This window comes from Homalodisca vitripennis, unplaced genomic scaffold (assembly GCF_021130785.1).
Source record: "Homalodisca vitripennis isolate AUS2020 unplaced genomic scaffold, UT_GWSS_2.1 ScUCBcl_3503;HRSCAF=9071, whole genome shotgun sequence".
Classification (NCBI taxonomy): Eukaryota; Metazoa; Arthropoda; class Insecta; order Hemiptera; family Cicadellidae; genus Homalodisca; species Homalodisca vitripennis.
In genome coordinates, this window is record NW_025779628.1 from 1 (window position 1) to 59,134 (window position 59,134).

The 59,134-nt window shown below is 35.0% G+C and overlaps 1 protein-coding gene and 1 long non-coding RNA gene across 2 annotated transcripts; both read left to right on the plus strand.

Moving 5' to 3' along the window:
- The first annotated feature begins 22,376 nt into the window (after positions 1-22,376).
- On the plus strand, positions 22,377-43,325 carry LOC124372570 (rab3 GTPase-activating protein non-catalytic subunit-like). Its single transcript, XM_046830972.1, has 13 exons — positions 22,377-22,784; positions 26,779-26,961; positions 28,717-28,798; positions 30,159-30,288; positions 33,643-33,844; positions 35,417-35,560; positions 36,357-36,540; positions 38,311-38,397; positions 38,607-38,735; positions 40,078-40,260; positions 40,764-40,904; positions 42,159-42,391; positions 43,228-43,325. The coding sequence occupies exons 2-13, from the start codon at positions 26,922-26,924 to the stop codon at positions 43,323-43,325; spliced, it is 1,653 nt and encodes a 550-aa protein (XP_046686928.1). The 5' UTR covers positions 22,377-22,784; positions 26,779-26,921.
- Positions 43,326-45,755: 2,430 nt separating this feature from the next.
- On the plus strand, positions 45,756-56,289 carry LOC124372569. Its single transcript, XR_006923344.1, has 5 exons — positions 45,756-45,901; positions 49,155-49,364; positions 50,916-51,104; positions 54,575-54,706; positions 56,235-56,289. It is a non-coding gene; the product is annotated as an uncharacterized LOC124372569 (long non-coding RNA).
- Positions 56,290-59,134: the final 2,845 nt, after the last annotated feature.

A 59,134-nucleotide genomic window follows, 5' to 3' on the forward strand; every position in this document is an offset into this window, starting at 1 on the left:
TCCGTCCGGGCTTTCTTTTTTCCCTCCCGCAGCTGCGGAGTTCGTTGAAGATGAACGTGGCTCAGAATCGTCTCTTCGACATATCCATCTTTTCAGAAAAATTTATACCCTATAGACAAGTTAAGAGTCAACCTTCTGCAGAAATTCACTGAACTGGGTGCATTTGTTTTGGTTCGACTCACGTATTGCATTATTAGTAGGGGGGGGCGCGTAAACTACAAAATTTCTTGCGTAACAATCTTCTTTAAATGGAAGCGACTATAATAAGAAGGTTAATGGAGAAAATTCAAAATTATTGTGTACAATATTAAATATATTGATATTATATTTAGTTCCCTCCAGTTCCGTTATGCACCAAAGTAACACCAGAACAAAATTATTAAACATACAATATATTAAAAATTTACATATCATGGTGAACTTCTATAGACCTTACCATCCTATGCTAGTGACAACGCCACCCCAGGAATATTGGAACTCCTATTTGCAGAAATAACTGAAACCGGTCTGCATTTGCTTGGGTTCGCTCATGTATTGCCATTATTAATAATGTTACTCAAAAATTTTGCATAACCAAACTGTTCTTGAATGAGTGATTACAACAATAGGTTATGGAAAAAACATATCCTAAAAACTTTTTGTACAATATAAATATATTCTATATTATATTATATTTAGTTACTCCAGTATTCGTATTGCTAAACATAGGATACATAACAATTATACTACGCAATTCTAAACAATTATCAAAAACACCTATTTTATAGACTTAACATTCCTTGTGCAGTTGACAAAGGCTTGGGAGCTGGGACTCCAAGCAGCTTTTGGGCTATGTTTTAAAAACCCTTTTCTGTCCCTTCTTTCTGTTTCATTTTTTTGTATGTATTCACCTTCAACCACTCACGTGAACAAGGTGAGGACTAAGATTCCAATCCTCTCGAAACGTTGTGTGTTATACCTAGAAGTTCCGAAGTGCTAATCCTTTCAAAGTTTCAATCGTCAATAACAAACTTTCAAACAATAATTAATCCATATTCTAATGTACTATGCATAATCTAAAATGAATAAAACCCCCCAATTAAACTGTTTGAAATAGGCCAAATCGCTTTAAAAATGACGAAACTCCGTTGAAGATTCAATTATTGATTGTTTGTTAACAATTCTATAACTATTAGTTAATTATAATATTAAGATAAGTTGTTATAACTCTTTATGTGTTAAAATATCACTGCGCAATGCCCAAAAGTACTAGCAACTAGTCAAAACAGTAAACAAAGTATTCAGCCGAAAATAGGTGAGACAATGTTTAACAGCAAAAACGTCCAAAATATGTACATATATTAATTCATATTGACATCAAATTAACAAGTTTGACATTCTTACCCTAATTGATTTATTTACACCAAGAACTTGTATGTGCGGCGTTGGAGGGTCGGCCCGAACGCATGCTGGTGCTACGAGGCACTCTGTAAAGGGTTTCTGATTTGTGATCTGGACGTTGGGCACAAGCACAGAAAGAGTTTGTATAAGTCCCCCTCACATGCCAGAGGCCTATGAAGATGAAGCAGAGATATTAGGACCTTAAGGAAAAAGACCATACTGTTTACTTTAATAATTACAAGCCTTTACAGAACCTGTACAGGAATGTGACTTTTGAGTCTGATTTCTTTGTTTTGAATGGTTATTTATTGAGATGGAAGGATTGTGAAGGGAAAACAGTTGTGGTAGAGGAATAGAGCCGATTTTTCCGGGGACATTTGCCATCGCTCTGTGAGAAACAAGAAATCAATAAACCTACGTTTTCTCGAGATCTGCAATTTCTGATCTTCTTCTTCAGGCAAAATAAGCTAACCCTAATACATGAATCTGAGTTGTACATAATACAGAACCTTTTGATCTGAGGTTTGGGCCACCAGCAACAAGTATTTTCGAGTATTGTTTCTGTTCCGAGGCACCATACAATAGTTGTTACATAGTCCCTCTCACATGCCAGAGCGGCCTATTGAAGATGAACAGAGAAAGACATAAGAAAAGACATACTTGTACTTTGAAAATGGATAAGCTTTTTGTGGACATTTACGAGACTTTTGACAATTTGTACGAGCAGTTAAAATGGGCAAGCGTCAGCTCCCGCGATAGTCTGTAAGCAAAAATGGCGTTCTGTGAGCTAGATGCTTATTTTGTGCGGTAGTCCTGAGCTTCCTGATGCTTGTGGGTCCCGGAGCAGTTGTACACCCGGCCTTGTCACATTTCCTGTTAGCCGATGTTCCAACACTTGTCATTACCTGACCATGTCAACACATGTCGGCTGCCGCCCTACGGTATAGTCCCCCGCGTTAATTGTTATGAAAAATTATTGGACTTTGTTGGCCCGTCCCCCGTATCGTTCAGGATTCCTCTCTCAAATTGTGCTGGATGGGATTTAGACCGCCCAGTTTTTTTTGTCCCCCTAACCAAGGATGTGGGCTGGCTCTCCATGGGAAAATACTTTGGACCCTCGGCTGCTTTTACACGATTTCATTTTTTAGCTTTATCAATTTCCGAGAGCCGTTTTGTTTTGTTCCGGTGACTCAGCTCTGCTGTCTTGTTAACACCGTTGCCAGCCGGTGTAAATCTCGTCCTCCTTCTTCTTTCACACTGTCTTGTTTGTCCCTGTTTGGATTCCATATAGTTGACTAATCCGACAGTTTATAATGGGTTCCTTTAATTGCTAATTGGTGTTGTCAGGAGTACACACTCGTGTGGTCAGGAGAACGATAAGCTTCGTTTTAAGGTCTGTAATTGTGGTAACTCGAAAGTAATCTCGTTCCTTCTTTTAAAACAAGTCGTAGCTGTCTTAAACGGTAAATTTACTACATTTATGGAATATTTAGGAACTGGCCACGAGCAAAAATACTTTGAAATTAAAAATAAATGTCTAGTTGTGTTTACACTCAAAAGGTTATGTTCTCATTACTAAGGCTATATGTAGAAACATACGTATGCATTGACTTGTTGACGAGATTTCAATAGTTATTAAATAAGGAAGCCAAGTTGATTGGGGTTTTATATTGAGAAATATAGAGGTCGGGAATATCCCGAGAAGAATACTTACAAAGAAGAACTTTGTACACAACGGATGAGAAATTATGTCTCCAACTGGTAAACAATAGGCATTGTCCCACTTGCATTAGGTAGATTTAAAATAGTTAGATAGGTTAGATCAGAGAGCTGACAGACCAATGAAGATAGCAATCGTATAAACAATAATGCTGGTGGAAGTTTTTTTTTAACAAAAAAACTTTAGAAATTATTATTCAATGTCGTGACGTACTCCACATTCAGGTCAAAGGTACTGAAAGAAAAGATGTAGATCAGAGAGCTGACAGACCAATGAAGATAGCAATCGTGTTAAACAATAATGCACTGGTGGACATGTTTTAACAACAAAAATTAGAAATTATTATTCAATGTCGTGACGTACTCCACATACAGGTCAAAGGTACCTGAAAGATGTAGATCAGAGAGCTTGACAGACCAATGACGACGGCGCTCGTATCACCGATTATACTTGCAGAAGTTTTCCTCAAGGAATTAAAGAATCTTTTTCTATGTCGTGACGAAATCCACATTCATATGTGCATACTCAGGTCTAATGTTCCAGGGCAAAGCAATACGGATTTTGTGGGGAGGTTCTTTACGTAGTCTGCTGCCTGATGAGCAAAAATGCCTCCACTCTGTCTGGCATCCCAGTTTGTACGAACACAGCCCTGTTTGGATTCCTAAATTCACAGCTTATCTCCATTCGACTAAGTCAATATAATGGAATACATCAAACGTTCCAGGAAGGATTAAAGAGAAATCAAGGACGAGAATGTTTCTTTTTGTCTATGTAAAACAAGAACTGCGAAGCTAACCAAAACTGGTTTAATATTTTTTACAGTACCCACTATATTTCGCCTTGGACAGTTAAAAAACCGGACAGGATCCCATTAGGAAAGTGTTTAGAGAAAGTGTGGGTTACATGCGATGTACCTAATGCGTTACACGTTTTTTATATATAAGATTCAATATTCTTCATCGAATTTACTTTACAATTAGGTTCAAAGTATTGTAGTGATTTTATATGTTTTATCGTTATGGTGACTGATCCAATCTATGGCAGATTCAGATGAAACTATATTTTCCTCACACTAATTTTATTTGTTATCTTTCAAAATATACAAAAATGTCAAATTTCTTTATTTCCTTGTAAAAATATTAACACAATTATCACAATATCAAAAAAGTAGCCGGAAAAAGATTGAACAGATTGTTGTTCATATTTAGTAAGCCGGTAATGTGGAATGTAATACATAGTGATTCTTCCATTAGGAAGGTATTTATAAAATTAATAAATTATCGTTTTTCGCCATTGAAATTACAAGTTTTTCTGAAAAAAACATGTCCGAGTAATTTTAACAGTGCGCCTAGTTCCAAGGAAAACATGGCTCTTTCTTTATGAATCAAGCGCAGACCGGGGACAGGTACGACCAGAGACCACGGCTTCTGGCGCATGCCGCTGTTCTAATGTCCTCTTACATTCCTGCGCTAAACGCATTTGTGGAATTAAACTCATCCTGTACGACTTATAAACCAACGAGGTCTCTAGCACATTCACCTCCCTCAACAGCTCCTTGACAGAGACATATAGCTATTACGTGCCTAAAGTTTTTAGTTATAGAAAAAAATCCCACGGTTGTTTTATTTTTTTTATTAAATCGTAGGTGTATCTCCAATAAAGCAAGATAGTCTATCATATTATAATAAAGACGTTGAAGATAAACTAATACCATCGAGACCAAAATATAATGTTTGACTGAATTTCTTTTTTATTTTCCTTTATTATGAGAGATAATTGACATTATTGAAATTGAGTTTTAAAATAATGAAATCCACCAAAATCAATTAAGTACAATACTATTGCTAAAATGGGGTTTTTAATAGGTGATCTGTTAATCAATTATACACACAAATTGTATTCATGATAAGATAATCAATCGTCATAGTACATACTTTTAAATAAGGAAAAAATGTACGTTTTCAATGAGGAAACAAATAAAACGTGTCATAGAGTTGAATCAACTGCTAGCATTAACGGCTTGTGGAGATAAATCGGGGGGTGGGAAGGGGGGGTGGTGTCTGGCAGAACTACCTACTTTACGTTTAGGTAGTTTTCTAATTGCGTGGCATTGAGTTGCTCTGCTTCCAGGATTAATGACTTGTGAGGATGTAATTGGGGGGTGCCTTGCAGAACTACCTACTTGTGTCTACGTACGCGGCCTAACTACGTGGCATAGGGCTTGCTCTCTCGTTAGCTTAAAAGACATTTGAGAATAGATTGGGGGGTTGGTGCCTGGAGAACTACGTAATTTACTAGGTACGTCCATGATTGCGTGGTATAGAGTTGCTTATACTACCAGCATTAATAACTTGTGATGTTTGTATATGGGGGGAACGGTGTCTAGCAGAACTGAATTCAACTTTAAGTCTAGGTTCGTCCCTGATTGTGGCCATTACTAGATACAATAATCAGTATATATTTAGGAATAAAATTGCAAGTAATAACCTTTAGAATGAAATGAAAACATTACAACATTTTGTTAAGAGATATGTGATCGAACTAAATACGTTTTGTTAGCAAAAAGTCCCGCACGTGTGGGTTGGTCTGTAAGGAATTCGGAGAAAAACGATTTACATAAGCATTGTTTAAGATGTATATACCTATCGTCTTTAAAGTGCAATGTCATAATGTACATAAAGTAAAGTTCAACGAAAAAATAAGTACTTTTTGTTTTAATAACTAAACATCCAGGTGTTTTCCATTTATCAATTCGTCTCTGCTAAACAACCCTCTTATAATGATGTTACATCTTGAGCTATGCTTACATTAATTTTTTGCCGAATCCTTGTAGACCTTCCTATACTGGAGCAGATGAGAAGAGTCATTAACTACCTTAACAACTATTTCTTAAGTCCAATATTCATTTACTAGATTAACTTTCACAACTTTACCAAGGCTATCTAAAACAAGACCTGCACTTTAAATATTTCAAACTTTAAACCCGCATAACTTTTAAAAACATTAATCTTTTAAGGTCGGATTTGAGGCATTGTATTCTACTAATAAGAACCTTTAATTTGATGTTCTACTCGACCTATGCTTCATATAAGATTTCTTTCTGACTCCTTGGGGGCCATCCTCCTGACAGGACAAAAGAATATTAGTTACTTAAACAAAAGTATATTTATAGTATAGTAATAATGTGCCAAGTTTGATTTTTTACTTTGTAATCGTTCGGGAATTTTCCAAGCCCCTGCAGGACTTTTTTTTTAATACCGTGTATGTTTATTGTATATAAATGGTTAAATTTAACTAGCTTATGATGAGATGAGAAACAGATTCTGCGTTTAGCAATACCACTGGAATGGCCTTAGACTTATATGGTCTTCCTTTTATACTTTGATTACAAATGCCTAAGAAGTTAGGAAGTAGTGCTGAAACACCGGTTATGAGTAAGCAGAGGAAAAAATAAGTTTTCAACGAAGCGAAATGTAGTTTACAGAGTAAAATTAACTGTCAGGTAACTTGCAAAATTTCAAGTGAAATGCTGTTAACTCTGGAAACGTATGGTCTTTCGTGAGGTTATTCAAAGGAATGTTAAAGCCGAAAATCCCTCAGGGTTCTGTTCTCACAGAGGAAAAAAATTTTATTGCCAGGATGTCCGTCGTAAAAAAGCAAAAACAAAAGGTACGTACCGCCATTCCCACAAAGTAGCATTTCGGACCGGATAACAAGTTATTAAATAGGTGGGTTTCGACCCGGCACTCAACTAGGCTCAAAGTAAAACTCCAATTTGTCCCCAAAAGGCTGGAGGCACAGTTTTGGGCTAAAAACGGACAGGAAGCACCGAGGCCTATAATCGGACCACATAAACCAGCTATCACCGGCCTGCCTTTATATAGGTTGTCATTTGCTGCCCGAACGGCAATTCCAAAAGTGAATTTAAATTAAAAAATTACATTCGAAAAAGTGCCATTGGTCGTTGTTGTTTAAAGAAGGGGTTGTTTTTGTGGAGAAAAGGAGTGCACCTCGATAATAGGCCCATTATCTTGACAACACTTTGTTATTAAGCGATGGCCAAAATAACAATGGTGTTTCACAGGCTCTTGAAACCATCATCGAGTTGATAATAATCCGAAATAGATTTCAAAAGTTATAATAAGTATACTGGAAAGTCACCGAGGGAAAAACGCCGATTTAATTGTTGTTATTTCTCCAAGCCCTGTGCTTTAGTTGCATGAAGCCTGAATTTGGAACGTGATGTACCAAAATGTTTGTGTTTTATTCTTGTAACATTTTAAAATGACAAATGTTCGAAATCTTGTTACCGTTTCTAATTCTACGATCGTCATTAAATACATTTCATAAACATAGAACTTTACTTCTTTGATGTTATATGGTGGTTTTTTATTATTTCTCCAAGCCATATTTATTAAGGTTTATTGACTCTCCAATTACACAATGTAAAAACCAGGAGAAGAAAGTCACCGAAGAAAAAACGTGATTAACTTGAGTTATTTCTCCAAGTCCCGTAGTTAAGTTGCATGAAGCCTGAATTTGGAACAGTGGGGTGTACTCCAAAAAACAACGCAGTTGTTTTATTCTTGTAAAATTTAACAATGAAAAATGTCCGAAATCTTGTTACTATTTCTAATTCTACGATCATAAATGCATTTCAAGCAGAGAACTTTAGGTCTCTGATGCTATCTGGTGGGTTTTATTATTTCTCCAAGCCCTATTTTTAATGTTTATTGACTCTCCAATTACATAAATTTAAAGATTTTGAATTCATCAAGAACATTTTGCAACCTCTTGTCATCGTGTATCTATGTAGAAGGTACCTTAGTTGAACTAAAATCAACAATTGAGAAAATGAGGGTTGAACAAGCTTGTTTAAAGGACAATGCAATGTTGTTTGTACAGCCAACTATAGATCAATATTTGACAAATGTTGTGCTAGATACAGCTCTTGATAGAAACCTCATTGTTGTAATAAATTATTCGATTGAACTTCTTATTCGTTACGTTTGATCATCGCAGTAAAAAAAAATGATCGTAATGTTACTTTGATGGAGTCAAGTTTCTTTGCTTCATAAACAAGATAATGTAAAAATCTTATCATTGTGAAGTTTTTGTTCTGGCCCGAGCAAGAGTCACAGAATATGTGAAGGTGTCTAATTTTTTCATCCAGATGTTCATAGACAAAATTGTGTAGGAAAGAAGAAACATCATCCACTCCCTTTCTTTCCTTCAGTCTCAGGATATAGGTTAAAAAATACTTTTCGCACTAGACAACTCATGTATGTTAAAAGCATACATTGATAACTGCCGCTTGTAGTAGATGTCATTAGTGGTAATATTCGGCAATTGTAAATTCTTACCAAAGTCCATACTTATGGCCTCATGTTCCACTGATTGCTTACATAATTGTTTTGCACGTGTTTTCCTTTTGTAGAACACATCTGCTTTGATTTTGTGGAGTTTTGCTTCATTTTCAAGAGAAGTTATTTCCTTATTAATGTTAGCAACATCATCGGATTCTCTGTTATTTTTTAATTGTTTCTGTAGCCCTGTAATTTTGGCCGTTAGTTCATCGCACTTACTGCAAGTGTGTCAGTTCTGGGGTAGCCAAAACTGATGTTAAAGTCACTGCAAAAACATATGTCTATATGTTTCATATGATACCTTTGCATTTGGATATTTTGTCTGAAACATTTGATGCATTTTCGAAACATTCAATTCTTCAGGTAGGTAGGTTTTGTTACTTTTGTGGAGGCTATAGTGCGATGATCTTCCTTTAAATGATTTTATGTGATCACGTATAAGATCTACAGTTTCATTAGATACTCTATGTGGCCTATTTAAATGTTTACCACGTTTGTCCTTTGGTGATGTGCCAGCAGGGTTTAAGACTCTTAACCAAGAACTCAACTTTGGCTTTGGAAATTCCGTGAATAGAAATGAATGCCTTACGACAAATGCTTTCTTCTACTAACATGTTATCTTTCAATACTCGTTACTTTATAGGCATAAGATGCTTGATTTTCTCTAGCATTTTCTACTCTAGGCCTTCTACGCTGAACAGGTATGACAGTTATTAACCCACATAAATAGCTATTTTGTTCATCATGTGACCTCATAAGATTTAAAAAGTCGGAGAGAATCTTATTCCGAGATGTCTCATTTACTCGTCTGAAACAGCCACGCAAACACTGACAGTCACTGCCCATTTCATGGCTTTGAATTTTTAGCATTTTTACTCACAGCCGACATCCTGCCATATTTTTTCCGTTTTTTTGAAAGCTGCTCGTTGGTTTGCTTTGTTGCAGCAAGGCATTGCACTTGAGGAATATCGTCCTCTCACTATCCATGCCAATAACTTAAATATTACAAGGCCTAAGCAATATATCTACAGTTATCTTGCTACTCACACAACTAATGTTTGGAGGTTATGTTGAATTTGCCACTTGTTCTGACACATTCACTAAAAAATTAGCCTACATCACATTTCCCTCTTTAGCTCAACTACAAAACATAAAAACATAAGCTTTACTATCTTCACTTGCAGAGGAACTTTTACAATCATAACAGATTTTGAGTGGAACATGTTAACAGGATTAACTTTTAAAACAAACACCACCAATCCAATCCAAGAAAGACAAAAAATAAACAGATCAGCTGATCCCACTCCCCCACAGTTCTCAGCTGGACTGAGCCTTTTTTTTCCCCACAAAAGGTAGGACTAAGCTCGTTTCTTCCCAGGACGTGGATTTTTTCTTATTCTTATTACTAGGGACTGAGCTTGTTTTTGCCCAAAATTGATGTATAGATATGTTTAACAATGTTCAATTTTATTATAAATAGAAAAAAAAAAGTATTTTGAAAAAAATGGACTGAGCCTGTTTTTCCCCTGACGTCTTCAAATGTATTTGAAACTAAATTTACTAAAAGCAATGGAACAGACTGTTGAAAGATATCTCTTTTAAAATCGTATATAAAATAAAAATAACTTTTTAATGCACACTGTCTGTATAAAAAATACAATATATACATATATATAATTATTGTATCTTGTGTATTTCCAAATGAATGTGCACGTTTGAATCGTCCCTGTTATTTTTATTTAGTAATCAGTTTAATTGAAATTTGGTACAGTTTCTAACTAATGCTGGTGGAACCTTAATGCTGTTTAGATCATTGGTTCTGAATATCATGTAACATAATTTCAAGAACTCATTGTACAATATGGAATGCTATAGGCCTACCCTTTTTTCAGTTAGACTTATATTAAGTCAATGAAATACGTTTGTTGTTGGATGTGACGCACTCTTACTACTGGTGGGCCTGATGGTGACTTGAAAGAATTAATTTATATCAGTATGCTTTTGTCTGCCGTGACGATTACCATCAGTTCGTAGGTGTTTAGTAGACGAATGCAGACGTATTGTGCAGGGACGTATTATGTAGTTTCAGTTTTAATGATTAGTGTTCTGTATAGTTTTTTATTAAGTGCAAGTTTTTTAGAGTTAGTGAAGTTGACGCACACCATGGTGGTTTTGATCCCTGTGAGGCGTGCCACAACGATTTGGTATGATTTGTTTATTTTAACCTAGTTTGTAATTATGTATTAGGTTAGCTATCAAATTAATTATCAAATTAATTGAGAAAACTGTAATTTAAAATACATTGGCCAAACAAAAAGGAAGATAAAAAAGAGAGTAAAGGAACACAAAGCATATTGTCTGAAGTATCAACAAGAGGAAAGATCGGCCATGGCGAAACATGTACTTCATACTGGACACTGCTTTTCACAAGTTAAAATTATTAAAAGAAATCAAAAACAAACAAATTCCTCGATGCTTACGAAACTATTTTTTAGTAATCATTAGTAAATAATGAGCCTGGACCTCTACAAAATTCACCTTTAATGCCTTTTAATCTAATTAAATATTAATTTTACATATACAGTAGACATACTTCCTGGCCTTTAAAAATCTTATCTCTTTGTATTTTTCAAGACATATGTTTTTAATTAAGTCTAAATTGTTTGTATTATTACTTTACTTTTATTTCAGTTATGTGGGTCTGACGATGTGTTCATTGAGCACGAAAGGCCTCACAAAAAATAAAAATTTGTCATTTATTGGAGTGTTTGATCATATATTAAGCATTAGGTTAGTTATTTACCTGAAGAAGAGATCAGATTGCAGATCTCGAAACGTAGTGTTACTGATTTCTTTTTTCACTGAACGATGGCAAATATCCGGAAAAATCCTGTTTCCTTCACAATGTATATCACCTAACTGATTTAGCAGCTTCCGTTTAGTAAAATAGTACATGTTTGCATATGTGATTATTTCATGGATAAAGTAGTTTTTATATATTTGGAAAAAAATTAATATTATAATATTTTTATATAACTGATAATTCAGTTGAAATAATTAATTATTTAAATTTGTTTAAAGTAATAAAATGGGGTTTGTATAACATTTGGCAAAATAGGCAAACTTCAAGCACAATATTTATGTATAACACAATTCTTAGCAACCTTTACCAGGTAGCGTTCACATTTTAAATAAAATCCACCAGATAACATAAGAGAAGGAAAGTTCTCTGTTTGAGATGTGTTTTTGACGATAGTTGGATTAGAAAGATAACAGTATTTCGGAAATATGCTATCATCAAATATTCCAAGAATAATACACTTTGTTCTTTTTTGTTAATCACGTTCCAATTCAAGCTTTATGGTAAGCCGTGACAGCCACATACTGCCTTCCTTGCATAAAATATGACTATGTTAATTTTTGATCATTCTCCGAAAGTCCATTAACAATCGAGTGTTTGCAACAAAATATCATGTGGAGCACATTCACAAGCCTAGTTTAAATCACTTGTTGCAAAGGCAACCAAATTTTTTTCGTTTTCAAAGGCATGAAAGTTAAATATTTCAATGGCAGTAATGTATTTTCCCTTAAAGAATGTTATTTGTCATAAAAATGGATTATTCGAATAAAAGTTTATGTAAACAAATCGTTTTAAACATTTTGGAAAATTACAGGAAAATTGAAATGGGTTGAGAATTATTTAAAATTTCAATGTCACATTAATTTGTGATAGATTATTTTCAGGTATCTGAATGGCCGGTGTAGATGCGTCCTGGTTTTCTTCGTTGACTTTCCTCTGTCTTCCTCCTTCAAACACAATGCCATTGAGTATATTGCCTCTTTTATAAGGTATAAAAGGATTTGTACCAATTTTCAGGAGAATGTATGTTTTCAGGCAGAGTACTTTTAAAACCGTGCAACTTCAATAGTATTTATGATTTTGTTGGTTGTCTGACAACAGGATAGATCAACTTCAAGTTTTTCGTTGATTCTCTTTCAATAGCATTCTTTCAAAATCGTGTTCCTGAATTTCGAAAACCCAACAATTGACTGTAGCCAGCGTAACGTCTGATGATCCGTAAAAACAAAAGTGGCATTCCTCTAAATAAGAATGAAATTGAATTTTGAGTATTGAATATTGTATTGTAGTATAGTCTTAAAATGAGTGTCTTAACTAAAACTTGTTATTATAAATAAAACGAAACATTTACATCGTTTCGAATTGTGTACCTGATGAGACAATAAGACTACCACTTCACCTATTCATAGGTGTGTATAAATATTGTAAATATTTCGTTTTGAACTTCTTCGTCGTCGCTTTTCTTGGATCTCTTTAGACAAACATGACTCCAGATTCCAGGAGTCAACTCTGAGAGAGTTTCAGATACCAGACGCTGTAATAAAAGGAAGGTGAACTGGAGCTAATCACAAAAATTCCATTGAATCAACCCTTCCTACCATAGCTACGTTATGTGAAGAATGAAATGGTAGGAAATTCTCCGGAGAAATTCCTCAAACCAATGCTAGATATTCTTCTCCGTTGTAACTTTGATTTTATTAGTTACACAAGAGATAAACTCATCTAATCCTATAACTTTAAACACGGTAAAGGAGCTGTGGCCAGGCCTCTGTGGAGTTAGACGCTCAGGTAAATTTTTGAAAGGTAACATTTAAAAAAATACATGGCGCAGCCCTATCACTGAAACCTCACTAATTAAAAACAATTCATTGAACAACAACACACCTCGTACGAGTGAATGATTTTTCCTGTGCAGTTAATACAATCAAAGGTTGTACTATTAACTGTACAGTAAAGGAAATCTTCTTGTATTAATAATGGTCGTTACAATGCAGGGATAGCTTTAACTATCGTCATAATGAAGTAATAACAGATCAAGTTTCTTCCTGCATGGACATTCCAATCAAGTAACATTGTTGAGGATAACATGTTCGTAAGGCATCTATAATCAGTTACACTTTGAAAGCCATCATCGACTAGGAAATGTCTAACAAGTTGATCTTGAACCATTTGACGATGCTTGAACTTGATAACTGTGAACGAAACTAGATATGATAAAAACGTTAGATATATACAGTAAATTAAAATGCATAATTGAAAAGAATATATAGCTTAATATCGCAAAACAAACTAATTGTAAATCGAGGATTTAAAAAGTGAATGCATTAAAATCTCAAAATATTCAATTGCCCCAGATATGACATAATAAACTCCTCCGAATCTTCGTTAAAATACATTCTAATGTTCTTTATCCAAAAAGCCTTTATGACTGAACAAACTTAAATGCTTTTAAGCATTCCAAATAATTCCCAAACTTTGAACGGTTATTATAAGTAATTCCCGCCACTGTAAACCATCCCGTTTTACTCCAAAAACACATGCCTTCAACAGAATATTATTGAGGACTTTTTCCTCAACCCTAATAAAGACATTCATGATCATTAGAGGAATTTGGCACTTCACTTACACACTTATTACTTCTCGCTACACATTAACTGGAAATTCGTTGCCTCAATGAATAAATGTTATTGGAAACTTGTGAATAAGTTCCCAAGAATCCATAAATTCCGTGGTGAATAGTTACGCTCCTGAGAGAAATATTTCTCCTTACACCCCATTCGGCTATTTGCGGCATCCGTAAACCCTAAGGAACATTTTTTTTTTTTAATAAAGGAGAGGCCGATCCCCTTTTGAGCCTTATTCTGTCCGCCCTCATGGGCCACTGGCCTGTGCGAGGATCTTATCAAGCAGAATAAGGTGGAGAGTCGATACAGTACAAGGTCAATGGTATGGATAAAAAGTGCAATGGTCACAGACAGGATTTGAACCTGCGTTATCTCTAACTCAGACCCAAAGTCCAATGACTTAGACCACTCGGCCATCGGCACTCCCAATTCGCGATGAACATAAAATAGTACCTCCTAATCACAGTTCACTGTTCCTAAGAGCCCCCTTTAACATCAAAAACCTTTCATTCCGTCGCACCAGACGTTGAAACGTGTGGTCTCTAACATAGATCCAGGCACATCGAGGAACCTATAGCTTGTGAGATGATGTAACGAAGAGTTTGTTAAATTAGTGATGGCCATTAAAATAATCGTTTTCTCTGTTCTCCTAACTTTTTATCCCCGGAAGGTTGAAGCCTTAAAAGGGAACTTCCATCTGGACAGCATGGGCAAGTTCTAGAATACATGAAGAGCTTTACGGTTTATTGGGGAAAATCACGTACTTTAGGCCCCGTTTCTACTCGATGTATCTCATGTCTCGAATTAAGGTATTATCGATAACTCCTGTTTGTGTAACAGTACGTACCTATTGGATGGTATGTAATATATACTCAATACTACACTGCATGTCTAAATGTCTTGAAAGTCACAGAACCATGAATTTAGTTAATACACTCTGAGATCAATATGTATTGTCTTTTTAAACACCTTATTTTGTAGCTATGCTGATTTCCAAACTCTACAATGATAATTTTTAACACTAATTGTGTGTGTGACTGAATCTCAGGATTTGGGAGTTATGACCTTATCTATTATATCGCTAAGGAGGTGATGACAATTTATTGTAAAACTATTTACAACGCCTATTTATCTTAAAAATGAGGCTGGCAGAGAATGTGGGCAGCAGTTATTTTAAATGATGCAAATGTTTTTTTCTTTGGCTAAGAAGTACAATGTTAAACCAATTTGTTTTTAACGAAACAAATTTGTTTTTATATTGCTCATCTGAAGGTAAACCCACATTTTGTGATATACTTGTCAGCTTTTCATTAAATTTCCGTTTTTTAGTTGTTACAGTTGAATTATACAGATGAATACAGAAATGATACATTTGAAACCTTTTTTCAAACAGATCTTAGACTAATTTATTTTCCAAAGTTTTGAATTTTATATCTTTATTCAATTCAAAGATATAACTTAATTATTCCCCTAAAACACAAATAGACAAACGGACGGTAAGTTAAGCAAGATAGGACTATACTTTATATGTATAGTCGTGTTAATATATGGTAGTATAGTAGGTATTATATGAATGTCGTGTTTGAAAAAAGCACCAAGTTTTGGTTCTTTGAGACATGGCATAGTACAGAAATGACGATTATGAATTATTGATGCTAGCGTACATTTTGATAAACAGATTTTAAGTTGAAATGCACTTCTACATAAGAAAGGTTTTTTCTATATTTTTTTATTTTATGCAACTTTTAAATATTCTGGAAATTACTTTTTACTTCCATTAATTGTAAATTTAATTTAGACAAATTGTACACGTTTTGAAGAATAAAGAGTAATAATATGTCCTTTATCTTAAAATAATATATCTTTACTATGTTAAAGTATGAAATGAAATTTCAATAAAAAATTTGCAAGAAATTTCGTAGAATTGTATTTATAACCTGAATTCATTTTTTCTCACTATAGTATATAATTGAACAAAATACAATTAATTCCATACAATCCGCTTGTAAACAACCAACAGAGCTTACTATTTAGTTTTGTAGATGTAAGTATGTACGTACTTTACTGTTTGTTGTGTGTGTTTACTCAGTCTACTACGGGAAGAATGAGCCTGGTGAACCAAACCACAACTTTTTTGGTGTGTTCTTTACATAATATTGTAAAAACGACAATGAGTAAAAAGTGTGTATTATAACGGCAAACTTTAGGAATCATTAATATTTACTAATTGTTTCTTGAAATTTAGCGCCAACCTCAAAAATATTGTTTAGTTATGTGCGAAGGAATTACGTTTGTTCAGAGTTTTTAGTGTTTAGTTTTCGTTATTAAAGTTTTATAGATTTAAAGTTCGTGTATTTTTGTTGTTTTGTTTTGTTTTCTTGATTTTTATCTAAGGTGGCATTTCTGCACTATCCATTTACGGATGTGACAAAAAGACAAAGTCACAAGGCCGTCAAGTGGGAATTGGATATAAACCGCGTCTTCCTCATGTTGTTGCTGCTCGGTGACATAAAACCAGTTTAACCCCGCACTCATCACGACCTCTGACCTCACACCTGGCATGATCTCATCCTTACGCCGCTCTGGCTGCGACCTCAGAGTGCCATTACGACCACGAGGTTTACCGCGGGAATCTCCGGCGTTCCGAGTTCCCAACTGAAGACAGTATACATTGTAGACCAGATTTGTGTGACACTGTAATGGCTGGTCTGAACAATCCTAAACATGTTTTACTTGAGAGTAGTTTACTATTATGACCAAGAGGGGTTTTCCACAGGTGTTTTCGACATTATGAGTCCCCACAAACTGCAGACTGTCACTGTTATAAAGACATAATCTGTGAAACAATTAAGTTTTTTGAACAATTCTGGAACATTTGATCTCACGCCATCATTGTGACCATGAGCATTATCACGGGAATGCTTGGCTAAAATGAACCACCAAGTACAAACTGAATATATATATAAAAATACAGTTTTCTTCTATGTCTATGTTTTAATGAAATTAACAATCCTTTCAAACAATAGTATTGTTTTTGTGAAAACTTATCCTGGGTTTTGTTTTTCTCTATACACAGATCTATCTTGTACTGTAACATAAAGAAGGGCATTGTTAACTTAAATGTTGGCCACTTATAATTAACTCAACGTCGACACCTCGCTACTTATAATTCGCCCAACACGTGGCTTTACGAGGATTCATTTCTGGTTGTTTTATACCTGCAAATAGAACCTACACAATGTACTGCAAAATCTACTGTATCATTCACATCTGGGCAACCCCGCGAATGCACATGAGCGGGCACATTATTAACAGCAAATGTCGAGATATACTCATATGTGAGTAAAAGGGCTGACCGACAAGTCTAGTTTGGCGCAGAGGGGAAAATGTTGGAGTGAGGAGAGCACCCTTGATGCTAAAGTGCTAAAGGGTGTTGCTAGCCTACGCATGAGAGAGAGAGAGAGAGAGAGAGAGAGAGAGAGGAGAGAGAGAGAGAGAGAGAGAGAGAGAGAGAGAGAGAGAGAGAGAGAGAGAGTACTGTATCCTACCAGCTTTGACTGAGAGAGTCTGTAACATACCTAGCATGGAGTCCAATGTCCCTTTCCATGGGATCTCGACAGGGGGCGTCCCCTACTACCAATCTTGCCCATCCTGAAACTTTTGGCTTTAGAAGCAAGCGCAAAGGTTCTTTTAGGACTAAATGCATTGAGGAGTTTACTCACCTTCTTGTACTAAGTGATATAAAAACTCCTTCACCTGTGCTGCGTAACTCCAGATAGAGCCACTAGCAATAGTAACACTGGTAGCAATCTTGTTCCACCTAGAAAAGTCATATAGCTGTTAAAAAGATGATTCCTCTAAGTAGATGAAAGGTGAGATGTTCTTGAACCATAGTCTTGCCAGAAATGGTTAAACCAATATCATGTCCTATTTATCAAATGACTAACACATTTGCTGTCAATTTACGTTCTACAGCAGCCATTAATTAAATACTCAGCAATGTCTGATTCATTACCATAGGCGTGTTATTGTAAATTTAAAATCCATTTTCTCGTAATACATATTGTTGTAGAGACGCAGTTAATTTGAAAATATATGCAGAGAACATAACCTCGACCCATCCTCTCCATGTTCAGTGGGTTTTTTATTCAATGAATATATCAGCAGTTTTGCACTCGTTGATTTAAATACCACGTAATAAATCATCACTCCACTCGCACTATAGTTTTAGCCTCAGCATATTCTAACTACAGCAACTCGTAATTCCACTTATAGTTCCTATCACAATTTTCACCACTGTAAGAGGTCCCCTCATGGTCGCATCAGTATCATTTTTCTCCACGCGCTCTTTGTCTTACAATTTATTGCACCATATTGAACAGGCTGGTGGCTTGACATCGGAGGACATCGAGATATCGCGAGTGGTGCGTTATTTTCCTATATTACAAGCGGATCACATCTTTAAACATGTACACTCCAGTATCAGTACACCCACTTGGCTCCTCTAGGTGTGTTTTACTGTCGTGAGTAAGGATATGTAATCGTATATTTATCTTGCAGTGGTAATACTATTTGATTGCAAACTAAATAGATGGCCAAGATGTAACAAAAATTAAAAAGACACAAATTTAATAATAATATTAGGTAACAATTTATACGAAGATATTGGGGCGTCAAGACTTAGCGAATAAGGTGTAAATAAAGACATTGATTACAGATTTTCGAGACCAATAATTAGTAGCATTGATGGTATTTGTCAACAGATATTTTCGGACAGAAGATGGGATAACAAAATAAATATCAACCTTCATTTAATAAGTGAATAATAAAAATCATAGTTGTAGGTAACGATATGAAGCAATGAGCCTTCAAACAACTCTGAATAGTTTTAAAAACTTTCATAAAGCTCGTCTGTTGTAATTTGTACCCTTCTATTCTTCTACAATGCCCCAAAGGAGCATTTCTGAATCATCGACAACTGTTTAAACAATTTCCTCATTTCTAGACAAACTGGCATAAAAGATTTTAATTGGCGCTTAAAAGTGTTCATCAGTACTTCAGCCAATGGACACAAAATGGCCTCGCCAACTTGACAATACCATCATTTTTAAGAAGACTAGCAAATTGTTACTCACTTTTGAAGAATTAAATCTTCAGTTAATAGATGATAACTTGCACACAATGCATCTCAAATATTCTCACTTATCCTAAAAAAAAAACTTGGATGTTGTTTTATTTATTAGCTTTTGACTATTGTTCCTGAATATAGCCATGCAATCCTTACCTTACCACTATATGTTACTTGTAAGATTCTTCTTATGAGGGTGAGGTTACACGGTAACAAAACCATCCACCAGCAACATATCCTGGTTTCTTTAAGGGCAGTCTGACATGAAAAAAAATTTTTTTTGGGGAATTTTTGGTTTTTTATTTATTAATATTCTTTAGAATTTTCTCTTTAAAATGGTATATAATATACCTTATTACTATAATATTAACCTTATATAAAAAAATATATATATAAAGGCTTGCAAACTGTTGTTTGGCGTTTGAGCACCACTCCTTATAGTAAACAACAATCTATAAAATAGATATTAATTGGTTTTGTTATGTTGGTACTGTTTTGCTTTTAGTCTGGTTTTAGCTGATATCACACACTGTCAGCAATATGACAGATGTCATCTGTTGTTATTTATTTTATGTTGGAGGTTATTGTGAAGTTTTGAAATACTGTGTTTTGTGATTTGCAAGTTTCCCTGTTGTTTTTATTTGTAAAGGAGTTTATTGTAATTGAATGTAGATTTAAAATGGGTAATAAGAAGAGAGTAGGAACTAAGAAACTATGTTACAAGAAGAAGACTGTTGTGTTCGTAGCAAGAAAACAGTAGTAACTTCAGGTAATGAAGAGGATAGGCTAGAACACCCAAAGTTGTTTCCCACATCCAATGAGAAATTGAGCCCTAACCTAGCCTGCTATGATTAATTCAACTGATACCTTACAGTATGACATAGTAAACATTGTACAGCTAGAATCAGTTTTGAAAGATGTTGCAGTGTGTGTAGGGTTTGTCATGGCAACCTATCATTTAGTCGAAAAACCATTAGCAGGGCTCGCAGTACAAATTTCCGTCTCCTGTAGCTGTGGCATGACAAAAGCTTTTGACAACTGTCCCAAAGCAACAGATATTAGGCCTAGGCCTATTGAGGCACCAAGCAAAAAAGTTCACAATGCTACTATGACTTGAACCTAAGGTTAGTATACGGCTTGCGTGTAATAGGAAAGGGCTATACTGCTGCCAAACTCTTTGCGGCATGATGAATTTACCCGCTCCGGCCCAGCAAGTTCAATCAACATGAACAGTTTTTGTCAGGCCATGTAGAAAGTGTGTGTGAAAACTCTATGAAGAGAGCAGTGACAGAAGCAGTTATTGAAAATGGGAAATTCTAATGACTTATGTTGTTGCGGTTGACGGAAGCTGGCAAAAGCGAGGCCCACACCTCGCTAAATGGCGTTGTCACAATTACTTCAGCAGATACGGGTAAAAGTAATAGATATTTATTCAATGTCAAAATACTGTAACTGCCCTCAGAGAACAAGCAACCAACACTTAGAAATATGCAAGGCAAATTATGTAGGTAGCAGTGGAGGTATGGAAGCTGAAGGTGCGACTGCAATGTTCAAAAAGATCCGAGGACTAAATACGGTGTTCGCTATGTGGAGTACCTTGGAGATGGTGACTCCAATGGCTATTGCAGCAGTTGTGGCAGAAGCACCATATGGCCCAGATGTGTCCATTCAGAGAAGTTGGAATGTGTAGGACACGTCCAGAAGAGGATGGGGACAAGAATAAGGGACTTTATCATGAAAAATAAAGGCTTTGAAGCTTTCTGACGGAAAATCTCTTTCTGGGAAAGGTAGGTAACAGGGAAGGCGATCCAACAAATCCAAATATACTATGGACTAGCCATCCGTAGGAATACACACAGCGTGGAAGCCATGAGGCGAGCAGTTTGGGCGTTGTACTGTCATGTTCAGTCTACTAACGATACGCCTTTACATATTTTATGCCCAGGACACCGAAGACACATGGTTGTAAGTATAACAAAGCCGCCAAAGAAAAAACTAAATATGACCACAGCCAGCATTTTCACCTCTCACCTGTTCTAATGAAAGCAATCAAACCTATTTTTTAAATCTTTGTGCAGCCTAGAACTACTCAGAAAATGTCTCAAAGGAAAATCTCAAAATCCTAATGAGTCTATGAATAATGTCATTTGGGCTCGGCTCCCTAAACGCACCTTTGTTACACTAGGTGCTCTTAGGCTAGGTGTCTATGAGGCAGTCCTATCATTCAATGATGGGTACAGCTCCAAAGTGAAAGTTTTAGAGCACATTGGGCTAGAACCAGGGACGGACTGAATATGCGGTTAGCTTTTAAAACGTCTCGACACCCAGCGGATTCGCAAAGCAGATAAAGCGGCTACCGACATTGAAAAAAAAAATCAGGCAATCAAGGACATTAGCCAAAAGGGAAGCTGGAGGATCTGTATCAAGAAGCAGAGGATCCAGACAACCCTTCCTACAGTGCAGGCCATCATTAAACCAAGGTATGAGTCCAAAATATGCTACCTTCTTGCTTTTTCTTGATTTGCCGAAACTTGTTATTTTTTAACTTTGGGGGCCGCTATAACTCAAAAACTACTAGGCCTACCCCAGTCAAAATTTTTTATACAGTATTTCTACTTACTATTGCCTAGTTCCCCTCATGGGAATTTATAATATCTCTTGTCAATGAGGCACAGTAAACATTTTTACTTATAAAAAAGTTAGTTTAAAAAACAATAAATTATAAAAAAATTATAACTTTTTAATTTTTTTTTCAAATTTAAAAAACCTCATGATAAGACCTAGATTATAAAGCTATTTAATAAGTAAAATAAAAATCAGGACTCTATCTCTATAACCATTACAGAGATATAGGTTCCCAAGTTAACATTATGTTCTTATGGAGGTCGGACTGCCCTTAAAGGTCACACCTTGTTAGAAGTAACTCTATGTTCCCACAAAGATGTCGATTAATCTCATAACAGGCGCTTGAGTGTAAGCCACAGAACAAAAGCGTAAATTTAACCCTTGCTAAATTGATAATTACTAATCAGACATAAAACTAGCGTTTATATAAAGTTCAAAGTCTCAACATGCCCATAATACTTGAGAAAAAGCAATATCACTAACTGTATAATTTGAAGTTTTATTAACACGAAATATGTTAAATGCAACCCTCACTGGAACGTCACTGTCTGAATATAAAAGGTTTACATTCTTTACTCTATGGGTCATGCTATTTATCACTGGCCTCTGCTAATAATTATTTCATCAGTCTTTGAAAATCTCTATATCAATATTTAATCATATGTATCGTAAACAGGTGTGCGATGCGACTGTCCCACTGACAGCTGGACTATTCTTCGGAGTTAATGTTTAGTTTGCATTGTTTATCATTAGTGATGTGGTGATATCTTGAAATTTAGTACGTATTGTGCAAAAAGGCTGGGGCAAGTTTTCAATATGGGGTTTTGAATTACTGTATAACAAGAACTTATTAGATAACAAACAGTTGGTTATGTTTTGATTTATCCATACCGTACATAAAATATTCTATTCATTTTAATCTGTTAAAAAATTAAAGGGTTAAATTGTCCTACCTGTAAAATAAAACTAGACTTACAATGTCTTGCCAAATGAGTGCTTTTGGGATCTATTGTTGATTTAGAAGGTGTAAAGAAATGTTTGTATTTGGGGCATTTAACAAGTGGAAATCTTTCTTTAAAAAGTAAGTATTTTCTTTCAAATAAGTTTTTTGTTGTAGATAAGATAGTATCATCTTATTTGCAATTAATATTGAATTAAATTTATAATTACAGAGTGCACACACCCTATCAGAACTTTGTATTATCAATTGAAAAAAAATTTTATTACTGTTGAATTAGCTTCTTGCTTCCTAACCTTGCCTCATGATGGTCTGCACTTGATATGTGTTGGTATTTGTGGTATCACTCTAGAAAGGAAATGAGAAAGTTAATAATTAGTACATATTTACTTTTGCATTGTAATAGGTTTAGGCCTTATACATTTATATATTAAACTTGTGCATAAATTCTGAGTCTCCCATATGGAGAAAATGTTTACACAATTTGTATGAAGTATTTTAGCCTAGTTTGATAAGTATTTGCTTTAGCTACTTAACATTGTTTGTTGTTTTCTCGAAAGAAAATGCTTATAAAATGAAGGTGCTGACCGCACTGATGGCGATGAACATTGCTTCAGATAGTACCGATAAGTAAAGTATACAAATTCAGATAATGTGTACATTAGCCATGATAGCCATACCGATCTAAAACCATTTCTACCAATTTCTTTAGTATGTTTTCATTTCCAAAAAGATTTTGTAGGCAGTTGTGATTCATAATTGCATAATCAGGGAAAATGTGTTTGCAATTTTAAGTTATGTCCATCCCAAATAGGCTAGTACATCAATTTAGGGGAATCAGGGTTTCTGAGTGGGATGAGTATAACAATATGAGGGGTAGGCATTAACGGAGGGGATAATTTGGATACCAATATTTACGCGAGAAAAGTACAAGGAATGTTAGAAGTCAGTGTAGGGCTACCAACTGCATATGAGAAATATTAAGGGGTTTTTCGGTACTTTTTCGTCAATTTTGAAACAGTTTTCTACCTCTATGGTGAAGTTTGATTGTCGATTTTTCTCTGTGCTCTCAGTCTTGTTTGCCAAAACGCATTGTATTTATACATTTCATTATTAAATAATTTTATTCCGTTTCGTGATTGGTCAGTTTCCTGCGTTGAACATTTAAAATAAAAATTTTTTTCTTTCTTTTTGTCGCTGCCATTACCCATTTTGTATTCAAGTTGTTTTGTGCGTTTATGATAGATATTATCAGAATGACTTTCTTATATTGTGTAGTTTAGAGTTTGACAGGAAATTTTACATTCCTGTTCTTTCGCCAAAAAATGTGGCACCCATTGTTCTAAGGATCAGGATACACTGCTGTTTCCTTGTTTTAGACAGATTTAATATGATTAGTTGAGTTTGTAATATTTAGTGAGCAGTGATTCATCAGCCTTTTAGAATTTTACTGATCAGTACTATCTTAAAGTATATTTTTTGTTCGTTGCAATCAGCGATCCAGAGCCCATGCTGATGGCCAGAAGCATTACTTTTAAACCGTTTAAAGCGTTATGCACCATTAAATACTTTGACGAGACCATCTCCCTGTTAGCGTTATCCACCATTAAATACTTTGACGAAACAATCTCCCTGTTAGTGCTATGCACCAATAAATACTTTGACGAGACCATCTCCATGATAGCGCTATGCACCATTAAATACTTTTACGAGACAATCTTCCTGTTAACGCTATGCACCATTAAATACTTTGACAAGACAATCTCCATGTTAGTGCTATGCAACCATTAAATACTTTTACGAGACAATCTTCCTGTTAACGCTATGCACCATTAAATACTTTGACAAGACAATCTCCATGTTAGTACTATGCACCATTAAATACTTTTACGAGACAATCTTCCTGTTAACGCTATGCACCATTAAATACTTTGACAAGACAATCTCCATGTTAGTGCTATGCACCATTAAATAATTTGACGAGACCATCTCTATGTTAGCGCTATGCACCAATAAATACTTTGACGAGACAATCTCCATGTTAGTGCTATGCACCAATAAATACTTTGACGAGACAATCTCCATGTTAGTGCTATGCACCAATAAATACTTTGACGAGACAATCTCCATGTTAGTGCTATGCACCATTAAATAATTTGACGAGACCTTCTCCGTGTTAGCACCATACACCATAGTTTACTATTTCTCACAGGTGTATCAGTATTATTCAGTCTTAAATTTGTTTCTTTATTCTGTGGAATAATGGGAAAGGAATAGTTTATTTTGTAGGCTTGTAATACCAGGGAATATTACAGGGAAGTAAACAGATAATATTCTCAGTTACGGCTGACGCAAGTAAACAACAATAAGTGTATAAAATGGTGCGATGTGAAGCTTTACATAATAGTGAAAGATATAATGACGCCTATATTATAAGTGATTCTTAAGTGTTTATGGTGACTTCATGAAGCGGGGGTCCTAGTGATGTCGAGGAAGAGTTTGAGTATGACAGTGATTTAGAATTTAGTATTAATGGTGCATCTGACAATGACAATGCCCAATCTGTCATTGTCCATTTTTATTTTAAAATTAACATTTAAACTAACACAATTAACATTATCAGCCATGTTTAAGAAAATGTTATGTTTGTACTTGTAAACATTATAGGAAAAAATAATAATTTGATGTAAAAAATACATATTTTATTTTTTAATTAACATAAAATAAACATAAATTAGCAAACGTAACATTAACTTACTATTTTTAAATCAACATTTTTGTATATTTTCAATGAGCTGAAAATTAACATAAATTACATTAAAATGCATAGCTCTGACAGATATATTACTGATAGATATATATATAACTCCCAAGTTTCATTAAAATTGAAGAGCACGTAAGTAACAGAATTTCAAGTATTAGTTTTCATTTTTACAGAATTAATTGAATTTACTGTGCAATGTAGAGGCTGTATAAAACTAGTAGGCCAATGCGTTAAGGACAAAGAAAACAAATTCTTTACAAAAGTATCTTGTTTCTAGTTATTGGCTGAGCATTAGCAAAGCCTACCACTCAAGGGTCCTGAAAAATTTAATTTTTTCCCACATGATATATGGAAAGCAAACTGACCTATAGATTAAAAATTTTGCATGAGATTATTTCTGTATCATGAGGAACACTGAGTTCGACAATGGTGCATCTCACTCCATAGAATTTTACTGAGTTTATTGAATATTTTTACATCAATCTTATGAGTAACCATGATGGCAACAAGAAAACAACAAATTAAATAAATATTTGAACAAATTTAGTACACTCATAAGAGATTTTAACATGCGACGTGTTAACACATGTAGCCTAGCTATCCCAACACTATTTAAATACTGGTATGAAATCCAATTTAATGAATGAAAATGTAAGTGATATCTGGCAAGTATCTCAAGATGTTTTCATCTGTACACTTGAAATTTTGAATGTAACTTCATTTCTAGATAGACAAGAATGAGTACTATGATGGTGCATGTCTAACCATCAAATTTACCTGAGCGTCATTGAAGCCAATTTCTCTTTTGTTTGCCGGGAAATGTAAGAAAAGTATTTTTGTTTTTTTATGATTTTCTGTCATTCTATCTGTCAATAATGAAATGAGCTATAGACTGGAAATTTTGGATTGAACTTGGGCGAAGCCAGTTACGCGACACCTGGTGTGGCGTACTCCTGCCTTGTACGTAAATGTACTTTACATTTTCTGCAACAGAGTGAGTCTTCTTAAAGCAGTATCTATTCTTCAAGAATGTATTTATAATACAGTAAGTGATTGTAAATAATAATAGGTGTCTTGTACGTAATTCTAGCTAGAGCAGCATCCTCACGAGATGTTATATGGAATATTTTCCAGTTACTTGATGGTCTTGATTTCTGAATTTATTTAATTTAATTTGCTAACTAGATTATTAAAGTAATTTGGTACCTGCCTCAATTGATTCTAAATACACTGGATTCAAATAAAGTGTTTATTGATATGGTTTTGTTTTTTATTTATTACAGTTTTTTTTGTTTTATATCCTTGACTTTTTAGTTGCGCAAAAACCAACTGAAACTTCTCTGTCTTTTTCAGATTCTCAGTCTCAAGAAAAAAAGACTGTAAACAATGAAGATGCATGGGGCTGGTCGATTGAGGATGCTGAGAAACCCGTGGTAGTGTCGCACCCGAATTGGTTGGATGAGTGTGGGTTTTCTCTGTCCCCTACAGGAGAGCTGATGGCACTCACCTACCGCCAGAACCTCGTTATATTAATGTGTAAGATCTACAGTATTCATTTCAAGCAAAGCTTGAGTGATTCAATTAATTTGTATATTATGATTTCCGTTACATGTGTTTAATACAAAATAATTGAACCGTAAAATAGTGTAATCATAAAAAAAGCTCTGTGGTGTAGTGGTAACATGTTTGCCTGGCAAGTGTGAGATCTGAGTTCTAAATTTTGACCCTTACTGAGGATGGACATGTTAGAATTATTATAGAGTAGGTTCCTTACTAATAAAAATTCTGATTCAGTTCTAATGGTATACAAAGTAATATAATTACAATTACAGTAAGAGAAATCTAATAAAATTTAGGTTTGCTCATTAACCCTTTGAGTGCCAAGTGAAGTGGTGGTCATGCAGCCAGTGCCAATCATTTGTGACAGGTCATTCCCCTCAGTGCCAAGCACTATTTTTATGTTACTGCAGTATTTTACTAAAAAATTAACATAATGGGACACTTTTTGCTTTATTATTTGGGGCAAGATACAGGCTACAAATTGGTATATATATATTTTGACCATAAATTTAAAAAAAATTTATATATGTGTAAACAAAAATAAAAAAAACACATTTTTGTTTGTTTAAGATACAATAAGTATTTATTTATTTTTGTTTTATGAGTTTTATGTGCCAATTCTATGTTCCCCATGTTAGTTGGAATAAATGTACCAAATTTCATAAAAATACATTTATATATAACTGAGTTTTGAATTTATTTATATATCGCTGCAATCGCTTAAGGGCGATCTGTTCCTTTTACTCATTTCGGCAAACTATACCTTATTCAATAATGAAATTGAACTGAAGTAATAAAAGTAGGAAACTTTTAAAACACTAACCAAAAATGTCAACACAGTGACACTAGACAGATAGCAGAAATAGCTGAACGTAAACAAAAGGACTGCAGCGTGACAACAGGCGGTTCGCGCCACAGCCTTCTAGATATCAGCTACATAAAAATATTGTATAATATATATACAAACTATCACTACGTGAATTATGTCGTACATTTCTTGGGCTTTAATTTGATACGTTTTACGATATCATACGTCAATATTTAGCAACATGATGACCAATATTGGAAAGGCCGATCTAGTCGGCTCTTGGCAATTTTCGTCAATACCATCGGGCCGATTACATCGGAAACGTTGCTAGACTGATTACATCGGCCCTTGGCACTCAAAGGGTTAATCAATTTATCATATTTCAAAATTTCCATTATAATGGTTTATAACTATATAATAACCTACATAATTACTGTAAGAACATATTTAATAATAAAAGTTAAATTAATAGAAAACGCCTACAATTAATTTGGAAACATTTTAGGACCCATTTCTTTAAAATCTTAAACTGTATTGTTTATTCTAATTATGTATTTTATTTCAGTTCACTGAACTATGAATTTTATTTTTAATAAATAATACAATAATATATTTATTTTCTTTTACAGAAGAATATTAATGTTTATGATATTAATTATATTGATTATTGTTAATACTGTTTATACGGTTCTAGACTACTGAGGTGAAAAATACTTGTTTTAATATTCATGTTTTGATTGGCTTTGTTTAAACATGAAATATATGTTATGACATTTGCATCTTTACTATACTATATTATTGTAATGAATCAACATAATGTTGAATAAATTTAATTCTCCTTTGTTCTAAGATATCATGGATTATATACTGTACTGTTGTAAAGTTTATTCTAGCATGCTCAAAGTATGTTTCTCTTTTTTCAGCCAAATGGGACAGCAGTGAAGAGTCAAGCTCAAAAACCAAATACCACATGGTGTGGCATGGTGACCCCTGTCAGGAACACAAGTAAACTGATTTAATGTGTACATATTAACATTTTGATCAGTTATGGTTATTTTAAGATCAAGCATTTATTTACAAGGTAATTTGAAACGATCCAAATGCATAAAAAACTCGATGAAACCCAATTACTTTTCATTCATATACTTCCAAATTCTCTAGTGCCGTTCATTTGTTGATTTACATAAAATTGCAGAAAAATGTGTGATATTCACCAACTTGTTCAATCATGAAACTTCCACAGCTGTGAATTTAGCTAAGGCTTTAAATTTTAAATAGTTTGGCTTGTAAACTTTCAAAGATATATATGGTATAACTTTAGACATATGAGAAAGTTTTCAATAAAAAAACCTTCCTTAAAAAAGTCGTGCTTGGACTAACCAGTGATTTGATAGGATCAGTTTTGAAAATGTTAACAGTCGAACCTTGATATTCAATTCTCCGTATGAGAAAATTCTTAATAAGTTGAATTTTTTCAAATCACCTGTCTCCTAATAATGTTAATTTCATCTACACAATTTGAATAGTGTGTTACTAACACATTGATAAGTTGGATTTTTCATTGTCACATAAGGTACATTAACCCTCTATAGATCATAATCAAGGATACAACATTCGTTTTCATTCCTATGTATGTTGGCCATGGCCCACAAGCATTGCTGTCATAGCAACAAAGCATAGCTGTTTGTTGGACTCTACTCTTGCATCGTGCTTGACTGTAAGAGGAAGCCTTAATAAGTTAATATTGTTTTCATATATTTCACCATATTGTATAAACTCTTTTTTCATATAGGCTTTGGACCTCCAATAGCAAGTTTAACAACGAATAATTAATTTTCAAATTTGCAGTTTAGTAGTAAAGCGCAAAAAACCGGTACTTTTTTCATTCTTACAGACATAAATCTTGGTTAATGTTTGTAATAATTTTACTTATATGTCTAGACGCAGAAATAAGCCCGCTAAATTTTAATTTAACTCCCATAAGTTTAGCTCTCTTAGTTAGTTTGTGGTTAATGTCCAAACTCTGGTATCTATACTTTTTGATCCAAGAGTAGGCAGGTGCATATTTTTATCTCGTAGTATCATTGGGAAACAGTAGTTTTTATGCTGTAAACTTATTTTGCAAATGTGATGTACTTTTTGCGGTTAGTTTTGTTTGTAATTTTTATCGAGCTTTTCTAAATATGTCATATTTTCTCAGGTTGTTTTCACGAAAATGTGACAAATGTGACTGTAGCTTAAACTGTGGGTATTTCATACATAAAAATGGAATTGGTGTAAAATACATCCTCTAAAACATTAAGATTAAAATAATTGTGATTGAAATGATTATAAGTAAGTAGAAGTAACATTGTGGTGGTTCCAGTGAGCTGATCACCTGCGTGTGTGCGCTGCCCCTAGCTGCTCCACAGACCCACAGATCCTCACACTCTGTCCCAGATTGGACCTGTATTGCCCTCGGATTCTCCAGTGGCGCCCTTCGGTTCTATACTGAGGTGAGAACCCGGTTCCAGCCCGAACACAACCACTTTACCTATCCATTAGTAATTAAATACATATTTTCTTAACCCTTTGTGCTCAAAAGGGCAGCAGCACTGGCCACACCAAAGTTACAGACAGCTCGTATTGGTTTTGCTGTAGTTTGTCCTCATAACTCGTATAGCCAGTACAGATGGCTGCGCTACTTTCATTTACAGCTCGGCGGCCATATTTGTTGTTTACCTCCCTAGATCGGCATTAATTTTCAATATCCTCCGCGTTATTTGCATGATAATTAAAAATGTTTAAAGAAGAAATGAAAACTAATTTAAAATTCATTTTTAATGAATCTTTCTAATACAAAGATAAACATGTATTTGGGAAATTTAACTCTTTTACATATATTGTTAAAAAGATATGTTAATAAAGTATTATAAAGTAGGAATTTATAGTTATGTTACTTAGACATGAACTATTTTAAGTTTTTCTCAGTGTTTACATTTTTTTTTCAGAATAACAGTTTTAAAAATATATACCTATGTGTAATCAAGAATACCTAGCACATGTCTTCTAGTAAAATTGTCAAGGTTTCTATTTGCACGGTCAATGTTTAGAAAAGAATTATAGGCAAAATTGAAAATTACTGCTTTACCCTAAAAATTACTTTAAAAAACAGCTGATTGATAGGTTTCAGCACTCACCATTCATTATAAAACAAAGAGAATATTAGAAAATAACTTCTATGTTTAGTGGCCAGTGGTGCTGGCCTTACGAGCTATGGATGTATTATATCTTGGCCAGTACAGCTGGACATACTAGCTGAGATAATATTGCGGTAGAAAGTAATCCGTGCTTCTGTCAAAATGACTGCGGTCAGTAGAGCTGGCCACGAGCTCCAAGGACAAATTATAAATACTGCCTTCAAGGGCATAGGGTTAATCTTTTTGGCCTTTTTTTTTGTTTTGGGAAGGTTAGAGAAAGATATTGGGGGATTTGCAACCAGCCTACTTGAAGGTAAATCACTTAACTTATCTTGCAAAATTATTCTAGAGCTCTAATAATCAGACAGTTTTATAAACCTTTCTTTCTTCCACCTTCACTCAGGGTGATTGCTCAGGATCATGTTATCAACTTAAGTGGAGATATTCACTTATCTTCCATTGAACTTGAAATTAACTAGCAACAACACTATGAAAAATTTAGTGATATTCATTGTTCAGTGTAGGTGTTTAAATGGTAGTTTACATGGTGGTCAATCTCTCAAGTATTGGTGTTGAACGCTGTTGAATGTATGCAGCAGAAGTAGTAAAACCATAATATCATTGGTATTAGTTACTATAGAAATCTACTGAGTGGTATTAAAGGTTCCTAAACTAAGTGAACTTTGCATTAAACCATCTCATTAACTTAAATATTAAGACATGGCCAATTCAACATTCTAACCAACGAAACTATAGTCATAGCTTTCCGAGTGGTTATTTGCTGCTGTGCTATAAATGTATTGGCCTCAGGTTTCTCTTGTCTGAATAATATAACTTACCTTGGGCAGGGTCAGTTATAGGTAAAAGTGTGGGAAATCCCCGTATCAGACCACAATGTAATTTTGACAACAAATTTTAATTTAAAGGCCTCGTGGTAATGGATCCCCACAGTCTCGTTTTTTTGTTCTCTCCCTCTTGCTGCTATAGTGTAACTCCGCAAATCCCACCTAAATAATTAATCAGAACTTTCAATGGTTTTGACTCGGGTAAATAAACTACTCACGTGGCGAAAGATTTAGAATCCTTCTTATACAATTAATTGGTTTTTAAATTAGTGGTATACAATAATATACAAAATAATTTGGAAACAAACTGAATTTAGAAGATGATTTTAACAATGTTACGTTAATTAATGGGAGACCGAGATGTTACCTCCGTATAATTTTGAACGTGACTGACGACCACGGGCTCAGCAGGTCAAGCGGCGGTCATCGCTTCAGCGGCCAATCAAAAAGGACTAGGGCCTGTGTTACAGGCTACCTAGGGCTGGAGTTAGCTATTTGTATCAGTAGTGCACAAGGCTAGCTGCACAATTCCAGCTTCATAACTTTGTACTATTTCTATTATAATAATATTCGATTCCAGTTTTTGGGCTCAAAACCATAAATTACTTGGTTGATGACGGGTCAGATTAACAGTTAATATTGAGAAAATTGGTTATTTATAAAATGGAATAATTATGTGACTGATAATGATATATTATATTAATTCTAAAATCGTAGTTTAACATATGTTTTGTCTCGCAGTAACAATGTACAGACGGAGCATTACACTAGCATACAATAAAACAATGTGATAATAAGCAGTATCTTCAAAATAGGAGTTCCCCACAGTCTTGTTTATCTTCTCTCTCCCTAAGCCTGCCACCTAACATACAATAAAACAATGTGATAATAAGCAGTATTTTCAGCATAGGAGTTCCCCACAGTCTGGTTTATCTTCTCTCTCGCTAAGCCTGCCACCTAACATACAATAAAACAATGTGATAATAAGCAGTATCTTCAGCATAGGAGTTCCCCACAGTCTGGTTTATCTTTCTCTCTCGCTAAGCCTGCCACCTAACATACAATAAAACAATGTGATAATAAGCAGTATCTTCAGCATAGGAGTTCCCCACAGTCTTGTTTAACTTCTCTCTCCCTAAGCCTGCCACCTAACATACAATAAAACTATGTGATAATAAGCAGTATCTTCAGCATAGGAGTTCCCCACCGTCTTGTTTAACTTCTCTCTCCCTAAGCCTGCCACCTAACAAACAATAAAACAATGTGATAATAAGCAGTATCTTCAGCATAGGAGTTCCCCACAGTCTTGTTTAACTTCTCTCTCCCTAAGCCTGCCACCTAACATACAATAAAACAATGTGATAATAAGCAGTATCTTCAGCATAGGAGTTCCCCATAGTCTTGTTTTAACTTCTCTCTCCCTAAGCCTGCCACCTAACATACAATAAAACTATGTGATAATAAGCAGTATCTTCAGCATAGGAGTTCCCCACAGTCTTGTTTATCTTCTCTCTCCCTAAGCCTGCCACCTAACATACAATAAAACAATGTGATAATAAGCAGTATCTTCAGCATAGGACTTCCCCACAGTCTTGTTTATCTTCTCTCTCCCTAAGCCTGCCACCTAACATACAATAAAACTATGACGTGGTTAAGAGTATCCTCCTCAGTACAGGAGTACTAGTTATTTGTTGGTGACACGCTCAAATAGTAAAAATTTATAAATAGCCTACTGAATCAGCCTACTGATCTAATGCTAAACTGAAATTGTCCAAGAATTAGAATGCCTTTTCGACAACTTGGTAAGCTCTGTGGTTTGTGGCAGAAAGGGGACCTGCTCTTCTCAGAAGTGTTGGAGGAGGGACCGGTAGTGAGTATCAAGTGTCAGACCGTCAGTCCTTCACGTTACAGTGGTCATCCAGAGCTAACGGAGGAGTTGCATGTCACTTACCGCACTGTCGTCTGCTCAGTCTACGGGTTCGTGCTCGGCAACACACTGCGGGCCTGCAGGAACCAGCTGGCTCGAGGTCAGACTTACACATTTCATCTTTTTAGTTAGATCTATAAATACTTGCCCCTCCTCTTCCTTTTCTAGAATTGTTCTCACCACGTATATGGATATTTTTATGGACTCTTTGTGGAGATGTTTTTCAATACAAACATGATATAATATAGTTATGCTAAACCAAGAAACACAAACAAATGGTATTAAGTATTTTTTCGCATTTACATACATTGATCTTTAAAAACTTGTAATTTTTAATTCTACTTAGGATTTATTTGACTTATAGGGAAACATTTTTTTTCTATTGAAAACTATCCAAAGATCCTATCTAAATGGAGCCGCAGTGTCCCTCTGCTTTTTCCCACCTCCACATCGCCCCTGGTTACTCAATGAATGTGTTTACAGTGCAAGCCAACTGTAGTGACACCATAGTAGCTCCACCTCTGTCACTCCACAAATGGAGTCTCCCTGACCAGAACAACATGTTGGACTGTGCTGTGGGGCTGCTTCAGTGTCCCTCCGCTTTCTCCCACCTCCACATCGCCTCTGGTTTCTCAATGAATGTGTGTTTTACAGTGCAAGCCAACTGTAGTGACACCATAGTAGCTCCACCTCTGTCACTCCACAAGTGGAGTCTCTCTGACCAGGACAACATGTTGGACTGTGCAGTGGGGCTGCCTCAGTGTCCCTCTGCTTTCTCCCACCTCCACATCGCCTCTGGTTACTCAATGAATGTGTGTTTACAGTGCAAGCCAACTGTAGTGACACCATAGTAGCTCCACCTCTGTCACTCCACAAGTGGAGTCTCTCTGACCAGGACAACATGTTGGACTGTGCAGTGGGGCTGCCTCAGTGTCCCTCTGCTTTCTCCCACCTCCACATCGCCTCTGGTTACTCAATGAATGTGTGTTTACAGTGCAAGCCAACTGTAGTGACACCATAGTAGCTCCACCTCTGTCACTCCACAGGTGGAGTCTCCCTGACCAGGACAACATGTTGGACTGTGCAGTGGGGCTGCATCAGTGTCCCTCCACTTTTTCCCACCTCCACATTGCCTCTGGTTACTCAATGAATGTGTGTTTACAGTGCAAGCCAACTGTAGTGACACCATAGTAGCTCCACCTCTGTCACTCCACAAGTGGAGTCTCCCTGACCAGGACAACATGTTGGACTGTGCAGTGGGGCTGCCTCAGTGTCCCTCTGCTTTCTCACACCTCCACATTGCCTCTGGTTACTCAATGAAAGTGTGTTACAGTGCATGCCAACTGTAGTGACACCATAGTAGCTCCACCTCTGTCACTCCACAAGTGGAGTCTCCCTGACCAGGACAACATGTTAGACTGTGCAGTTGGGCTGCCTCAGTGTCCCTCTGCTTTCTCACACCTCCACATCGCCTCTGGTTACTCAATGAATGTGTGTTTACAGTACAAGCCAACTGTAGTGACACCATAGTAGCTCCACCTCTGTCACTGCACAAGTGGAGTCTCCCTGACCAGGACAACATGTTGGACTGTGCTGTGGGGCTGCCTCAGTGTCCCTCTGCTTTCTCACACCTCCACATCGCCTCTGGTTACTCAATGAATGTGTGTTACAGTGCAAGCCAACTGTAGTGACACCATAGTAGCTCCACCTCTGTCACTGCACAAGTGGAATCTCCCTGACCAGGACAACATGTTGGACTGTGCAGTTGGGCTGCCTCAGTGTCCCTCTGCTTTCTCACACCTCCACATCGCCTCTGGTTTGTTGTTCTTCATTCTTGTCATATCTAAAATTCACAGTGGTAATAGATTAATATCCAAAACAGAATTGTTTTGCGATATTTCATAGCACCAAAGTTGTAAGAGAAAGGTCTCAGAAAGTGGTTTAATTTTGGATTGTAATGGTGCTCAAAGCCGAAACCTATGCTGTGTCTTTTACTATACTTAGCTTGTTTTAAATTTTTTAAAGTTTATTCCATACAAAGTTAATTTTTATTTTTATAGGGAATACATATAATATCAATAAAACCTTATTAATAATTCGTAGAAATTTACATGATCTTTATTTCTTAAAATTACTTCTTTCCCATTATCACAAAACGATTGTTATGATTTTTTCATCATAATTATTTTTTACTTATTATGGATTTTTTTTAACATATCTTGCTTTCTAGCAAGAGTTTTAGTTCTATTTTCCTTTCGAACTCATAAAAAATGTTCATCCCTTTAACAAAAATAGCACTGAGCAAATATTGTTTAGTGAGTTAAGATTCAAAATGTGCCTTGCAAAATGTTGAAAACAGAATGACCACTTTGATATGGTGTTGAATCAGGGATTAAACTAAGTACAGACCATCAAACTGCAGTGATATTTTTATCATACAACTGTATGTTACGAGAAATGCAGCATCGTTCGCTTTGCTTGTTAAGTAGAATAAAGAATTAATTAATTTGATAATTTTATATATTAAATTTTTCAAAATACGATTTTGTTACACAAACATAAAATGTTTGTTTTTATAGATTTTTACAAACTCTAATAAACGTTCTGTACAGTGTGTGGAGGGTTTGGGACCTGGTACCGCCCCTCTCCACCCCAGAGCTCTCTGGTGGTGGCAGCCGGAAACAAACCCTTTGTCGGCTTCCATTACATTGTAGAGGGTAGTAATGCTCCCGTCCTCACAGATGTTGTCAAGGCCGTCGGCACAAAGCTCAAGTCTGCGCTGAACCAAGCTGTTCCGTAAGTAATTTCTGTAGTTGTAATAACACTGTATTCATAGAAGTCTGTCTACTGCAATTAATTAGTAACTTACAGTATACCACAGTTCACTTTTGTAATGCACATTGGACATGTATGAACGCTACGAAGCAGTACTCTCCTTCCTTGGCACGCTAAAGATAAAAACACACACTGGCTCTATTGTAGAAAACTCGGTTGCTCCACCGTGCTTAGAGATCGTGTCTATCACATCGTAGTGCACTCAGTTGTGTACCTGATGAGACAATGAGACTACCACTCCGCATATTTATAGGTGTCTCTGATGTCGAAGCAATGTAAATCTTTTGTTTTGAGCTTCTTTGTTGATTACTTTCTTTGGATTTCTTTAGACAAACATGACTCCAAATTCTAGGAGTTAAGTCTGAGACAGCCTCAGAGACCAGATGCTACAATAAAAGGAAGGTGAACAGGAATTATACTCAAAATTCAATTGAATCAATCCTTCTTACCTTAGCTAGGTTATGTCTATTATATTAAAAATATTATTTAAATATAAAAACCACACAACTATAGTTAAGTTGCATCTAAATACATAGATTATACATTATTGTCCTAGTCTTCTCAGTATACCTACAGACCCTATGAGAAAACTTGAACTTTTGTAGACGCATGGCTTTAATACAGTAAAACATTTGTTTCTTCATTTTTATGTTGTTACGTACAGTAATTAATTACCTTATGGTAGATGACGTGCTAATTTGTCAAAAACAGCTAACCTAAATTAAAATTACTACACCTTGTTCAAATTAAATATAAATTGTCTATATAAGACATATATAATAAAATTTAAACATAAAACAATGAACACTAAACATTAATATAAACCAATAATATAACTTATATAGATAACGTATAGTAATAAAATTTAAACATAAAACACTAAACATACTAAACATTAAGTATAAAAATAGACAACAAACAGTAAAAATCCCATCACAACATGAACAAAGTACACAACTGAAATAATTATTATAAACTTATTTCTTTTTAGTTAAGAATTCAGTTCTTTGTTTTATTAAGTTTTTGGTTTTATTATTTTTTATCTCTGTTATTAAATGACGTTTTTGTACTCTCGCTTGTACTGGTTCTAACAGAGTAATAATATAGCCATTCATAATTCCCTACACTAGTGTGTACACCAAAGTGTAAAAAAATTCTTCTGAACTTGTCACACAGCCATACAACTTGTTCAAGTGTGCAGTGGTTCGAACAGAGTAAAAATATAGCCATTCATAATTCCCTACACTAGTGTGTACACCAAAGTGTAAAAATGCTTCTGAACTTGTCTCACAGCCATACAACTTGTTTAAGTGTGCAGTGGTTCTAACAGAGTAAAAATATAGCCATCCATAATTCCCTGCACTAGTGTTTACACCACAGTGTAAAAAAAATGCTTCTGAATTTGTCACACAGCCATACGACTTGTTCAAGAGTGTACTAGTTCTAACAGAGAAAAAATATGGCCATTCATAATTCCCTCTAGTTTGTACACCACAGTGTAAAAAAGATGCTTCTGAACTTGTCACACAGCCATACGACTTGTTCAAGTGTGTACTAGACCTAACAGAGAAAAAATATGGCCATTCATAATTCCTTGCAATTGTGTGTGAGAATGGAACTAGCTGGACAGAGCCACACTCCCCAATTGTATGGACATGTTTTAGTGAAATTTTGTTTGAAAAGTTTTAATATTAATAATTTTAGATGTTGATGATATGAATCTTGTTACAGAAGTTGGTTCCTTGGAGGACGTAAACCAAATCCACCACCTGAAAAAGAAAAAGTTATCATCGAACCAGCGGAACCCATGTCTTGCAGGTAGGCCTGTTGGGAACTGGAAAGTTTCTTTTAATTAAATGAACACTAATGCTACTTAATAGTAATCAAATACTTGTAGCGAGTGATTCTTATTTTGTGGGTTGCAGAAACTGTGGAAACAATGTAGAGACAAAAAGATATAATTAATAATTTATGTTAGTTTTAATTGGGTAATATTCAAATTGAAACGTTACTCATGTGATGTGAAGGTTCGGACTGTGTGACCTGTGGCGTCAGGGGACCTCGGTAACCATGTCACCTCACCGCAACCTCTGTGTGGTCTCGGACTCGCTTGGCAGGGTTACGCTCATCGACAACTCCACAGGGCTGGCTCTCAGGTGAAAACTCACACTTTGTGGATTTACTGTTTAGTCTCTTGGTTAACACAAGAATTGTATAACTATCATCAGTCAACTATGGCCTTCACTTGATTAAAAATTAACAAATAACAAAATCTAGTTACATATTTGCTAAAATGTTGGAAAAACTGTTCTGCTAAAGAAGGAATAAAGTAAGGGTAATTCAGTTTTTAAGTACTTTTCTTTTACTAAGTGTAATTTAGAAGTGAATTACTTTTGTAAATATTTAAAAAAACTAACAGCAATCTATAAAGAATCAGGTATTTCAGGAGTATCATTAAAAAGTGTTAAATAACATTTTAAAATTGAAAGGATAACAGGATTTCGGACATTTGCCATCGTTATAGGTATAAGTGTTATACCTTTTATAATCTGTAACGATTATATTTTTATAATCTAAATGTCTGGGAAGTGAGGAAGCCAAGCAAGAAACTTCAGTTAAATTTTTGGGTTTATATATCGATAATTGGCTCACATAGAGTGGCCACGTGGAACACGTATGCTAAAGGGCTTCGAACCTTGGGATTTGCTCTCAAATGTCTCGCCAAGGTATGTAGCCAAGATGTTCTACGGAGAGTATATTTTTCTCACGTTGAATTATTTTAAGGTACGGGTTGATGTTCTGGGGTCCATCCAGCGTGGCAAATTTCAATAGAGTGTTTGTCCTCCAGAAGTGGTGTCTGCGAATCATCTCAGGACGTAGGAGGTTCGAGACTTGTTAAACCTCTTTTTGGTGAAATGAAAATTCTTACTCTGGCGGATCTGGTGGGGTACGAGCTATGCTTTTTTGTTAAGGGTAATCCAATGCTTTTTCTAAGCAATGGATACTACCATCAGTATCCAACCAAATCAAGAGAGCTGATATCTGTGGCTGCACATAGTACCAGCGCATTTGAGAGGGGTTCATACCACTTAGGTGCAAAAACATACAACAAATTACCATTTGATATTAAAAATGAGCACAATTTACGTTTATTTAAACAATAACTATAAAGACACTTTCTTGATAAATGCTATTCCTGTGAAAAAGATTTGTTAGGTTAGGTTTAGTTCTTAGTATTTGACGTGTATTGTAAATATGTATTTTGCATTTACGAATGATCTTGAATTTTGAATGCCCAAAATCCTGTTATCCTTTCATTTTATTCCATCGTCAATAACAAACTTTAAACAAAGGATAATGAAACTAACATAATTTAGTCGAAAGTTGATTTTAAAAGCCTTTAATTCATAACTGTTTAGAGAACTTTAGGTGATTTCACATGATCAAAAAGACGATTTAAAACTGGATTCACCTCATCACATGTTGTATTGATAACAGGATGTGGAAAGGTTACCGGGACGCGCAGTGCGGCTGGTTGACAGCAGAGGAGGAACAGAGCAAAGGGCGCAAGAGGTTGGCCCTGTTCCTGGTCATCTATGCTCCCAAGAAGGGCATTGTGGAGGTGTGGGCCATGCAGCAGGGTCCTAGAATTGCTACCTTTACTGCCTCCAAGAACGGCAGGTCATTTGATACAATTGTTTGTAGTTGGTTAATTAAATTAGAACGTTCTGTGTGCTTTGTGATGCATTGTTATAAAATTATGATACATTAAGTATTAACGTAACAAAAATATTATTTTTATATTTGTACTTTAAGGTGGTCCAATCAGTTTTTGGTTGGAATATGTTTTTAAATTTTAAAGTTATAGCTCTTGAAATAACCTCACTGAAAATATAAAAAGGTCAAGAAAAATAATTTTGATCACTCCACTTGAATTACTGGGACTTAAAGTAGGAACTTAATCACTATTTTCTACACCTATTCAGTTCAATTTTACAAAAATGCATGTAGCACTTCATCTGATCTCTACTACATTGTTATGTTTCATATTTTAAATGATACAATATTATTTGCACTCTTCTAAACAACATTAAGCCATTGTTTGAGGTCTTCTTATATTATACACAATAAATGTTAGAAGTTTTGTTATACATTATAATGAAAAGCTATACGATATTTTTCAGATTGTTCTACATCGGCCACGGGCTATTAGGAGTCTCCAGTGTGGGTAACAGGAACCCCAATCGAAGCGCAACTCCGTGTGTCTTTGTGGACGAATGTGGTGTTCTTACTGAAATTTCGATACCATTCCATTGTGCATTAAGGTAAGTGTTTCAGGAATATAATACATTTGTGTTTAACATATGAAAATGCTATCAATAAATTTATTACAATTTCAGTAAAATTATGTATATTTAACCACTATAGATAAAAAAAGAATAAATTTCAAAGCTTGGGTACTATCGTCTTCATGAAAGCATGAGACTAGAACCAGTTTTTTGTACATAGTTGAATTTAGAGAATCGTACAAGTTTTGTTTCATAAATTAAACAATAGAATAGCCTGTAAATTTCAATCCATGTTGCGTACATAATAGTCTTACCTGCTTTTGTAACTTTCCTAATAAATAAATCAAAGATTGTCAGTGTCAACATTGTATAAAGAAATATAAACCATGTGTGTTAATTACTATTTTGATAAGTACTACTATAAAATCTTTGATGAAAGTAGTATAAATAACTAATGTTATATTTTTAATTCATCATTTATTCATGTGCTTCGCCTAGGTATACTCAAAATGAATCAAACGATTCCAGTTAGAAAATCATAATATTTACATTCTATTAATAACTACGGTGCTATCTTATTTCTGCCTTCATTAAAAAATGTTTTTTTTTTTTATTATACTTCCAACTGATGTTGCTAGATCAGACACTTAGTTACACTAACTCCCTAAAACGTGACTTCTTCAAAAAGTGGCAGTGACTTCACGTAAAATCAAATTTTAGTGTTAATATTATAATTTTAATATTAAACTTTGATTTACAAAACCTCCTGTTTCTTGCTTTAATTTCACTATTAGCTAAGAGCTCCGATCAAAACAGTACAAAGTAAAAATGTTGACCTCAAATTTATCCATAATTTTAAACACATTCTACTGAAGATCAATATAAAATAATCAACATCATTCTAGACACATTTTTCGGTATTGGCTATTTTTTCACACAGTACAAACTTTTTATCCAGTTTAATTGGGACCAGACGTGATCCAGATCTGGATAAATTGGGAGTACAGTAAAACACAATTGATTATCTATAAAAAGGGATTTGTTTTTACAAATATAACGATAAGACAGAATCAATTATTATTTGTATGTTCATATATAATCTAAATGAACATGCTAACACTCACAAAAAATTTAAAAGTGAGAAGATTTCTAATAAATGTATTCTATTAATATGGTCAGTGGATAAACAACTTTACTAAATCATTTTTGAAGTTACATTATTTTTTTAATTTAACTAATGAAAATATACAGATGATTTGCCAAGTAAGTGTATGAATGATTTATTTCTAGTGACAAGAACAGCAAGCGTGCTCGTGATATTCACCTGGTGCGAAAGCTACGACAGCTGCTGAAGACTGGTGATGGAGAACAGACAGCTGACAGTGTAACTACTCTGTGTCGAGAGCTACAGACCCACACAGTGCGAGCTCAGGCTCTGGATCTACTGACCTCCAGTCGCAGGGTGGCAGCCAACACTCTGCTGGAGGTGGTTGAGGGGTTTCTGCACACGTTGGAATGTGTTGGTAAGTCATAAAGTAGGCAGTGTGACTTACAATGTATCAGAAACAGTCCATTTTCACTCTGGTAAAAAAATTGGTTTTTATACCACCTTTGTTATAATTAGATCAGGTTTAAAAACATGGATTCTAGAAATGTTCACCTTATTGTTCTATCAAATAAATCTTCCACCAATGCCACTTTAACCCTGCAGAGGCAATTTAATTAAGACAGTTTATATTATTCTTATCCTGAATTACTTGGCTTTTTAATATTAGTTTACATTTCATGACTGAAAATGTTTTCCGAACATCTAAAATTGGCAAAATTTCTCTTTTTCTTAATTTGTGTTTTAAATTTCTTATTTACACAGGTCAAAACAATTTATCTTCGCATTTTCAGACACAAATATGTATTTCCCAGGTCTCTGTACATACAACTTAGAGTATACATACATCTTTCTATGTACAAAAACATATTATTAGGTAGCCCATTTGTTGTTTATAAAATTCTGGTCCCACTTAAAAATATATGTTTTTGACACAAGCATTTAAAAACTCTGAAATAGTATTATTTAACAAAATCATAAACTTCGTTCTTTAACTGACGGAACTGTTCTTCGTAGTTGTGTTTTCAAAAAGTGAGATTTTTATTGTTATTTTGGCTTTGCTAAAAGAGGTAGACTATAGTGATATTCTAAAATTATGCTCTTTTAAAGTAAAAATTACACTATATAAAGTTAAATAAATTTTTGTCAGTAATTGTTAATATAAATACTGATAGAGGTAATGAGTTAGATGAGCCATTATCAGTTTAATAAAGTATTCACATGAACCTTTAAAAGTTTTTGATGGTATGACAGGCTTGGAAGCATTCTCAGTTTTGCACAGTCACACTATAAGTCAACACAGTCTATCAGTTCGATCAGTTTGGCTTCCGACAAGGTCTTTCTACGACTAAAGCAGTTGAAAGTGTTGTTTCTTATGTCATTAATGGGTTTGAGAATAAAGAGGAAGTCAGTGCTCTGCTTCTAGATCTAAGTAAAGCTTTTGACACTGTGTCTCATAGAGTTTTTAATTGAAAAGCTGGAATATTATGGAATAAGAGGTAATGAATTGTCTCTACTTATTTCTTATCTCTCTAGCAGGTTCCAATATGAAAAATTGAATGACAGTCAATCTAGTTCTAAGCAATAACAGCGGGGTTCCCCAGGGCTCTGTACTGGGTCCCTTCTTGTTTACGGTGTTTATTAATGACCTTCCCAATTTCATACCGAATAAGTGTGTCTTGTATGCAGACGACACTACGTTGTTGTGCTCTGACAAATCTCATGAAACTAGTGTAATTATGACCAATTATATGAAAGAAAGATCTTACCTTTGGTTCTCTGCAAATAGCCTATGTGTCAATGAAGACAAGTCAAATAATGAACATATTATTTTTAGCCTATGTACTGTATCGGCAAACAAGTCAGTCAAGCTACTTGGTATTTACCCTTGACTCTAAACTTTTGTGGGGAACCCATATAACCTCTCTATATACTCGATTGTCCAGAGTTATTTTTCTCTTAAAAAAACTTAAACTGTGTACTTGCTCTAGTTTATTTATTAAGGCCTACTATGCTCTTTTTCATACCCACCTTCAGTATGGTACCCTTCTCTGGGGGAATTCTAGTTATGCTGCTGATGTCTTTCTGTGCCAAAAGAAAGCTTTACGCATTATTTTTAATAAAAAGCCTACTGATTCATGTAAGCCTGTCTTTGTAGAAAGTGGTATTCTTACACTTCCTTGTATCTTTGCTCTACAAAGCCTTATGTATGTAAAAGAGAATCTTGATGTATTTAATGTGAGAGGCCTAACTCATGATTATAATACTAGAAATAGAGATCTAATTGATTTAAAACATGTTAAATCTAAGTAAAACCCAGTGTACATATCTTTTTACTGGCGTAAAGCTGTTCAATAAATTACCATTGATTGTTAGAGACATTTCCTGTAAACATTTTAAGACAGTTATGTTAAAATGGCTCAAAGAAAAGGCTTTTTACTCTATTGACGAAATGTTACATTGTAGTATGGACAATTTATGTTTTTGGACTTTTGACCTGTACTTTACCGTATGCAATCTAGTATGTAAGCATAAGCCTAGGAATTATGTGCTTTGTAGTCTGTAGGTTTATTGTATTTCTACAGACAAAGGTACACCTTTGACACTGTCAATACATTGTATATGTGGGATGACATTAAACATGTTGATTTTTTATTCTTGATTACTATAAATAAATTATCATCATAATAGGGTTAAATTAATACGGCTGTAAGCCAGAGATTGTTCCTAGTTGATAGGAAGGACAGCAGACTTACCTTGAAAACTATCTTCTCGGGTAAACTTACTGAAAGAACACATAAACGTACACATACATAGTTAGGAATGTTCTATTGTACTGCAATCTTTCTCGACCAGTAGGGAACATTTTAGTAGAACATAACTACTAGCTGTTTAACCCATTGCGGATCGTATTGTTTTGGTGCGCGGGCACCAGCAGGCACGAATTAATTTACGGTCAGCGGCCGCACGAACAGCAATGGTGCGCCACATCGTATCGCTCGCTATTGTATACTAGAAAATTCAGCTGTGAAGGTATTCGTTCAGATGGAACATGGGCCTGCTGGGGTATCCGTGATGTAGGAACGATAACACGCGAGCAACATTCCGGGGTGGCAGGGATGATGATGAATCATAGTCTAAATAAAGCGGCTTGGGCGAAGCGATTACAACATCCGGGCATTGTCTAGACTAAACCCGCCAACATGTACTTCTATGTCGTTTAGTTCTGTGTCACTAACCTCAAAAGTATTATAATAACAACTGGAGAAAACATCCAATCAGAAAGCGCTAAAAAGCAGAGAGTAAACTCATATGAATGATTTTTCAACTTCAACATACAACTGCGATCTGTAGGATATTTATAAAACTCTAAACGTAGACCGTTGTTAAACACTATTAGTTGACAAGTGAAGACGATCGCCCGTTGCCGTTTGGCCCGGCCGCTGCGTGACGAGCTCAGCTCGTCAGTGATACGCAATGGGTTAAAGAACATTGCAGGCTGTCACATAAACTCAACCGCAGAATACTGATATTAACTGCTGTGATTGTCTTCTTCCCCATAATTCCCTCAGTAAGTTCCTCCTTGGGTAAAACCGGCCAGAAATGAGAAAACAAAAATCTGGTTTATATTTCACTCATTCATGTACAAATTAAAAATCACTGTTTATTACAATGAAATGCTCAGGCTTAGAATAATTCATTATTTTCTGTATATTATTGTTAAAAAATTTATTTCCCTGCTTAACAATTTTTTTTTATATATATTTTACAGATGAACGAGAATGTGGACACTGGAAAGAAATCTCTCATGCAACGATGTGTAAAACTACAAAAACTATTAATTTTCTTCATGTTTTGTTCTGGTCTTCAGCAGAAACCTCCTGATTACGATACTGTAATGACAGCTGATTCCAATTCTGATTTGGATGTAAGTTGTGGATCTATTTATTTATTTAATTCATAAGTAAATTTTACATTCTATATTTCTTTTATGTTTAATGTATTGGATCATAAGAAAAATTAAGGAACTTTTCATTAACCTTAGGCGAAATGAGTCCAACATCACAAACTTCCCTTGCCAAACTCAGTTCCAAATTAGGTTTTAGTAACTTTTTCTGTTCTAAATCTGTTGTATTATTCTGTCTCATATGCATGTAATTAATAATTAAACTGTTTATAGTTTTGGTCCAGTAATTATCTTTGTTATATAATTTATATAATTCAATAAAAATTGTATTTATATTATTTAGAAATTAATAAAACTATTAAATGTTCTATTGAGCTAGAGTGTGAGATCTAACTATAATATTCATGTATTATGTCAACTATAAATAAAACAAATATCAAATAAAAAAGAATATATATATATATATATATATATATATATATATATATATAATTTATTTTCAAAGTTTTAATACACACACACATTTAACCCTGGAAGCATCTGTAAGAAAGTCTATAGTGTCCACTGCTTTTTGTAGGTTTTACATCGCATCTGGAAATTTTGTACAAAATCTTATATGTAGTATATGTATAAAGTGTTATATAAGAATTAGAGAATAAAGTTGCATAGTTTTTAAAATAAAAATATATTAACTTTTACAGTATACATTTGACCTACTGAAAATTTTACATTTGAAAAAATATATTACAAAAAGTATCCACATTATAATGAAATATAAGATGTTTCAAATGTCCAAAAAAAGCCAAATTGTAGGAAATTGAGTTGTGAACACAACAATTTATAGTGCTATGGAATTCAGAAAAAAATGGAAATAATTTTAATGTTTACAGAGAGAAGAGCAAAGTGACAATTTTTTACCCATTTTTAGTGCTAAACAACACAGTGAAATAACCATAATAAAATTAACTCTTGTTCAAAGTAATGTGTTTTTTTACCTTTTCATGAAGTTAGCTGATGTCGAAAAGGTATAACCCAGTTTTTTTGCTTCAAAATTAACAAAGAAGCAAAACAAGATACAACACTTCTACTTCAGATTCAACAAAGTCAGTCATGTCAGATTGATGTATAAAAGGTCCTTAACTGGTAATAATGCTTTTAGCGGTAAAATATTAATCGACCCTTTCGTCAGTTTGGAAGTTATGTGACTGTCATCAAATTGTCGGTCAACAACGCTTTCAAAGTTAAATTAAATCTTATGTTATGATCTAAAAAACTAAATATTATTGCTCATCAGAATGTTTTGAAAGAATTCATAAATAATATAATATGGATTGATAATCTATTACCTCAATGTGTTTGTTTGTTTGATACCTACCCTCAGTCTTCTATCAGTCTTTTATTGGAGTTCAAGAAGTAACGTATTGCCAACTAAAAAGAGTCCAAAAGGTTAAGATACAAAATGAAGATGTGTGAAGCTGTTTAGTTGGGTTGAAACTTATATTCGTAGACACACAAGTCTTAAACAGGTTTTTTCAATTCTTCTTTTTTATTGATCATGTACCATAGACGATTGGAAGTAATATTAGAATTACAGACATTTACTATTGTTTGTGTTTCAATAGAAACATAGTTTTAGTATGTTTCTATTGACATAAGTTTGGTTCATCCCACAGCGCCAGTTCTGCTTACCAAAATTGGCCCACTTGGTACTCTGGATCCGAACGCTCCGGCATCAAGAAATTGGGATTCAAGCATGCCGGAGGTCTCACCCATTTAAAGTTTGAGAATAGGTTGAGGTCGTTTCGGCCCCAAGGCCTCTAATCATTCGCTTTACCGCATGAGATTCGTCTTCCGAGCACCAGCTATCCTGAGGGAAACTTTGGAGGGAACCAGCTACTAGATGGTTCGATTAGTCTTTCGCCCCTATACCCAGCTCTGATGATCGATTTGCACGTCAGAATCGCTACGGACCTCCATCAGGGTTTCCCCTGACTTCGTCCTGGCCAGGCATAGTTCACCATCTTTCGGGTCCCAACGTGTACGCTCTGGGTGCGCCTCTCCTCGCAATGAGAACGAGAGTAACTGTTATCTCTACTCTTACTCACAAATCATAAGGCTAAGCTGGAAGAAAGTAAATAGAACATACATATGTGGCAATACAAATATTTACTATATCAAAATTATAAGTCATAAATAATAGCAAATATACCTAACCCATTATCAAAGTTAGAGAAAACACAAACGGAAAACTACAACACAGTAATGACATAGCGGAGTACTGTAATAGGTAAGTTGAGATTAAATTGGAAATTACTTAATTAATGGCAGTCGCTGCATGGGAGAGGGTTGTTTATGGACAGACACCTTCGGCCTACTGTATATTTTTATCTCTTATTTATGGTTTAACCCTTTGCACGCCACTAATAAATCCATTAACTTTCCTATAATGCCAAGACAAGTAAAAAATTTTGTTTCTTTAAGTTCAAAGCTTTTTTTTAAGTATAAAACAGGGCATTTTACTTAAAATTAGTGTATTTATTGATAAAAATAAAAAAGAACTATTTACAAAACTGTTTATTTCAAATAAATTTAAATTTCATTATAAAATATAACTGAACTGAAAAGTTTAATTACATTTTACTATAAAACAAGATAAATATTACAAACTAATCACAACACTAACACACGATGAAGAACAATAGCTAGCGAGATATGTAGTAGACACACACGCAAGCGCGCGCTTGTGACGACCGAGAAAGCACTAGTCTACGCCACGGATATGTTTGGTTATGGCTCTGTAGGAGACGCAGAACTGACGAGCAGGTGGTCGGAGTTAGACAAAGGGTGCTCCCCTTCCCCTGTCGCAGAGTGAAGATCGTTTATAAATACTTTTTCTTGGCAACCGCGATAAGCATGACCAAGAGACGTAATCTATAATATCAGATATAACTGTATTTGGCGTTTTGGTCAAAGTATGCCATTCTAATACATCCGTCTATGGCGTGGGAAGGGATAAGAGTCTTATAAGGTTCTTTAATTTATAAAATTTTGTTATTTTTCCAAGTTAATTTTATTTTTGTCGTTAATGTACTTACTTATTGATATAGGCGGTATAAATTTACTACAGGTTATGTTTAGGGTTGATTATTATTATGTCCATCTATCTTAGAGACAGAATCGGTCTGGGAAAATAATAAGGGAACAAATCATAGCTATCAATAACTTTGAATTTTCAAATAAAATGTTCAACAAAGTAAATACAAAATGTCCACAGAACTTGAGTGAACTGCTGAGACTGAGCAAAGACGAAACCCTGCGGTTGGTTGCAGCCTCCAGAGGACGGAATGGAGAGGGTGCGCGTCAAGTTCCAGGAAGGGCTGGAGGGGCTACCAAGTTACTTGGGCCGGTTTTGAGACCAATGCAACATCTGATGACACCATACACCTAGTGGACACGTCAGTCAACCAGAACCTTACACATATCAGTCAGTATTGTCAATAAGCTTATGGCTTTGTATTGATAAAAATGTTTTAGTGACAACGAAACTTAAATAAAGTTGATAAAGAAACCAGCTAATTCTCACTGCACTGAATTTTAAAGTTATTATTTGAGTTCAAAAAATTACCTAGTTCTTGTTCAGTTTAAGTTTTTTCCAATAGCAGTTTTTATTTCTTTAGATGTTACATTTGAGAAGCGTACTTTGTAACAATGTGTAATAACAAATTTTTGAGCAAAATGGAATAATAATTAACTGCATTTAAACCATTTCAATTGATGTAATTTTTAAAAGCAAATTAATTAGACCTAAATAAAAGATTTATGAAAAATTATTCATCACATATTTTTACATTGTTTGCTACTGGTTAATGTGACATCATTGTTAACCCTTTTAACCCCGGCCTTTAAATCAAGTGATGTGCCAGAAATCCCAAGCCATTTTCAGACAAAATGTAAGGGTTTTGTAAAAAATTCATAACTCAGTTATTTTTTAAGATATTTAGGTAATTCTTTTTTTTGTTTTACTTCGTTATACATTTAGCTTACAGAAATATACAAATAAAAATTATTATGAGTTGAAGGGGTAATAAATCTTGTAGAGGGAGATAAAAACGTATTTTTCATCAGTTGAAAAATAGCTGTGGAGAAGGTTGGAAGTTTCTGTCATCCGATCCTTGATTGCATAATATTTCATTATACTTTACAACTATTCTATTTGACATCCAATGGAAAGTGATTATTAAATAATCTTAAAGCAATTAGGAGGGTAAAAAATTTTAAATTACATTAGTAAATGGTATTAAAAACAACACTTTTCCAATATAATTATTTTTGATAAGGCCTTTCGAAACCAAAGGTTTCATCATCAGGCGACCCCACAAAAGTGGAAAGTGATTAAATTTTATTGTGAAATTAGTAATTCAAAGTCAATTTTGGTCATACAAGACCAATAGAGTGGTGATTTGAATTATATTGAAATGCAATCTGAAAAAGTTTAGAATTAAAATAAAATAATTTTTAATTAGCCTTGTATAGGTGAAAAAGTGATAGTGATTGGTTCTTCAAAATTAGGTGTGGTTACTTCATTTTGGATTCTGAACCTCAACATATAGGCAATTGAAGAGATAAAAACGTTTGATCCGAATTTCATCAAATGGTGCTACCAACATGTGGCTAGCATTTACAAAATTTTGATACTGACCTCATAACTTCTACAGTTCAAGTCAACTTATGAAGGAAAACATCTCACCATTTTCAAATAATAAAAGTATTATTTTATTTCATAAAAAATAATATTGTTTGGAATAGGTAGATGAACAATTTTGCCTTCTGACACCACATTGGCAGCAAGGAATTTCTGAACAAACATAATGTTCCAAATATTTTGGCTTCTGAAATATGCTGTATAGAAACCACATGTTGTGCTGGTAATCATATCGCACACATATATTTTTTATGGTTACTCATACATTCCCAAATAACATTCATGAAGTTCAAGTAACATGGTGTTAAGTTTGAAGGAGACGTATCTGTGCAGGTGAAGTTGTCTGTGGAGGAGTCCAAGGAAATGTTGCAGACTGGACAAACGCTGCCGCTGAGAGTGGGATAGACAGCCTAGCCCTGCTGCGGCTCTCCCTGATCTCCTGGCTCTCTCGACGCTCTCTCCCCTCTCTCGCTGACACTCTCACATTCAGTCAGCTCGTAACTTCTGTCTGTAACATTGCCGGTAAAGCTCTTCAGTTGAATCCTTGTATTGGTTGGTTCTGTGTATCAGAGCAATGTTGATCCTGTAATGCCACTATCCCTCCCCCATACTACACAGGGTTTGTAATGTCTTAACTTATGACTAAAATAGAATAACAAACAAGAAAAGAACCAGAAAATTGGCTGAGTTAGAAATAATAAAGATATACAATAGATAACTTCATCAGCCACAAACTAAAAAAATAAAGTTAGTAACCTTTGGCCAAAGCTAAGAAGGTTTCTCAGACAGCCTAAGTATCAATATATGACCTTGTCATTCACACTTGGTGGTATAGAAATTGTTCTTATTAGCTACCTGTGCAGTTTAAAACACGGACAAGGTCATTGCCCTGCGCAGACCATGATGAAATGATATATGACCTTATCATTCAACCATAGTGGTATAGAAATTGTTCTTATTAGCTACCTGTGCAGTTTAAAACACGGACACAAGGTCATTGCCCTGCGCAGACCATGATGAAATGATATATGACCTTGTCATTCAACCATAGTGGTATAGAAATTGTTCTCTTATTAGCTATCCTTGCAGTTTAATACACAGACAAGGTCGTTGCCCTGTGCAAACCATGTTGAGATGATATATGACCTTGTCATTCAACCATAGTGGTATAGAAATTGTTCTATTATTAGCTATCCTTGCAGTTTAAAACACGGACAAGGTCATTGCCCTGTGCAGACCATGATAAAATGATATATGACTTTGTCATTCAACGCAGTCATCAAAGCAGTTGAATCAGTTGTTGAAAAAGTCTTAAGAAGTTTTGAATGTAAAGATATATTATCAGCCACTTTAATTGACTTGTCGAAAGCTTTTGATAGTATATCTCATGATCTGCTTTTAAAAAAACTTCATTGTTACGGTATACAGGGTAAAGAATTGAATTTAATGACCTCCTATCTAAGTAATAGGAAGCAAATGGTAGCTCAAGGTTCTGACATATCAAAGCTCAAATCAGTTCAAATGGGTGTCCCTCAGGGCTCGGTCCTGGGGCCTTTTTGTTTATTGTAGCTATGAATGATTTTGCTTTTAGTGTACCCTGTATGTCCGTTTTATATGCGGATGATACAACTTTACTCAATTCTGGTAAAGACCTGATTAGCTTAGACTTGGTGCAAGGTAATGCCATGAGGGTAGCTTGTGATTGGTTTAGAGCAAATTTCTTAAATGTAAACAATAGTAAAACAGAGAATATTTATTTCAGTTTAAGAACTGCTGTAACAAGTGGAAGTAAATCAGTTAAACTGTTAGGGGTACATTTGGATGACAGGCTTAGTTGGGATACTCATACAAGTAGTCTATGTACAAAGCTATCTAGGGTAACATACTTATTATGTAAATTAAGTTTATGTATAAGTAGAGAAATGTTAATAACATAATATTTTGCCTTTTTTCACTCACTCTTGTTATATGGAATACTTCTTTGGGGTAATAGTAGTGGAGCCCAAAGAGTTTTTTTGTGGCAAAAGCAAGCTCTAAGATTGATTAAGAATGTGAAGGGTAGGGAATCTTGTCGCCCGATTTTTCAAAGAGTTCTCCATAATGACAGTACCATCTATGTATATATATTGTTTGCTTAATGAGAGTTAAAGAAAATCTAGACAAATATGAGGTGCGTCAAGACATCCATAACTATAATACAAGAGCTAAATATATGTTAAATTTAATACCAGTAAGACTTGAAAATTTTTAAAAAAGTCACTGCTTTATGGAGGTGCAGTTGTTTAATAAATTACCTGATAGTGCATGGACAAACGAGTCTAAATAAATTTAAAACAGTTCTTAAGAATTGGTTTAAGGTTGCACCTTTTTACTCTGTGGATGAATTCTTAGTCTGTGATACAAGTACCATAATTTTCTGATAGTCTGTTTTAAAATGGTCTGATACAGCTTTTTAACTATAAATGTTGTTTTAAATTTGTACTGTTTATATGTTAGTTTTAATTGTACCAGTTTCAAATCTTTTAATTTAAACTCAGCATTCTAGTCAAACTATTTTAATTTGTTATATTCATTTGTCAATGTAAGTTTTGTGATAAATTATTCATTTGTGTTTCCTATTTGTAAGTATTTAAATTTTAGCACTGGTGAATATTTATTATGCAATTTTTTTTTATAGTTTGAGCAAGTAAACCACTTATGTATAAACTTACTACAGAAAAAATTATTACTGTGTTATAACCACCATAGAACTTTAATAGATTATATATATTTATATTGTCTGACAATGTCTATTGTACGTTTGTGTATTTAATGACAATAAAGCTTCTTGATTCTTGATTCAACCATAGTGGTATAGAAATAGTTCTTATTGCAGTTTAATACACAGACAAGGTCGTTGCCCTGCCCGAACCATGATGAGATTCAATGTGTCTAACTTAATCAGAAACAAGATGATTGGGCCAAAGCATGAATATGGTGATGTAGTCTATAACTAGTAAAATGTATCAAGAGTGTTTATTAGTAAATAATATACAATAAAGATACATTACTTTGAACAATGACACTTTAATAATGATGCAATATGTCATGTATAGAAGTGTGTCTCACTCCTTATGTGTGTTAACTCTTGATCGTAAGCTCCTGCTTGAAACTTAGTAATTACGTTATTCCTCAGTGAAAGGAATAATTCTGAGTTTAAAGATGAAGGGCAGAAAACCCTCTGTGGACACACTGTTTTTTTTTTTAATTAAAAAAAAAAAAAACAGGAAGTAGTTTTAAAAGAAGTAGTTTAAAAGTAAACTACAATTATTATCTGTACATTATTTAGTTTTATTACAACTTTGTCAAGTACAACAAATAAAACTGTATACAAATAAATAAACAAATAGATATATATATTATACATACGCGTCACATACGCGTTTAAATAACCAAACTAACATATGATCGGAAGACCAAATACCTGTCAAAACGAGTTTTATTTACTATTAATCAAATTTGTATATAAATGGCAATAGCCGAATTTAATTTAAATTATATATATATATATATATATATATATATATAGAATTAATTAAAATTAAATATATATATTAGCTATAATATAATATAATTTTAGCTATGTAGCAATTATTGTCTAAAAGATTGTTTAATGCTTAATAATATGCTGAAAAGATTATTTTAAAATATCACGTAATATTTACTTGGATAGATTGTGTCAACAAAAATGTTAAAAAAATACACATTTTTAAGCTAGGTCTATTTTGCAATATGAAACCTGAAAAACAAATTGATAAAAAAGTCACATCGTAAAATTTGCAACAGATTTGTTGGATCTAAAGGGGTTAATTAAGCTGCATACCTTGCCACAAATAAATTTAATTGCTGATTTACTACAGCAAATCACTAGAATCTAGGCTGAAAAAGATAAACTTCAACAAGAATATCCTTGTTATAAGTTTTAAAATAAGATGGTTTGTTGTCATATACAGGAAACAGAGTGCAGGAGCCTGCATGGTGGGGAGAGGTGAGGTCTATGCTCAGAGATAGTGTCAGTCCTCATCTGGCCGTCGTAGCCGCGGCGGTCTGCAAGGCAGTGGCCCTCACATTGGAGGAAACTGCAAGTAAGTGTTTTTAGTGCATGTTAGGATTCCTCTCTTTCACTTTATACTATGTACATTTATATTAGAATTCATACCAAGATACCCATTGTGGATCGTATTGTTTTGGCGCGCGGGCACGAATTAATTTACGGTCAGCAGCCGCGCACGAACGGCAATGGTGCACCACATTGTATCGCTCGTTATTGTTTTACTAGAAAATTCAGCTGTGAAGGTATTCGTTCAGATGGAACATGGGCCTGCTGGGGTATTCGTGATGTAGAAAACGATATCCCTCGAGCAAGGTTCCGGGGTGGATGATGTCCTGAATCGTAGTCTAAATAAAGGGGCTCGGGCGAATCGATTACAACATCCGGGCCATTGTCTAAACTAAACCCGCCAACATGTACGTCTGCGTCGTTTAGTTCTGTGTCACTAACTTTAAAAGTATTGTAATAACAACTGAGGAAAACACCCAATCAGAAGCGCTAAAAAGCAGAGAGTAAACTCATATGAATGATTTTTCAACTTCGACATACAAACTGCGATCTGTAGGATATTTATAAAACTTTTGAAAACTCTAAACATAGACCGTTGTTATACACTCTTAGTTGACAAGTGAAGACGATCGCCCGATCTATCAGACATTAATAGAACTATTTGGAGGGAAACTTAAACGCAGACCGCTTTTGCGACCTGAGCTCGTCATCGTTAGGCCCGGCCGCTGCGTCACGAGCCCAGCTCGTCAGTGATCTGCAATGGGTTAACAAGTGCTTCCAAAATTTATCTGGATTAGTATCATATCTCATATAAAGACATATGATTATGAGTATAATCGAGTTCACTATGAGTTCGCTCCTGTTGGTCACTACAGCTACTAAATAATAATATCATGAAGTGTTACATCAGTTACGGGATGCCATATGTTGGAAAAGGTCACAATTGCATTTAAGTGAGAATTGATAACACTTAAGCTCACAAATCACGACTTGTCCAGCAGTTTTTGGGTAAGAATCAAATTACACAGATCCAGTAACCCCTCCCCCCCCCCAACTAACCTGATATATATGTTAATATTGTCTTATAACGTCAAGAATACTCTTGTCTGAAAGTAGTTCTTAAATATATTGTATATGGTATACAATTGACCCTTGCTGTGTGTAGTTTTAGGCAGTTTTATTTTCTTTACTGTAAATGACTGCATGGGAAAACTTTAAATAGCTGTATTCTTTAATGGTCTTCTGCTATGTTCAAAATACATTCCTAACTGAAGTTTTTATATTCTTAATTTGATTTTTATCCACAATTTAGTTAATACACTACAAAAGATTTCATAAAATAGTCCTGAACATTGGGACCAATAAGAGTCGTACTGTGGTCAGTTATGTAAGGGCAAATTAATTTAATCAACTTGAATTCCAATCGTTCCCTTCTCAGTAACTTTGGGGTTTCCATTTCTTAACCGTTAAAAAAATGGTATTAAAGCATTTTATTGTATTGCTGCGTTAAAAACTTCCAAATGATGAGTACTTTAACCACCATATATTCCCAGTGATGACTGCGAGTGCTGGCACAGACGACAGCGAAAACAAAGTCTAGCGACTGGGGAGAAGGTCACGCAGGAGTCTTGTACCTGGAGCCTGCTCATCAGTCAACTCGAGGATGTGGCCCTAATCAGCTCTGTACTCAGGTGGGTTTAATTACCCCTCAGGGGTTCATGATTTTTATGAGTACGTGATATCCACGAGATTAGATTTGACTAATTAGATAAAATAAAATTAGATCGCACTCTTCTTTCTATTTCTGGCCAAACTTGGCTATCCTTTCTATTTCAGACACTGGAACTTTCCAGTAGTCATTTGCCCTTCTTTCTTTCCCTTTTCTTCTTAGTTCAAGTTCAAGTTCAAAACTCTTTATTCAAGTCAACATTTCAGTACACAAATCTCACAGATCCCAATGCGCCTCACAGGGCACGTCCGAGAAAAGTAGTTGACAGTAACATGTTTACAAGTTTTGAAACATTTTGCAGTCCAACAGCAGTTCATTTCTATCTTCCAGCACCATTAATTTTCAACCCAATAAAAAAAAATAGAAAATTCAATTTCACAAACATAACCTACAGTAGTAGAGTCCCGCCAATATCCGAACTAATTGGGATACCCGAACTTGTTCGGATTGACGGGAAATTCGGACTAGGCGGGATTTTTGTTAAATAGTACCATTTAATCAACTTTCAAAGTGCAATTTTAACGTGGTTTTAAAAAAACAATTAAATGCATATAATAATCAAAATGCAATAAACAATAGTAAGTACGTATTAAACGTAATAATAATATTACAGCTTCCTGTCTTTGTACGGTAACATCGCGTGGTCGAAACTGAGTGCCATTGTTTGTGCGTAATGAATCTAGTAGAAGCCACCTGTCTGTGGTGGGCGGGGAGAGTTGGTCGGTGACCTTGAAACAGTGTGGCGCGGCAAAACTATTGGACTGCCACTACCTCAACCCCTATCCCCTCCACCACCCACCCCGGTGACGAGTGGCGAGACGACAGTTTAGTGCAATCTTCCATACGCGCAGCACGTGCTCTTACTGTGTATTCTGTAGTTTGTGGTTTGCAGTTTTGTTTGTTCTTTGCTCTGCTCTGTGCGTATATCCGATATCATTATGGCTAGTAAACGTAAACACAACTCGTGTACGTTAAAAGAAAAACTCCGAAGTTCTCAAAAGACTAGACAATGGTGAAAGTGCTACTCAACTTTCAATTGAATTTGGTGTCGGTAAAGCGACGATCAGTGACTGGAAAAAGAAGCGGGCAAAAATCGAACAAATTTTGCTCTGTTACAAGTGAAAACACTCTAGAAAAACGTCAAACTACTACTGTGTCATCGTATGACAAACTCGATGAAGCACTTTACTTGTGGTTTTCTCAAGAGAGACAAAAAGGCATTCCCATTACCGGCCCTCTTATTAAAGAAAAGGCGCTTCTACTAAACATCCTTATGGGAGGCGATCCGTCATTTTCGGCTAGTTGCGGTTTTTTAGATCGGTGGAAAAAAAGGCACGGTATCAGGCAACTGACTGTAACTGGCGAAAAGATGTCTGCAGACAGGCAACGCAGCCGCAGAGTATCTTTCAGGAGTTTCAAAGAAATTACATCCTCCTACTCACCCCAGCAAGTGTACAACGCTGATGAAACGGGGCTAAATTTCAAAGCGTTCAAAGCTCCAGGATTTAAAATGGATAAGCAACGACTAACCGTATTAGCATGCAGCAACGCTTCCGCCACCAATAAGATACCTTTGATGGTTATCAGTAAATCCAAAAAAACCTCGATGTTTTAAAAAACATGAATATGAACGCTCTGCCGGTTTACTATAAAAACCAAAAGAAAGCTTGGATGGATTCGTGCTTTGTTTCAAGAATGGTTTTCAGAAACAATTTGTGCCCAACGTGAGAGCCTACAATGAAGAAAATGGACTGCCTGATAGAGCGTTGTTACTCATAGATAACGCTCCGTCCCATCCGGATGACTTAGAGCTGGTTATTGGTGATATAAAAGCCATTTTTCTACCACCGAACGTTACTTCGATCATACAACCAATGGACCAAGGAGTTCTACAAGCGTTGAAGCAAAATTATCGGGAAAAAGCTGCTCCGAAGCCTGCTTGAGGAAAATGAAGACCCTCACAATTCTCCAAAAAGCTTAAGAAAATCACGATCAAAGATGTAATTTTCTGAGTGGCAGAGGGCTTGGGAGAACACAAGCGTAGGAGCTCTGCAGAAATCTTGGAAAAAATCTTTGGCCTGATCTGCAGTTTGTTTGAAGAGGTTGTTCCCACCGGTAAATGAATGCGAACTTCTTCCTCTTGTAAAAAAAAAATACCCGGGATGCGAAAATGTAGAGAAGGAGTGTGTTGATGAAGTGGACGGTGTAGATGACAAAGGCTTCGAGGAGTACACAGACGAAGACATCGTGGCACAGGTGCAAGGAGTCCCAGCTGATGACTCATGTAGCAGTGAGGATGAGGGAGACGCCCAAACTACCGATATTGTTTCCACACAGCGCAAGCTGCAAGTGCCCTTTGAACCTCGCTCTCTAACGCTACGTCGAGCAACATGCCGCTGCTACTCCCAATGACGTAATGTTCATTCGGCGTTGGCGAAACATTGCATCGTCCAGAAGTCGTTTTAGTGTGTTGCGTCAAAAGAAGATCACTGACTTTAGGTCTTAAGAAAGTGTTGGGTTTTTGCAGTGTTTTGTTTTTACGTTTTTTATCCCTTATTGTGTCCAAGTTAAAGTACAAATTATTTGCTAAGCCTTGCGTAGGGGTTTGTACATTATAAATACAGTACAGTACAGTACTATGTTTCATTTATTAACAGTATAAATTCCGTACAATGTATGTATCATCTAACGTTTCAAATGTAATTTCAGTTTTTTCTAATAAAA

Excerpts from the sequence above, each read along its gene's own strand:
- LOC124372570 (XM_046830972.1), top strand. The coding sequence starts at position 26,922 with ATGGCACTCACCTACCGCCAGAACCTCGTTATATTAATGT. Across the intron at positions 26,962-28,716 it reads GAACCTCGTTATATTAATGT|CCAAATGGGACAGCAGTGAA; the intron begins GTAAGATCTACA and ends CTCTTTTTTCAG. Across the intron at positions 38,736-40,077 it reads TCCACAGGGCTGGCTCTCAG|GATGTGGAAAGGTTACCGGG; the intron begins GTGAAAACTCAC and ends TATTGATAACAG.